We start from the raw sequence: 52,791 nt of genomic DNA, 5'->3' as shown, positions 1-52,791 counted from the left end.
TGCCCTGCAGCACCTCCTGCTATTCCAGTACTGAGAACCTCACACACAGCTCTGCCAATGCACCTCACGCCTACCCCGCAGCACCCCCTGCTATTCCAGTACTGAGACCCTCACACACAGCTCTGCCAGTGCACCTCACTTCTGCCCTGCAGCACCTCCTGCTATTCCAGTACTGAGAACCTCACACACAGCTCTGCCAATGCACCTCACGCCTACCCCGCAGCACCCTCTGCTATTCCAATACTGAGACCCTCACATACAGCTCTGCTAATGCACCTCACTCCTGCCCTGCAGCACCCCCTATTCCAGTACTGAGAACCTCACACACAGCTCTGCCAATGCACCTCACTCCTGCCCTGCAGCACCCCCTGCTATTCCAGTACTGAGACCCTCACACACAGCTCTGCCAATGCACCTCACTCCTGCCCTGCAGCACCTCCTGCTATTCCAGAACTGAGACCCTCACACACAGCTCTGCCAATGCACCTCACTCCTGCCCTGCAGCACCCCCTGCTATTCCAGTACTGAGACCCTCACACACAGCTCTGCCAATGCACCTCACTCCTGCCCTGCAGCACCCCCTGCTATTCCAGTACTGAGACCCTCACACACAGCTCTGCCAATGCACTTCACTCCTGCCCTGCAGCACCCCCTGCTATTCCAGTACTGAGACCCTCACACACAGCTCTGCCAATGCACCTCACTCCTGCCCTGCAGCACCCCCTGCTATTCCAGTACTGAGACCCTCACACACAGCTCTGCCAATGCACTTCACTCCTGCCCTGCAGCACCCCCTGCTATTCCAGTACTGAGACCCTCACACACAGCTCTGCCAATGCACCTCACTCCTGCTCTGCAGCACCCCCTGCTATTCCAGGACTGAGACCCTCACACACAGCTCTACCAATGCACCTCATTCCTGCCCTGCAGCACCCCCTGCTGCCCCCATATTGATACCACTCCCCCCCCCCCCTTCAAACAGGCAGGCAGGCAGACGGATCTGCTAAGGCACTTCACTCCTGCCCTGCAGGACACTGCTCTCCTCCATTGGCTGTAATTCAGGCAGTAGTTTGCCAATAATGTGCCTGAGGAGACAGAACTGGAAGGGAAGTGGGGGGAGGGTGCGAGTGCTGCTGTGGGCTCCGTGGGAGGCTGTTCCTGGCAGGGCCCTGGAGAGACGTTTCCAGCCCATCTCATTTCCCCGCATAATAAGCTCTGCCAGTTCTCCCTGCTCACAGCAGACAGGAGCTTCACTCCCATGATGTACAGGAACGCCAGGGCTGGTGGGGGGTCAGGGCAGTGAGCAATGAAACCCCCCCTCCTTATCCCCAGCCTCAAGGAAGCCATATAACCCCCCCCCCCCCCCCCCATGCTGGACTGCCTCCTGTAAGGCCTTCAGTCGTGGGACTCTATAACCCTGTGAATACTCCAGAATGACATGGACTGCTTTGCAGATCACATCTGCTAATCTCTACCCCCGCGTCCCCATGCTCTCTGGCCCTCGGCTTCGTTTACTGGGGGGGGGGGGGGGGCCAATCAGGTTTTCGCTCCATTACTGCAGCGAGACAATGGAAGCGGAAGCACTGAGGGTGTTTAATCTGCGCCAGCTGCTGGGATTGCGCGCCCAGGGCGCTGACCAGCGCGTCTTATCTAAGAATGAGATGCGGGGGAAGGTATCATGCAATTTAAAAGGGGGGGGGGGGGTGAAGGACACCTCCCCCCCGGATATTCCAAACAAAAAGGCATAAGAATCCCAGGATTCAGGAGGCCCTCCGGCCATGCCTGCAGCCTTAAGTCTCCTGAACGAGTATTTCCCATGCCACGACCGGGCCGTTCTCCAGTTCCTATAACCCTACCGACCCTTCCTCCCCGATTCCTAAACTTCAACCTAACTATCCCCTGCTTTTTTTTTTGTTTTCATACTTACTGCTCCTCCGGAGGAGCAGACGTATCCTCCACGCGCCGGCCAGCGCCGTCCCAGGGACAGCCAGACCCCAGCCAGACCCCACCCTGCCCCCATCCCCGGACCCCACCCTGCCCCCGTCCCGTCCCTTTTAGTTGGCCCGGCCGCGCGCATAACCCCCGATTTTTACGTGCGCAGGGCTTTTAAACTTTGGGTCTTAGTGCCCACGAAATAAAACGAATGGAATGACAGCTCATCCCCTAAACGTAATCCGTTTCTTCGCAGCCTTTGGGGAGTCCCTCATCCTCCATCGGGTCCCAAACAGTGAGCCGTGAGATCTTAGGGTTTCCCGGTTTCCTCAGTTTGTGCCATCACCAACTACGTTTCATCCGATTAACTACATCAGCTGCCCCACCCCCACCAAAACCAGTTTGCTTCCACCCCAGTCTGAAACCAGTTCAAAAGGCACCAGACACAGTGGGATGGGGGCCGATGCAATAAGACGCCGCGCCGACAGAGGGCGCTCGTATCGCGGGCCTGTTTTCCCAGCTTGCATGCAGCCAACGTCCCCTGGGCGCCCGGTGCGGTATTTAAATGAGGGACTGCGCAAAAAAAAAAAAAAGGGCGCGGTGCGGAAATATTGTGTGCGTCTACAGCGCTCCAACGCATCGGGCGCCCACCGTTGCGACGAGCGCTCAATTCTCCCGCTTCTTCGGGCCAGTTTCTGCGCTACTCTGCTGGGGTTTCTGAATAACCCCCCCCCCCCTCGTAGCTAAGCGCCCCCTGCCAGGGGCATCTAAACTGTGCGCCACAATCATTTGTTCTTCCTCCAGCCGATATGCATTCATTTTTCAACTCCGCCAGCAATTAATTCAGCTGTCACAGCGATGCTGTAGGAGGACGCGCAGAGGAGGATATTTTTTAATTGCTCAGCAGCCCTCGCTTGCGAATTGACATTATGCTACCTCTGGGGGCCGGAGTTAAAATAGCGGCGCAAAGAAACGTGCGCGCCGGGGCGCCCTGCGATTTCCTGCGTTGGGGGTGACGGCTTAACAGCCCCATCTAGATGGAATTTGCACGGGATGGGCGCTATCGGCTGCTCCATCGTTTGGGCACACCGCGCGCACGCTAATCTCATTACTGCATCTGGGGCTAGTCTAGCGCGTGCAAAACGCGCGCCCAACCGGGCGTACCCCCAGTGCGCTAAACTGAGCTCACTTTCTTGCATTGGACCCTCTGTATCTTCGGTTATCTAAGAATACCTGTGAAAAAGAGAGAAAGCCAGAAGGACGGGGAGGGAGATGGATTTAGGAGGATGGTGGTGGTGGTGGTGGTGGGAGGGGACTGGGATTGCTGGCGGAGACCAGTGACAGTGAGGGGGGGGAGGAGAGGGCAGTCCCCGCTTTCTCCCGTTGTCTCCACTAACTGCTATCCCCCCCCCCCCAGTTAGCGATGCTCATCTCAGCAGACAAACATTCGTCCGTCCGTCTGCCACTAGCGACACCGAAAGAAGCTCCTCAACCTGCCAACTGCTCCCTCCCCACCCCTTCCCCCTCTCCGGGACCCAGGCCAGGATGTTCACCGCAGTTCCAAAAATAAAAAAGCTTTAGTGCTATCCCCTCCTCCCTAGATATATTGCGTTCTGTTCTGTTCTGTTTTTTAATCTGGGGGTACAAATCCTTTCTGACTCCCTTGGCACCTCCAGAGATCAGGAACCATGCCCCCCTCCCCAGGAAAGTACTGTTTACTGTCAGCAGGAAAGCAGACTGGGGGAGACTGAAGGCTGAGTGGTCTGTAATTACTTTGCTTGAAGTGGTTAAGGAAGGTCCTGTTTACAGCAGGTGCCTCCTCAATCCTGCCCTTCTGGAAGAGCGTCAGCACCTCTTATCACCATAAGAAGTCCCAACTTAGAGCGATGGAGAGAGAGCTCTAGAACAAGGGATCATGGTGCGAGGGTTTTTTAAGGGTTGGGAAGGGTCCTCAGGAGTAACATCAGATAATATTCCTCAACAGAAAGGGACGTGGATGCATGAAACCGGGTCCTAAGGGAGGTGGAGTCAAAATAGTAAAATAATTCAAGGAAACCTGGGATAAACACAGAGGATCCTCAGAAGGGGGGGGGGGGAGTGAGGGGTAAAGCCTGGGATGGGCACAGAGGATCCTCAGAGGTGGGGGAGTGAGGGGTAAAGCCTGGGATGGGCACAGAGGATCCTCAGAGGTGGGGGAGTGAGGGGTAAAGCCTGGGACGGGCACAGAGGATCCTTGGAGGTGGGGGAGTGAGGGGTAAAGCCTGGGATGGGCACAGAGGATCCTTAGAGGTGGGGGAGTGAGGGGTAAAGCCTGGGATAAGCACAGAGGATCCTCAGAGGTGGGGGAGTGAGGGGTAAAGCCTGGGATAAGCACAGAGGATCCTCAGAGGTGGGGTTGTAAGGGGTAAAGCCTGGAATTGGTCAGCCTGTGTATAGGTGGGTTCTGGGAGGAAAGGAGACTGGCACAGCCTAGTGATCATTATCTATCCTTGTGCTCTGCCATTCCTTTTGCACGGACGTTTTGTTTATTATAAAACAGGAGGAGGCGCTGCTGAGCTGAAGGTAACCAGAGCTCCCTGCAGGAATGTGACAGGGAAAGATGTAAACCACAAACATGGCACTGACAGCTAAAGAGTGAAGGAAGGAGAATGAAGAAAAATGCAGAAAGCTTTAATGAAAGCTGACTGGGTCATATGCCAAGGCAAAAAGAGGGAAACTTCGGAAGTGTAAAATACTTTAGGAAAGGAGACCTGGGAATAAGACCCAAAGAGACATGGACCAAGGCAGGAGAGAGGCAGAGAGCTCTTTATTCTAGACAAGTCTTCGAGCCTTGATAGCTCCTGCCCAGCCCGTGGAGAGAGAGAGACGAGGCGGCTGGTGCCACGGTCCTGGACCCTGGGGGGGCTGGATTCGGCGGAGAGAGAGGACAGGGGGCTCGGGGGGGAGGACATGCTCTCCCCCATCTCCTCCATGCCGGCCCCTCCACCTGCCCTCTGGGCCCCTAACACGTAACAGGGAACAGGTATCCCAGCAATGCGGAAAGGCCATGCCCGCATGGTGCTGCAGGTACAGGGGAGAGACAGGAGCTAAACTTAACACCTCCGGGGCAGGTACGGCTGGAAGAACGGGTTTTCAGAGGCAGCAGGTGAGGCTGGGACCGGAGAAATCCTCTCACTTCCCCCATGCCAGCCCATTCTAGAGGGATTCGGTGCTGCCCATGGTCCAATTTCCATTTCCTGGCCGGGAGGCGCTCTGTGACCCCGCCGTACCACCTGCCTGGGCTGAGAGCCAGTGCTGGAGAGACACCTCTCTCTCTCTCTCTCTCCCGGGCCGATACAGTAAAGTAGACCCTCCTGTGTGCACGATACACTATGCAAATTAGGTCCGGCGGTAGAAACAGGTATAAGGAGGCGCTAGGGACACTAGCGCGTCCCTAGCGCCTCTTTTCGGACAGGAGCGGCGGCTGTCAGCGGGTTTGACAGCCGACGCTCAATTTTGCCGGCGTTGGATCTCGAGCCCGCTGACAGCCACGGGTTCGGAAACCGGACGCCGGCAAAATTGAGCGTCCGTTTGTCAACCCATGAGCCGCGGGCCTACTTAGAATTGTTTTTTTCTTTTTCTTTTTACTTTTTACACCCTTCGGGACCTCCGACTTAATATCGCCATGATATTACGTCGGAGGGTGCACAGAAAAGCAGTTTTTACTGCTTTGCTGTGCACTTCCCTGGCGCCGGCAGAAATTAGCGCCTACCTTTGGGAAGGCGCTAATTTCTGAAAGCAAAATGTGCGGCTTGGCTGCACATTTTACTTACTGAATCGCGCGGGAATACCTAATAGCGCCATCAACATGCATTTGCATGTTGCGGGCGCTATTAGGTTTGCGGGGGGGGGAGGGGTTGGATGCGCGTTTTCGACCCCTTACTGAATAAGGGGTAACACTAGAGCATCGAAAATGCGCGACCAATCAAAGGTTCACAGTGCACTCCGTTGGAGTACACTGTACTGAATCGGCCCGTTTGAGCAGTTTCTGTCTGGGTGTGGCTTTGCCTGTCTCTTCTCCACTGCTATGCCACTACTGGGATCCACACCCCCAGCTCTGCCAAAGCACCTCAGTCCTACCCTTCAACACCCCTGCTATTCCAGTACTGAGACCCTCACACACAGCTCTGCCAATGCACCTCACTCCTGCCCTGCAGCACCCCCTGCTACTCCAGTACTGAGACCCTCACACACAGCTCTGCCAATGCACCTCACTCCTGCCCTGCAGCACCCCCTGCTATTCCAGTACTGAGACCCTCACACACAGCTCTGCCAATGCTCCTCACTCCAGCCCTGCAGCACCCCCTGCTATTCCAGTACTGAGACCCTCACACACAGCACTGCCCATGCACCTCACTCCTGCCCTGCAGCACCCCCTGCTATTCCAGTACTGAGACCCTCATACACAGCTCTGCAAATGCACCTCATTCCTGCCCTGCAGCACCTCCTGCTATTCCAGTACTGAGACCCTCACACAAAGCTCTGCCAATGCACCTCATTCCTGCCCTGCAGCACCCCCTGCTACTCCAGTACTGAGACCCTCACACACAGCTCTACCAATGCACCTCACTCCTGCCCTGCAGCACCCCCTGCTATTCCAGTACTGAGAACCTCACACACAGCTCTACCAATGCACCTCATTCCTGCCCTGCAGCACCTCCTGCTATTCCAGTACTGAGACCCTCACACACAGCTCTGCCAATGCACCTCACTCCTGCCCTGCAGCACCCCCTGCTACTCCAGTACTGAGACCCTCACACACAGCTCTGCAAATGCACCTCACTCCTGCCCTGCAGCACCCCCTGCTATTCCAGTACTGAGACCCTCACAAGCTCTGCCAATGCACCTCACTCCAGCCCTGCAGCACCCCCTGCTATTCCAGTACTGAGACCCTCACACACAGCTCTGCCAATGCACCTCACTCCTGCCCTGCAGCACCCCCTGCTATTCCAGTACTGAGACCCTCACACACAGCACTGCCCATGCACCTCACTCCTGCCCTGCAGCACCCCCTGCTATTCCAGTACTGAGACCCCACACACAGCTCTGCCAATGCACCTCACTCCTGCCCTGCAGCACCCCCTGCTATTCCAGTACTGAGACCCTCACACACAGCACTGCCCATGCACCTCACTCCTGCCCTGCAGCACCCCCTGCTATTCCAGTACTGAGACCCTCACACACAGCACTGCCCATGCACCTCACTCCTGCCCTGCAGCACCCCCTGCTATTCCAGTACTGAGACCCTCACACACAGCTCTGCAAATGCACCTCATTCCTGCCCTGCAGCACCTCCTGCTATTCCAGTACTGAGACCCTCACACAAAGCTCTGCCAATGCACCTCATTCCTGCCCTGCAGCACCCCCTGCTATTCCAGTACTGAGACCCTCACACACAGCTCTGCCAATGCACCTCACTCCTACCCTGCAGCACCTCCTGATATTCCAGTACTGAGACCCTCACACACAGCTCTGCCAATGCACCTCACTCCTGCCCTGCAGCACCCCCTGCTGTTCCAGTACTGAGACCCTCACACACAGCTCTGCCAATGCACCTCACTCCTGCTCTGCAGCACCCCCTGCTGTTCCAGTATTGAGACCCTCACACACAGCTCTGCCGTGCACCTCACTCCTGCCCTGCAGCACCCCCTGCTATTCCAGTACTGAGACCTTCTCACACACAGCTCTGCCAATGCACCTCACTCCTGCCCTGCAGCACCCCCTGCTATTCCAGTACTGAGACCCTCACACACAGCTCTGCCAATGCACCTCACTCCTGCCCTGCAGCACCCCCTGCTATTCCAGTACTGAGGCCCTCACACACAGCTCTGCCAATGCACCTCACTCCTGCCCTGCAGCATCCCCTGCTATTCCAGTACTGAGGCCCTCACACACAGCTCTTTTCTCTCCTTGTGGCAACTCGCCCCCTATCATCCTTTGCCCATAATATGGAAGAGAAAGGTTTGATCTGTTCTCCTCTGACTGGAGCCTGTAAATCCAAGAAAAGAAGAGACAGTAGTGGAATTCATTAGTGAGATTCATTAGCAGATGGTAGATGAGGTAAGAGGCCTGTGGGTGAGTCCCAGCTGGGAGAAGGGAAGACAGCTGGGACTGCTAACAAAAGCATTCCAGCAGAGAGATAAAGACAGATTGAGACAACCCCCTCCCCCTGCAGAAAGTTTGGCACTAAGGTGCACTGGCAGAGCTGTGTGTGGAGAGCTCTGAATCCTGGAATAGCAGGGGGTGTTGCAGGATAGGAGTGAGGTGCACAGGCAGAGCTGTGAGTGAGGGTCTCAGTACTGGAGTAGCAGGGGGTGCTGCAGGGCAGGAGTGAGGTGCAGTGGCAGAGCTGTGTGTGAGGGTCTCAGTACTGGAATAGCAGGGTGTGCTGCAGGGCAGGAGTGAGGTGCATTGGCAGAGCTGTGTGTGAGGGACTCAGTACTGGAGTAGCAGGGGTTCTGCAGGGCTGTGTGTGTGTGTGTATCGGGGGGGGGGGGGGGGGGGGGGGGGGGGGGGGGGGTGTCTTACACTCACTCTCCTTCCTCTTGTTTCTCTGTTATTTGCCTGATTTATTCTTGCAATCTCCTTACTCATCATACAGGCAGGGTCAGAGTTGATTAATTGCAGCAGTTTGTCTTACCTAATTATCAGAATTTAATGAGCTCTGGCAGAGGCCTCCCTTCCCTGGCTTCTCCTCTTCCCTTCCCGTTGGATGTCTGAAGGCTCTGAAGAACAGATCCCAAGCTGAGAGAGCCCTGGTTTGGCCCAATGCATGCTGGGATTTCTTAGAAAAATAAGAACAACAGCTACATGGATGTAGCAGGGCATTTTCAGGCCTGATTCATTCCTACTGCCTCTGATGCCATGGAAATCCTAGAAATTCCCCATTCCCCATCTCAGGAGCCAATGGCAACCCAGAAATTCTCCATTCCCCCTCTCAGGAGCCAATGGGAAGCCATAGATTACCCACTCCCAGCCAAGGAGCTAATGGCAACCCAGAAATTCTCCATTCCCCATCTCAGGAGCCAATGGGAACCCATAGATTACCCACTCCCTGTCAAGGAGCCAATGGCAACCCAGAAATTCTCCATTCCCCATCTCAGGAGCCAATGGGAACCCATAGATTACCCACTCCCTGTCAAGGAGCCAATGGCAACCCAGAAATTCTCCATTCCCCATCTCAGGAGCCAATGGGAACCCATAGATTACCCACTCCCTGTCAAGGAGCCAATGGCAACCCAGAAATTCTCCATTCCCCATCTCAGGAGCCAATGGGAAGCCATAGATTACCCACTCCCAGCCAAGGAGCCAGTGGCAACCCAGGAATTCCCCATTCCCCATCTCAGGAGCCAGTGAGAATGCAAGGATTTACCCAGAGATACTTTGGGCAAACCAACTCCCAAGAGCAAGTTGGGAGGGACGCCATGAGGTGTGGGGGTGGGATCCAGGGCTTGTCATGAACACCTGGGGAATCTCTTTGGAGTTGGTGGAGGTTTCTCCAAAGCATTTGACTTGGAATAGCAGCAGCCTTCTCCCTCCCTGCCCTTCCTGGGAAATATGATCCGAGGGTGAAGGGACCCCAAGGCACCCCAAGTCATTCAGAGACGTTCAACTTCCCCTCACGAAACAGGGAACAAAACTGGAGGGTAGAAGCACACTGAGAATATCCAGGGTTGTCTTAGTCCAAGTTGGACTCACAAGCAGCCCTCATATGCATAATGCTTTCCGCAGGAACTCTAAAAATGTCCTCGATGTCTCCTGATCCCCTGAATGTGGCTATTACCTGCCTTTGTGCTACAGGGGCTTGCAGCTGGGAACCGGCTAAGCTATGCCTTGTTGACCCCTTGTACATTAGAACTACATGTCCCAGCAGACACCAGGGCAAAACCAGGCCTGCCATCTACTTCCTGCGGGTGAACCCCCCTTCCATCTCTGCTTTGGGGTGGGGGAAGACATGCACCTCTCGCCTACCGAGGAATTTCCAGGTGCTTCCCAGCTATAAAGGCCAGATTAAACCAGCCCTTGGCTTTTGCATACCCCCATTGCATGCTGGGATTTGTAGTCCGGCTTTTTCTTGCAGATTTCAATTGGGTGATCAAGGGCTATAGGACTCGTGCATGCATCAGTGTGCAAAAAGCCAGGACTGGATGAGCTTGTCCCTTATATGATACAAGCAGTTGGCATCCCTCCCTTCGCCTTTCCTTCAAGCATACGCAGATGGGTAGCCAGGCCTTGCCGGAGATGGGGGAATCCGCTGTTAGACTTTTCTCCTCCCTTACCTTGGCAGAAAGAGCCTTTCTCTGGAGAAGATAAGCCGTCCTCTCCTCCCAGTCAGAAACCCGTAGCCAGGATGCAATAGGGGGAGGGGGGAGAACGCTTCATCTTGCTGCGGCCGCCGCCAGGGTCTGGGTGTGGCCCTTCCCCGGGTTCCTTCCTCCATCTCCAGCCCCTGCAAGATGTGCCGTGACCCTTCCTGACCTCGGGGAGGATGAAAGTGGGGTGGGTTTATGTGTGTGTGTGTGGGACAGCGCTTCCTATTTGGCTGGGACATGGGGATGCTGGCGGGTGGAGCTGCCACTGTTTGCCCTTTCCTGTGCCAAGACAGAGTAGCAGATTGATCTCCGCACTGCTTGATTCTGTGCATGACTGTAAATGTAGCTTTGTAATCCGCACTGGACAAATAGGACATTTTAGAATATAAGATGGTTAGATAAATGATCTCTCAGTACTGGATCTCTCTGTTCATGCACCTCATTAGCGTGGTGATATGTCATGTATTAGCATGGCAGTGTCCGTATGGAATGGGAAACTCACTGGTTTGATGTGGACCTGATGTCGGGCACTGTCCTCTTGGCCTCGAGCATGTGGCTGAAGGTGCCTTGTGTGAAAAGGGAACGTAGCCATTTTGCCAACAAATTTGAGTTTTGTAGTCCCGAGGGTGTCAGAGTTAGATGGGATAGGAAGGGCTGTCAGGGTTTCTGTTGTGGTGGGAAGAGGTATCAGAGTTTGTATGTTTGTAGAGGTGAGGATGTCAGAGAGATGGGATAGGAAGGGCTGTCAGGGTTTCTGTTGTGGTGGGAAGAGGTATCAGAGTTTGTATGTTTGTAGAGGTGAGGGTGTCAGTTAGATGGGATAGGAAGGGCTGTCAGGGTTTCTGTTTGTGGTGGGAAGAGGTATCAGAGTTTGTATGTTTGTAGAGGTGAGGGTGTCAAGAGTTAGATGGCATAGGAATGGATGTCAGGGTTTCTGTGTTTGTGGTGGGAAGAGGTATCAGAGTTTGTAAGTTTGTAGAGGTGAGGGCGTCAGTTAGATGGGATAGGAAGGGCTGTCAGGGTTTCTGTTTGTGGTGGGAAGAGGTATCAGAGTTTGTAAGTTTGTGGTGGTGAGGATGTCAGAGAGATGGGATAGGAAAGGCTGTCAGGCTTTCTGTTTGTGGTGGGAAGAGGTGTGAGGTAGTTGCATGTTTGGGAAATGAGATGTCAGGGTTCGTGTGCTTGTAGTGGGAGTCTCAGGTGTTTGTGTTTCTAATGGCGGTGGAGTGTCAGTATTGGTGTGTGTGTAGTGGGAAAGGCTATCAGGATTTGTGTGATGGTGGTGGGAAGGGTTGTCAAGGACTGCAGCACAGAGGACTCTGTAACTCACCCAGGGGGCATTAGGGGTAGACATTTCCAAGGACTCTGTATCTGAACTACCCCGATTGATCGATCCTTGCTGAAATGGCCCCATGTACCCTGATGTGTCCAGCTCTCCTCTCCGCTGTGGAGGAGACGGGGGGTCAGCGGGTAGCCCCCGTTTTCTGCCTTCACGTTGCTCAGTTTCAGCGCCCTGCGAAGGGGAGGGGGGCGTGCTGAAAGATGACTTGAGCCCCCTTCTGAAGTGTGGCCCGAGGGCAGGGCTATACCTGCTCCCTCGCCAGCTCAGAGACCCCGCGGTGTTACCGGTGCCTTGCGCAGTCTCTCTCTCCCCCAGGAGAGCCTCTGGCTGGGAGGGGAGTGGGAAACTCACGGCAGGGAGGGTGAAGGCTGCCCTTTCCAGTTCCCTTAAATATTGACAATATATGCGAGTCGCCAGAGGGAGCGAGGCAGTCACCGGGCCGGCGGAGCGAGGCGTGTGCCTGTTTGCGCCGAGCTATATTTAACTCCAAATGTTGTGTTTGCTTCTGTTGGCACAACACGGGCTCTGGAGACATTGCCTCTCGAATGTCCCCCCCCCCGAGGTATCCCACGTGAACCGGGCCCTGTCCGGCGCAGGCCGCATCCAAGCGCCTTCACCACTGCCCATGTTGAGAAGGGCGTGGGGCGGTGGGAGGGGCCGAGCTGTCTGCCACGCATCAGGATTTCGGGAGCGCTGGTGGGTGAGGGGGGGTGGGTAACACACGTCCTAACGCCGACGGCCCGAGGTCAGCGCACCCGCAGGCCCGGGACCTTCCGCCTCACGTCCTCGGCTCAATGCTCTCGTAAAAATGTTATCAGCCTTCCAGACACCCCCCACCCCAAAACAAGGTTATTCAGACATTCCTTCGTTCAGCAGGGCCCGTCTTCACGCGACACCAGTGCCCGTTCTCACGCGCGTGGCGCTCGTCTGAAGACGCTCAGAGCGCTGTCACAGCCCGCACGTCCTCGCCTCCCCTCCCTCGCGTCTCTGCCACATCCAGAAACCTAGAAATGTCCCACGTCCTGCGGTCGCCTATGCGGACTTCATTTCATTTAAAGTTTTCTTTCTGTGCTTTAACCTGGTCTTACTTAGGCCTTTTTGGGCCAAGCGATTTGCCTAATATATTGAATAAATAAATAAATAAGCTCGCTGCTACCTTTGAAACGGCCATCACCTGACAAGCAGGCCCATACGGTGGAGCGCACCCTCAACCTGCATTTGCACGCGCTAGCTTTACCCCTTATTCAGTCAAGCCGCACATTTTACTTTCAGAAATTAGTGCCTTCCCAAAGGTCGGCGCTAATTTCTGCCGGCACCGGGAAAGTGCACAGAAAAGCAGTAAAAACTGCTTTTCTGTGCACCCTCCAACTTAATATCATGGCGATATTACTATCATGGCGATATTAATATCGCCATGATATTACTATCATGGCGATATTACTATCATGGCGATATTACTATCATGGCGATATTAATATCGCCATGATAGTAATATCATGGCGATATTAATATCATGGCGATATTAATATTAATATCGCCATGATAGTAATATCATGGCGATATTAATATCGCCATGATAGTAATATCGCCATGATAGTACTATCATGGCGATATTAATATTAATATCGCCATGATAGTAATATCATGGCGATATTAATATCGCCATGATAGTAATATCATGGCGATATTAATATCGCCATGATAGTGTGGAGACATTAATATTAATATCGCCATGATAGTAATATCATGGCGATATTAATATCGCCATGATAGTAATATCGCCATGATAGTACTATCATGGCGATATTAATATTAATATCGCCATGATAGTAATATCATGGCGATATTACTATCATGGCGATATTAAGTCCGAGGTCCCGAAAGTTAAAAAAAAGTTTAAAAAAAATTTTTTTTTTTAAATCGGTCCGCGGCTCGAAAACCGGACGCTCAACTTTACCGGCGTCCGGTTTCCGAACCCGTGGCTGTCAGCGGGCTCGAGAACAGACGCCGGCAAAATTGAGCGTCGGCTGTCAAACCCGCTGACAGCCGCCCCTCCTGTCCAAAAAGAGGCACCAGGACGCGCCCGCTCTCCCGCGAACTTTACTGTATCGGCCTGTGTGCCTGTAAGCTCTCTGGGGAAGGAACCCTTGCAGCCACGCAGGAAACACGGACAGGGCTCCTGGCCCATTCCTTCCTCGCCTGTGGCATTACTGGAGACCCTTGCTGACCCCGGTTCATTCCCCACCCTCCAGTCTCTTACCTCCCCCCACTGGCCCTGCGAGGCTCTTCCAGGCGCCCACCCCCCTCCGCGTGAAGAAATATTTCCTTTACGCCACTCCTGAGTCATCTCGTCCCCGCACGTCAGTCATAGCCTGGAGAAGAGACCCCCGTGTTACGGTAAGAGACAGACGAGTCGGAAGGAAGCATCAGACACCAGGGTAAAAGTCGGCACAGTTTATTCACCCCCCCCTGCAGCCCTGAGATTTTGTTTTTGTCTTGACACAGTGCGGGGATCGCTTCCCTTCCCTGCCGCCGCGGAGGAGGAGGAGGAGGAGGAGGGCAGCACGGGCTGAGGCACGCGACTGATCCCGCTGCCCTGCTATTTCTTCTTCTTGCTCCTTGTCACCGTCGTGCTGCGCACTTCCATCACATTGTTGTTCCCGATCTGGATGTTGCTCAGCTGGCTCCCGGTGAGGAAGATGTGAGAACGGCGAGGAACTGCAGAAAAAAAAAAAATTTATTCAATCCAGGGTCTCTCTCCACCTGTCACTGACTCTGGGAGAGTCACAAATAAATCTCCCTGTGCCTCAGCTCTAATCCCCGGCTCTGTCACTGACTCTCTTTCTGTATAACCCTGGGAGAGTCACTTAAATAAATAAATCTCCTTGTGTCTCAGCTCTAATCCCCGGCTCTGTCACTGACTCTCTTTCTGTAAACCCTGGGAGAGTCACTTAAATAAATAAATCTCCTTGTGTCTCAGCTCTAATCCCCGGCTCTGTCACTGACTCTCTTTCTGTATAACCCTGGGAGAGTCACTTAAATAAATAAATCTCCCTGTGCCTCAGCTCTAATCCCAGGCTCTGTCACTGACTCTGTGTGTGACCCTGGGGGAGTCGCTTTATCCCCCTGTGCCTCAGCTCTAATCCCAGGCTCTGTCACTGACCCTGTGTGTGACCCTGGGGGAGTCACTTTATCTCCCTGTGCCTCAGCTCTAATCCCTGGCTCTGTCACTGACTGTGTGTGTGACCCTGGGGGAGTCGCTTTATTTCCCTGTGCTTCAGTTCTAATCCCAGGCTCTGTCACTGACCCTGTGTGTGAGTCTCAGGGAGTTGCTTTATTTCCCTGTGCTTCAGTCCTAATCCCAGGCTCTGTCACTGCGTGCGTAATCCTGGAGGATTCACTTTCAGGCCGATCCAATAAAATGTGCAGGGGAAACGGGCGCTCAACGCCGTGCGCCCGCACTCCTAGGGCGCGCCCAGCCACCTCTCCTGGGCGGGCCATCGAATATTTAACTGAGGGGCCGTGCGCTAAGGAGGAGGAGGCGCCAGGGACAAATCTGCATCCCTGGTGCCTCCTCGGCGTCGGGCACCAGGGAGAAGTGGCTGTCAGGTGGGTTGGGAGAACGGACGCTCAACCTACACGCCTCCGTTTTCTCTCGCTACCGGCACCTGCACGCACAAGCTGCACGGCCTGGACTGCGCATCGCGTGCGTGTTTATCGGACGTAGCTCTCGCGCTACGATACTATTAGGAGGAATCACAGAAAGCAAGATTTTTCTTTTTCTTCCACGCGCCCTTCAGCTTGGCGTGCCCTGGGCTGGCGTAAAACGTGCCGCGTCGCACTGGGCGCGTTGGCCGCGGGGAACATTTTTTGGATCGGGGGGGGGGGATCGGCCAATAGCCTCGTCCAGGTGAATTTCCTTGTGATGAGCGCCGTTAGCTACGCGCTGATTTGGACGCCCTGATCCCCGCGTATCGGATAGGGGGGTTACGGACGCGCGTCCAATCGCCTGCTAAGCCGTGCGCAGCATCGGATCGGCCCCCATTGTCTCTCTGTGCCTGGGTTCCAATCCCCAGCTCTGCCACTGGCTCGCTGTGTGTCATCCTGCCTCACCTTTCTTCCCTTTTTAAACGGGGGTGGGGGGGGGGGGAGATGATAAAATCTAGGGTTGATGGGAACGCGGCGCCACCTCCTGATTCAGAAAGCTGAGGCAGCAGCGCCACCTGCTGGCCATATCCGTGCGGGACAAAAGTGCCAACATACTAGAGATGAGCTTCGTTTTTCTGGCTCGGGTCGGGTTTCAGTTCGGGCGCTTCGTGGGAAAACTCGTTTTCCCACGGATCGTTTTTTGGCAAAAACAAAGCTGGAACCCGAACCCGAAACCAGAAAAATGAATTAAATAAAAAAAAAATCCGAATCGGAAAAAACCCACCCCAACCCTTCACATTTACTGTATTACAACCCCCCTACCATCCCGATCCCTCCCCAAGACTTATTAAAAGCCCTGGTGGTCCAGTGGGGTCCTGTGAGCGATCTCTCCCTCTGGGTCGTTGGGCCTGCTACGAATCAAAATGGCACCAATGGCCCTTTGCCCTTACGATATCACCCCCGCTGGTGGTCCAGCAGGGGTCCCGGAGCGATCTCCTGCACTCGGGCCGTCGGCTGCCAGTATTCAAAATGGCGTCGATAGCCTTTGCCCTTACAATGTCACAGGGGCTACCGGTGCCATTGGTTGGCCCCTGTCACATGGTAGGAGCAATGGATGGCTGGCGCCATATCCACAATGAATGGGCATGAGCTGGATCTGCACATCTGGACCAGAGTAATCTATCGCTGGGACGGAGCTTCCAGGCCCATCCCCATCAATACCTAGGACCACACCCCCCCCCTTTCCCTTCCCCTCTCCCGCAGCCCCCAACTGAGCCCCTGCAAGCGAAGGGATCAACTCACCAGGGCTCGGGTGCCTGATCTGCGATGGCGCTGCTGCATGCTGAAAAGAGACCAAAAATCAAAGACAACCCCCCCCCCCCAAAAAAAAACACAGGGTGAGAAGAAAAATACAAGCGAGACATTTCCTGCAAAGGATGGAGGGGGGGAGGGGTCAGAAACGGAGAGAGAGAAGCCTAGGGCCATCGAGAGGAGTGGACAGGAAGGGCAATCAGACAGCGAGGGGGGGGGGAGGGAGGGGGGCACTGAAAGTGTTTCGTACAGCGGCCGCCCCTGCGTGGAGAGAGACGCCAGCAGAGGGCAGGGAAAGGCAGAGGGAGGAGAGGCAGTGACCCAGGCCTAGGAGAGGAATGAGAGACAGACACTCACTCAGAGAAAGGGAAGGATGGAGGAAGAGGCCCAGGGCATAGACACAGACGATCCCGCACGGGGAAAGCAGAGAGGGCATCGTTTGGGCAATTTTTAAACACATTTCTGTGCCGAGCACGCGGGACGCTCTTCCCTTACCCTCTCCCAAGCTCCTTTCCCTTGCGGCTTGCCTTGTGCGCTGCTTGCCGGCTGCTGCGGGACAGGGTCGGGGCGTTCTTAGGAGGAAGAGAGAGAGGAAGGATTTATAATTAAGCGATTTCTTGCTGGGGCTGTGAGGAGAGGCCAGCTCTGGGAATCCGCGGACCTCGGCTCACTTTATCCTGCTCGGCAAAGTCTTACGACCGTTTGACTTTGGATTGTAAAGTCTTCCCCTGCATTACTGTGTACGGTGCTGTGTACGCTGATGGAGCTGCATACAAGCAAGAAACACCGCGAGTGCCATTTACCCTGTCCCTCAGGGGAGTCACTGTGTCTCCCTGTGGGTGGGTTCCAATCCCCGGCTCTGGAGTCACTTCCCCGGGCCTGGGATTTTGCTCTGATTGCTTAGAATTGCAGGTCCTGGACACGGGTCAGATCTGTCTTTCATCGTCCTGAGAGGGGCTTCATACCTTTTTCATTGGGCGGCCAGCGTGTGACGCGGGGGGTCCCCTGCAGAAGGAAGAAACGGGGGTGGGGAGGATTCAGTAACCTGAGCGGATGCGCAGAGACACAGTCGCCCCGCGGCGGCATGCGGGAGATGGGAAGCGTTCCATCATTTCACCGTCTTTTACTCCCTGGGACTCTGGACTGCTGTCACCAACAGGACCCCCCATCCTTCCTGCTGGGAACTTAACCCCTGTGCATTGCAAGAGAATTCAGCAGAAGAAGCTTGGGGACACGGGCAGGCCGGGCCCTTAGGGCCACAAAGCTGTTGAGGGCCAAGCTGGCATTTGACAGCCAGGATGAAGTGAGGAGCTGGGCCAGGATCACCTCTCGCTGCATCTCCCTCCCCTCCCCCAGAGACCCTCTCTCCGTGTCCCGAGTTCCCAGCCTCCCGTGTCTCACTGCTCACCTTCTGCGCTTTTTCGCTGCTTGCCGAGGGCGGGGCTGGGCAGGAGGGCTCCGCCGAAGGGGCTGCGGGGCTGCCGAGTGGCACAGCTCCTGCAAGAGACAGGGAAAACAAGAGGATCATCAATTCACTGCGCGACTTTAAGCCCTAATCCCCGGCTCTTTCACTGCACCTCTCCTTACCTCTGCCCATCTGGCTCTCTGCTCAGGGAGCCATCACTCCAGACCTCTCGCTTCATGCTTTCCCTCATCCAGCTCTCATCAGGGAGCCATCATACACGGCTTTCTCCTCTTTCCATCTTCCTGCTCTCATCAGGAAATCACTACCCCTCTCTTCACATCTTCCCCTATCAAGCATGGCCCCTCTCCTCATTCCTTCCCATCTGTCTCTCATCAGGGAACTGTCATGCATGGCTTCTCTCCTTAGGGAGCCACAATGTGTGTCACTGTAAAGGCAGGGCTCCTCTCTCCTTCGCACAGCCTTCAGGCCCCTGGGAGCCACTTCTACAGAATCTGGGACCAATGCCCGATGCTCCTGGAGTCACGGGGCCCGTGGGAAGCTTGGTGCCAACCTTGCCCCTCTCCCAACTCACCATTCTCAAGGCTTGGAGGCTCCAGCAGTGTTAGGGTGGGGAAGCGTTCCACGATCTCAGAGGAGGGACCTGAACTCAGAGCTGAGCAGGGAGGAACGCGGGAGAGCGATTGCTGTGACGAGGTCTCCATCTTTTCCTATGGGAAGGGGGAATGGAACGAGTCTGTCATCTCCCCAAAATCCATGACTTTCAAGCTTTTATAATGTTTTGGGATTACTCAAAGATTTTCATACAAACTATTCCCCTAAGCAATGTAAAAATGCAGGTAAAGACAGGGTCACACAGAGAATCGGTGATACAGCCAGGGATTAGAACTAAGGTACAGGGATACAAAGAGACTCCCACAGGGTCACACACAGAGAGTCAGTGACAGAGCCGGGGATTAGAACTAAGGTACAGGGATACAAAGAGACTCCCACAGGGTCACACACAGAGAGGCAGTGACAGAGCCGGGGATTAGAGCTGAGGCACAGGGAAAGTGACTCCCACAGGGTCACACACACAGAGAGTCAGGGACAGAGCCGGGGATTAGCGCTGAGGCACAGGGAGATAAAGTGACTCCCCCAGGGTCACACACAGAGTCAGTGACAGAGCCGGGGATTAGAACTAAGGTACAGGGATATAAAGAGACTCCCCCAGGGTCACACACAGAGAGTCAGTGACAGAGCCGGGGATTAGAGCTGAGGCATAGAGAGATAAAGTGACTCCCCCAGGGTCACATACAGAGTCAGTGACAGAGCTGGGGATTACAGCTGAGGCATAGAGAGATAAAGTGACTCCCCCAGGGTCACACACAGAGCGTCAGTGATAGTCGGGGATTAGAGCTCAGGCACAGGGAGACATATTGATGTATCTTTTCCTGTTCTTCAAAGGGGAAACAAATCTTTTCTCTCAAGATAAAAATATCTATTTTTCCGCTTTTCTTCTTGAGCAAGTCTGCAATGTCGAAAGCGACCGGACACGATGTTGCACCAGAGAGGCCATGACGGCAGCTTGTGGTCAGTTTCCCAGAATGCTCCTCTCCCCATAGACAGACAAAAAAACCGGGTGGGGGAGGACAGGGGAGCAAAGCGCAAACACTCGCTCAGTTTATTCCCGCTGCCTCTGTGCCCGAAACTTGTTGTAACAGCTCATGAAACTTGTGTGAAAAACATCAGAAGGGGGAAAGAACTCCCAGGAACCCGGAACTGTGACAAAGTGGTACGAAAAAAGGGTCCCCAAAAGGGCAAAGGGGTAGTAGCATCGGCAGGAGTTCTCCGGGGTACCACGAGAGCAGCAAAGAAGCAGCAAGAGGAGGAAGGACACCAGCAACAGTGACATGAACCCCTGATGGCGTCTCGAGTAGGAACCTGGCACCAAAAGTGGCATCAGTATTCTAAGGTAGCATGGAGGGGAAACAAAGCAAATCAGGTGGTAGGAAAAACCCAAGGCAGGCTGTGATAAAGCAGCACAAAGTGTGGCTTCAAGACCCAAAGCAACATGAGAGATGCAATGCAGCGCTCCCCCTCAAACAGGCAAGAACAGCTCACGGTTTAAGGTCTGGGGTATGACAGCAAGGCACAGTGGCAAAGAAAACTCAAGATGTAAGGTCTAGGAATGGAAGCACAAAGATCCCCAGGTGCTGGATGGAATTTTGATTTTCTTGTAAAGCAGGCTTTCCAAATGAAAAGGATATCACATTCTGAACATGGAAATAGTTTCACCACTGAACGGAGATAGGATTTATACAGGGTGGCCCATGGAAAAGCAGCCTGCCTGCCTGCGTGGCACTGGGACTGGAGGCGGGCTCCTTTTCCATGGGCCACCCTGTAGTAAGTTGTGAAGGTTATGTGTTTTTTTAGAAAATGTTTTCTATATTCTGTAGCTCAACTCTGGCTGTTCCATTCCCTGATTTTCTGGTTTTGCATGAGTTCTCACCTCTTGACTGATACTTTTAACAGATGCAGCATATGTAAGTTATTTCTGTCCTCCATGTTTTCTCCTCTGCCTGTATTTCTTCCTTAAGGCTGAGTGTTTTTATTGATAAGCCACCCCAGTATACTCAACAAAGAATGGGAGAATCAGGTTGGGATCATTGCAGAGGGGTTAGAATAAAACAAAGAACCATTAAATAGGTGGCGGGAAGGAGAAATTTTTTGTTTCTACATTTTTCACTTTTTTTTGGGGGGGTGGGGGAAGCAAATACCCTACACAAAAAAAAAGAAACAAACAACAGCAAACAACAGGGAGGCTCCAAAACTCCCACGTTCATACACACTAGCAGGCATAGCATGGTAGATGGAGCAGTAGCACTAAGACCTCTGTAGTGATATAAGGGGCATGGGCAGGTAGTTAGAGTGGCAACAGTCAGGCCCCTGTGGTGGTTTAAGTGGCATGAGAAGTAGGTATATGGCAGCACCTTGCAAGCCTCCTATGGTGGCATAAGGGGTATGGCAAACAAGCACGTGCCAGCAAGTTCCCTCTGCTAGAATTAGGCACATGGCAGCTGGACCTCAGGCAGCAGGTCCCCTATGCTGGTACTAGGAGATTGGCCATTTTGTAAGAAGGATGATTCAGCGCTTAGCGAGCAAGAAGAAAAATGAAAGAAAAACTGATGGAATAGCATATTGGTGAGCTGAGATGAGTTGTGGGTAAGCAGTTTCCCCTGAAGAAGATGCTTCGAAACCTGGCCATGTCGGGCTAATACGCTCCCCATGGACTATTTCCTCAGCGGTTCAGTTAACAGCGCGGATTGAGAACTCTGCGACCGGGTTGAGAACTACAAACACCACTGGACTGAGCCAAGTACTTTGCGAGCTGTGGCGAACATATAAATGGGAAGTGATTAATATGCAATGAAAATCTTTGCCTTCCAAAATAGTTAAGTGGTGAACTGTTCCCATTTTTCGACAAAAATTCACAATGAATTGTAAAAAAATTTTTGAGAAAATAAATAATAAAGAAAAGTAAGGTGGTTTGTTGGTGATTAAAAGTAAAAATAAGGGTAACCTGGATGGTATTCTTTAACTTTTATGAAACATCCACTGTCCATCATAAACATTTTTGGGAAAAATGTTTTGAAAAAGGATTTTTGTCTATACAGAAACATTTGTGAATGTTTACTCTGGTTTAGAGATATATCATTAAAGACAGAAGAAAAGAGAAAAGAAATGGGTAAGTGGGTGCAGGTGTTTGGTGTTGCGGTACTAGGAGTATGGCAGGTAGACCTCCATGCTGGTGCGGTTCAGGATAAGATTGCAATGTTAATTTTTAATCTGACAACAAATATCGGAAAAACCTGGATCAATTCAACTTTACACATTTCTGCTCTGACGTGGCCTCTCCCTTCTAGCAAACATTTGCTAGAGATCCTCTCACCTCGTGGATGAAACCTGTGAGAAAGCATTTTCAACTGCTATCCCAATATTGTAGAATGTGAGTCCGTAATGTAAAATAAATTATTTTAAAAAGTCCTGAAAAAAAAAAAAAAGGCCTTTGGTACAGTAAACCGGGCCCCACAGTAGCGCTTGGTGGCTTTGCTTTTAGTGAATTTCATTCTGATGTTGTTACGTGTTACTTTGTTTTTAGATAATTGTGTACGTTTACCCCTGTAACCCACCCCAAACTGTTTGGAGGGCAGAGGCTGGAAATCTATACAAATAAATGGCAGTTGGGCAGCAGGTCCAATGTTTTATTTTATTATTTATTTAAAATATCTATAAGCCTCATAGAACAACTACATTGGTCTACGTAGTGTACAAGGAAACATACTCGGGTACGGCAGGCTTCAGGTGGCAAGTCCCCTATGGTGGCACTAGGGGTGTGGCAGGTAGGCCTTCGGTGGAACTAGAGGTATGGTAGGAGGGCTGTGTCACTCCCAACAAGTAGAATTAGAAGAATGGCAGGTAGGCCAGTCCCAGCAAGTCCCCCATGGTGGTAGTAGGAGTATGTCAGTTAAGCATGAGGCACCAAAACCCCTATGGTGCTACTAGGAGTATGGCAGCTGGGCATCAAGCAGAAGACATGACAAAGACTAAAGAAGGAATACACACATTCAGTCTTCAAGATCACTGTCCCTGGATCCAAAGAGCAGTGATAGGCTGGTTTAGAAAAATACTTCAGTGCAATATGTTATCTCCTTGATAACATGTCCTGCCAAGTCTAACAAGGCACACATGACTCACTGGGCTGGCTGCTAATAATTATAATGTTACAATTCCTGACTGACTGTATTGCACGTGTTCTTCATAGACTGTAATAGGTAATAGCCATGGAAATGAAAGGGGAAACATGAATGAAACGAATAGGATTTGTTTAATTTAGGGGGCCCCCTCAATTCGTTTCAGGAACCCCCCCAAAATACAAATTAGACACAATCCATTTCAGAATGTCCATTTGTTTTAAACAAATGCATATCCCTGTTTTCGGCATATTTAGGAGGGATATCCTGAAGAGCTGACTGGCTTCTGGCACTCGAGGACTGGAGTTTGAGAACCTTGTCCTTCTGAAGCAAACTGCGAAGCCATCAACACGTGACACTGCGCTTCTTTAGTCAGGGGAGGATACAGAGTTGTGGAGGGGGGGCTGTGGAGGGGGGGCTGTCTGTTACTGGGCTGACATTTGCAATTGGCTGGCTGAGATTATCCCCTCTGAATGGTAAAAGCGGCGTGAAAGGACTGGAGGGACAGACGGTGATGAGGCAAGAACAGGGCCCTTACCAGAGCACTCTGGACGTTCCTGACTGCCTCCTTGACCTGTTGCTTGTGCGCCATGAAGATCTCCTCTGTAGTGACGACACAGTCTGCAGAGCCAGAAAGAGAGAGAGAGAGAGAGAACGCACGAGATGAGGTGACAGCAGCGCTCTCCTCAGGATGGGTCTCGGAGCTCTGCTTCCCCTGCCGGCTCCTGGGCCTGGACAGGTTTCACAATGCTTTCTGCATGCTGTAAGCAGAGGGGGGGTGGCGGAGGGGCTGCGGTGGCCGCCTTTCGGTGTCAGGCACGGGGGGGGGGGGGGTCATTCCTAGCTTGGGGCCCTTGGGATGGAGGAGGAGGCCATACAAAATAACTCCCTGCTAGGCACACCTGAGGATTTGTTTGAGTTGCGGTCACGCAGAGATGGCTGCTGTTTGGTGAAGGGAGGTGGTGGGGAGTGTGTGTGTGTGTGGGGGGGGGGACGGGACAGATAAGAGGATGTATCTCACAAGTCTGCTCAGATCTACAATCCCCACTGCTCCCTGCGAGATCCCCTGTGCTTGTCCCATGCATCTCTGCCACCCCTCTCTGTAAAGAACAGGAATCCTTTCCTCCTCATCTCGTCAACCTTCCCTCTTCCACTCCCTTCCTGCTAATCCACACTCTCCACCCTGGCATTCTTTCCCTTCCTCCCTGCCTGCTCCCGTCCCCTTATAAAATCACAGCTCGCTTGCACCCTTGCTGCATCCTCAGCCGAGTCCCAACTCCTGGATTCACAGCCTGGTTTTCCTCCCCGCCCGCGCTCCCAGGTTTACCCCTTTCCTACTGGAGCTGGTAGCTCCCGCTGCACTGCTCTCCCCCCCCCCCTCCCAGCACAACACACCTGGGGGCACGGGATTTCTCCCGCAGCTCATTCCCGTTTCCCCTAAGGCCCGGCAGCCTTCAGAGATTTCCTGCGTCCCCAGGGGAACCGCACAGAGCTCCCAGGTATGCTGACGGGAGCAGAGCACGCAGGGCACCTCCCTGATCTGTGTACCTTTGAAGCTGGGTCGACTCGACGGATCCTGGTCCCAGCATTTCTCCATCAGGTGCTTCATGTCCGCCAGCTTCTGCACCCGCTGCAGGTCTCCCAGGTGGTCCAGAGAGGGGCGCTGCCCCCGAGGAACGTGCAGCATGATCAAAGACGGCAGAGCGTCTGGAAGCAGGGAAGGAGAACAGCGTGCAGGCACCATCAGCCGACCCTCACAAACACCCCTAGAGGAGCTGACATTGGCAGGCTGGCGTGGGGATCCAGATCCAAGAGGTGGTGATGATATCACATCATCTCCAGGCTTGGAACGTGAGGAAAAGTAATGATGTCATGGTGCCTGGGCTCTGTGTAATCAGGGGCTGTGATGATGTCACAATGCCTTTGGGCTCCGTGTAATCAGGGGCTGTGATGATGTCACAATGCCTCTGTGTAATCAGGGGCTGTGATGATGTCACAAAGCCTTCGGGCTCCGTGTAATCAGGGGCTGTGATGATGTCACAATGCCTCTGTGTAATCAGGGGCTGTGAAGATGTCACAATGCTTTTGGGCTCCGTGTAATCAGGGGCTGTGATGATGTCACAATGCCTCTGTGTAATCAGGGGCTGTGATGATGTCACAATGCCTTTGTGTAATCAGGGGCTGTGATGTCACAGTGCCTCCGGGCTCTGTGTAACCAGGGGCTGTGATGATGTCACAAAGCCTTTGTGTAATCAGGGGCTGTGATGATGTCACAAAGCCTTTGTGTAATCAGGGGCTGTGATGTCACAGTGCCTCCGGGCTCCCTGTAATCAGGGGCTGTGATGATGTCACAATGCCTTTGTGTAATCAGGGGCTGTGATGTCACAGTGCCTCCGGGCTCTGTGTAACCAGGGGCTGTGATGATGTCACAGTGCCTCAGGATTCTGTATGAGGTACCATGATGATGTCACAGTGTTCAGAGATCTATCACACGAGGCATGTTGGGAGGGACTCCTGGTGCCCCAAGCGGGAAGTAATGAAGTCTGTACTCACTCTCGTAAGGTTCCTGACCCGTCAGCACACACCAGATCAGGATAGCATAGCTGAGCAGGAGAGAAGAACAACAGAGTCACAGCTCGCTCCTTCCTCCTTCCTCCAGGATCAGAGAAAGCCTGCACTGGCTCCCAGCTTCTCCCCTCTGGATTTTACCTGTAAACATCAGAGGCTTTTGTGGGGCAGCAATTAACACTGCAGAGCAGCTCCGGTGCCGTATATTCCAGGGTCCCGTCAGCGGGAGGGGCGTCCTGGGGGAGCGTCGTCCCTCGCTTAAACCGCGACAAGCCGAAATCCGAGATCTGAAAGCATTTACAGGATCTGTTTGCAGGGAGAACTGCCTTCTGCTCTGGCTCTGATCGTTAAGCGCTGTCTGAAGACCTCTCTTCCCACACCTGTGCTCAAGACAAGTTGCAATTCATGTACAGTAGGCAGGTTCCTGCCCCAGAGGGCTTACAATCAAGGATGAAGTGACTTGCCCAAGGTCACAAGAAACATTAAAGGGGAAAAGGCAGGATTTGAACTCTGGCATCCCTGCTCTGATCCTTCTCCTGCCCAGACTGTGATCCTGCGCGCTGCGCAAAGGAGACCTGCCTGCCGCTCAATCTCTGAACCTAAGGAGACCTGCCCCCCCCCCTGCTCAGGCCGCGATCCTGCGCGCTGCGCGTGTGTCGCTCTCCAGGAACCCGCGCTGGGGGCGCACTCACCTTGATGTGGAGGTCCTCGTTCAGGAGGACGTTCTGAGGCTTCAGGTCGAGGTGCAGGAGCGGCGGGCTCAGGCTGTGCAGCCGGTTCATGCCCAGCGTGACCTCGTGCAGGACGCGGAACCTGAGGGCCCAGGGCAGGGGCCTAACCAGGCGGAAGAGCCGGTGCAGGCTCCCGTTCTCCATGTACTCCATGACCAGGCCGTAGCAGGCGTCCTCGCAGCGGCACAGGCCGTACAGGCGCAGCACGTGGTCGATGCTGGTGGCGCTCAGCATCTTCTCCGCCTCCCTCAGGAGCTCCTCCAGCCCCTGCTCCACATGGTTACTGAGGACAGGGGGGAAAACCCAAATCAACGCAGGCAGGCAGAGACAGACAGACAGACAGACAGACAGAGCAAAAGAGGGAAACAGAGACAGCCGGGGAGAAGAAAGGAGGGAGGGAGAGAGAGAGAGCACCCTGTTCTGAGGAGCGTCTCCTCCTCCTCCCACCTGCTCAGTTTCTTCAGGGCCACGTCCTGGCCCCAGTCCGTGTGCCGGGCCCTGAACACCTGCCCGAATCCTCCGCTGCCGATCAGCTCCCTGTTCTGCAGTTTCTCCTCGGGGATGGTCTCAGCACTTTGGACACAGACATTCATGGCTCCTCCTATAATCCCCGTGGCACAGGGGTCTCAGACGGGAAGGACCCTGCCGCCGTGACGAGGGGAGGGACTGCCGCCCCCCCCCTGTCTGAAAGACAGAAAGTGGTCCCTGTCAGAAGGGGACTGTGCTGCAGCGCAGGAAGCGCGAGTCATGGAGCGTAGCAATGCGTCGCACGGCCCCGTGCACCCTGTCAGCGCCATACGCTGCGTTCACAAGCCCCCCTCAGACTGCCATCGGCCCTGCGTAAATATTATAACGCGTCCCTCTGGAATATTTCAGCCCTGGACATCCTCACCTTCAGGAAGAGGCTACAAGCTCGATGGTCCATTGAAGCATCCAGACCTTAACTCCGACAGTTACAATCCTCAACTCAACTCAGCTCCCCCCCCCCCCCCCAAAATCCCCTCACCACCCCCTCCAGCAAAGTCCTCATCATCCCAACTCTGGTCTTCCTCCCTGTTCCTTAAGTAGAATCCTACAGCCCCCTCCCTTAATTCCCTCTCCTCAGACTTGCACCCCCCTAGCGGCAACCTCTCTGACATGGAAGCCCCTGCCACCCCCACCTCCTCGTTCATTTACCCCTCAGTACTTTGTTAATCCAGTGCACTGCCTCTGGATGGAGGGCCCCTGTCTTTGTCTGATTTCTACTTATCTAGGACAGTCATACTGCTTGTGATTTAATAATCAGAACACTCTGGCTGTAACATGCTTTGAACACCACTCCTGCTGGAATAGCGTGCACTAAATAAATGACTGTAAGATCTCCTACAGCCCCATGCACACTGTCAGCACTATATAAATATGTTGACATCTTGTATGGCCCCTGTGCATGCCATCAGCGTCATATAAATATTATAACAGCTCGTAATTCCCCCACACATGCTATCTGTGCTGTATAAATATAACAACGCGTTGTATTTCCCTGTGCACACTGTCAGCACCACAGAAACATAACACCACCTTGTACGGCGCCGCGCACCTGTCAGCACCACCTAGTATGGCCCCCATGCATGCCATCCATGCTGTATAAACGTAATGGTTTAATTTCCTTCTAGATATACTGGCAATTCATAAACTGAGCAATGCGGCCCCTCGCAAACTGTCAGCACAGAATAAATATACCATCACCCAGTATGGCGCTGCACACGTCATCGGCACTGTACAAATATAATAACACCTTCGCAGGGCAGCATCAGCATCATATAGATATAATGTCTTATATGGCCCTACGTACGTCCCTAGCACTGCATAAATATAATTATGCGCCCCCCCCACCCCCCACCATATATACATGAATACATTGTATTATCCTATCCAGAGACGGAGGGAGCACTATGTATCTTCCGGGTTTGTACAGTGCTGCGTTCACCTTGCAGCACTATATAAACGTTTAGCAATAGTAAGCCATGAGAGCAAGGGAGGGAGAGAGATCACCGTTCTGGCATCGCAGCACAGCCTAGGAACGTTGCTGGGAAGTGAGACGAGAAACCCCAGCGAAAACGAAAAGTCGGCGAAAGCGAGAGACAGGAAGGAGAGGAGCGAGAGAGGCTGACAGTGCCTGCCTGACAGTGCGCGGTGCTGGGTGAACGACCCGCCGGCCCTTCCTCCTCCTCCGCCTGCTCCCGCTCTGCCTCTCGTCGGTCCCGGCCCCGCTAGGAGCCCGGGGGGGAGGGGGGGGGGCAGAGATCCCCTTCCGTCCACGAACCTGAACCCCCGACCCGCGAGCCGGTGCAGAGTGCGCGAGGAGCAGTCCCGGCTGCGCATGCGCGCGTCCCGGGCACACGCAGGCCGCTCCTTGTCACGTGCTCCTGCCCGGGGGCCGAACCGACGGACGCCCAGGATCCCTGCTCGGCAGCCGCATTGCACGAACCTTGTTTTCTTAATCTCGTTTCTCATTTTGGGAGCAGTTTGCAAAATATCTCGTTTGTGTGTATTTTGTTTCGTTTATTTCGAACAAAAAAAACCCCAAATGAAACGAAAACAACAACAACAACAAAAATCCTAACAAAATACAGGAGCTGTGGTCCCAGTTCCGACTGAAACTGCTCAGGAAGCCTAGGATCGGGTAGATCCATTTCCCCCCACATTCTCCACCCCAGAAATAGCATTAGTGCGCCAAAGTAGAACATCTGAACGTCCCGGAGCTTTCCCCACTCTCCACCCCCCCCCCACACTTATTTATTTAATTCTTTTTATATACCGACCTTCACTTCCCCGTGGGTCCCTAGAAATCCAAACGGGGCAGCAGCGACCCCTGCTGCTCCTTCGGGGGCCCAGCCGCTTGGATTTCCACAGACCCACGGGCCATAAATATTTACAACTTGCAGTTGTAAATATTTATGGCACCGCAGATATTTTTTTTCCAGCAGGTGACTGGGCCAGGGCTAGTGTCCCTTAAAACACAACATAAGCAAAACAATGCAATTTTGTTTTTGTTTCAGTTTAGAAACAAAATGCATTTCGCTTCCGAAAGCACATCCAAAGCAGTACTCTGAATGTACAGCGCTATATGCAGTGTTGGTGCTTTATAAATAGTAATCATTGCTTTGTATAGTGCTGTGTATATCGGTGCTTTATAATAGTAAGCACTGCTGACTGTACAGTGCTGTGTACACGTATGGCGTTTTATAAATAGTAATGAATGTGCTCTGGGGTTGTCCAGCGCTGTTCACGCTTTTAATACACAAAAACAAGGAAACCGAGGTAACGTTTTGTTTTATTTAGTCTTTAATTACAAAATGAGGAAAAAGTATCAAAAAATATATCAACATCAAGATAAGAAACGTAAGTTTATTTTATATAAAAAGGCATCCAAAAATCTTATAGAAGGCTTTGGTTGGCTGGCCGCGGTTTATTTATGGCTGTTTCTATAGTAACAAGAGGCGGAAATCCTGGAAACCGGCAAGTGAAGGAAGCCTGGGTGACCCGAGGGCTGCCCCCCACTCGGGGGCCGTGCAGCGGGTGCCACCATGGCTCTTCAGGGGGCTTTGTCCCCATCCCCTCCCCCTTCTTTGTATCTCTAAGGGGACCAGATAGGGCGCCATTCTTCCCCCAACCCACACAGGGGGCCGACGGGGCTAAGGCCGGCCCTGCCGGCCCCCCACCACGGTTATCCCTACCTACATCCCCCCCCCCCCTTGCGGTATCTCTGCCTCTTCCCTTTGAAAACAAAACCGCAGGTGCCAGAATGCACCGGGGTGTGAGTGAGAATGGTCAGATAAACTGGGGCCGTCTCTAATGCAACGCTTCAATCCTTTTTCTATCTGGCCTCTCTCTCCCCCACTCTTTTCATTAATTTGCCTCCCTCTCCCTCCCGCTTTCTCGATGCCTCCTCCTCATCTCTATCCCTCCCCGCTTCTCCCACCTCCTTCCCGTCTCTCTGCCTCTCTCTTCCCCCTTTTTCTCACCTCTGCTCTCTCTCTCTCTGCCTCTCTCTAAATCTCTGCTTCTTTTGGGAACTGCTTCTCTCTTTCTCTTAACCCTATTCCGTGATCTTTTCTGAACCTCTCTTTTTGAGGTTGGGACAGTGCAGGACAGGACAGACATCCCCCCCCCCCCCATGCCCACCCTGCCACATCCTCAGAGAGGGGGGCGAGAGAGGCAGCTGCAGACAAGGAGGGCAGAGGATGCAGAAAGCTCCGGCAGTCGCAGCTGACAGTGGCACTTGGGGAGGGGGTCATCCTTCTTGGGAGGAGCGGAGGCCAGAATCGGTTCGGGGTGGGTCCTACGTCAGCTTCTCCAGGGGCTGTGTCTCCGGGAACTCCCCCAGGTCCCTGTCGATGATTTCACTCACTATAGGTGGGGGGGAAAAAAAGGGAGGGTGGTGAAAATGAATTACAACAGCCTCACTCCCTTCAGGAGTCTCCCTGCTTAAGAAATAATCCATGAACTCACAACAAAAGGATGAACGAGACACAAATCAACAAATCAAAATGAAGCAAGAAAGAAAGCAGGAAGCCACGGGTTACGGGTGAATCTTCGAGGCTTTTCAGTTTTGACTCCTTATAAAAAGAGCCTCACCCAAGCCCATATTCCACCTTTGCCAGCCCAACTTTCGACCCGACCGGTGAATATATTTTGTCCCCGCCCAACTTTTTACAGAAGTTAAAAAGCACTAAGAAACGATTAGGGGACAGGGAAAAACTGCCACATATAGGAATGGAAGTGACATAGACCTCAATCAATTCTAAAAAGATTCTGCTCTCGAGGAGCTGGCAAACCTGAACGTGGGTAAAGCCACAGGGCCGGATGGTATTCAGGGAAGTCAGAGAGGTTGTGGGTAGCCCTGCTGGCGGGACCTTTTCGATGCTTCTTTAGGCTCGGGGGTGGTCCCCGAGGATGGAAGACAGGCCGGTGTGTGGTTCCTGTTCATGAAGACTGGAAGGAACCAGGAGGCTGGGAACTAGAGGCCGGTCAGCCTGACCTCAGTGGTGAGAAAATTAATGGAGTCGCTGCTAAAACAGAGGACGGTGCGGGTTTCTGGAATCCAGTGACGTACAGGATCAGAGGCAGCATGGTATTCTTTTCTTTGTTTTACCAGTGGTAGGTCTTGTCAGACAAACCTAGTCAACATCTAGGTGATCAGCGAGTTGGATCAGGGGAGAGTGCTGGATATGGTGTACTTTGATGTCAGTAAGGCCTTTTGGCACTACGTAGGCCACGTGATAAACAAACCGAGCACCCTTGGTGTGGGCCGTAAAGTGACCGACTGGGTTAGGAAACCGGTTGAGTAGGAGGCGACAAGGAGTAGTGCTAAATGGGATTCACTCCGAGCAAGGGCTGCGTTACCAGTGGTGGGTCGTCATTTACCACCATGTTGAACACTGTCCTAAGCGATATTGCGGAAGGGCTATCAGGAAAGGTTTGCTTTGTGTTTTTTTCTGGATGATACCAAAATCTGCAACCAGGTAGACACCCTGGAAGGTGTGGAAAACATGATATTTGGGTGATAAAAACCCAAGGGAGTGATATAGCACAGGGGGGTGAACTTCTTCTGTGCACAAAACCAGAGCGGGATCTGTGCGTGATCTTAATGCATGATCTTAAGGTGGCCAAACAGGTACATAAGGTGACGGCAAAAACCGGAAGGATGCTTGGGTGCACAGGAGTGAGGAATAGCCAGTAGATAAGGGGAGGTGATATTGCCTCTGTATAAGTCTTTGGTGAGACCTCATTTGGCTACCAAAATGGTCCTTGGTCTTCGCCATAAAGCACATGGGCACAGACAGAGATTTAAATGTGTACCCGAGCGGAAAGGCGGGAAAGGGGAGATGATATAGAGACATTTGCGCACATCCAGGGATTAAATGCACAGGAGACGAGCCTCTTTCAGTGGAAAGGAGGGGGTTCATGAGATGAGGGTGAAGGGGGGTAAACTCCGGAGTAATCTGGGGAAATACTTCTTCACGGAGAGGGTGGTGGACGCCTGGAACACTTTCCCAGTGGGGGGCGGTGTTGGCAGTGGGGGAAACAGTGCCCGCGTTCAAGGGGGCATGGGAGAAGCACAGGGGATCTCTGAGGGAGAAGGGGACTGCGAGGGAGGCGAGGCTGGGCAGATTGCACGGGCCGCAGTGCCTTTATCTGCCGTCGTGCTTCACGTTTCTACGACGTCCACCGTCTGGGCAGAAGAGAGAAAAGAGCGAGGCAGAGTAATCAGAAAGTGAGTTCCTTTTCTCGCTGAAGCCAGAAGGGAATACCAGTTGCCCTGGGGCAGAGGGAATTAGTGATACACAGACAGTGGGGCTGCAATGCATGGAAAGAATTTAACGATTTCATGCAGTAAATGTATTCTTCACCTCTGATCCTCCCATCCTCCTCATTTCCACACCCTATCTAAGCCTCAGTTATGCTCCTATGAGCCACACTCTCTGCAGTTTGGGTTGTTTTTTTTTGGTTTCTCATACCTTCCTCCAGCGTTATCCCCTCGACCGGAGCTCCATGGAAGGGGTCGCTGTAAGCAGCCGGGGTCGGACCCCCACGTCCCTCTCCTGCATTGGTGGCCTGGTCAGCTGAGGTGCCAAGTTCTAACCCGGCCCCATTCTTGACCCCCTGATGTAGACCCTGCACGCCACCCCTCCCCACCGTGGGCTGTGGCAAGGGCTGGAAGTCCGCAGGCGGGGCGGGGAACGCGGGGCTCGCCGGCAGAGGAGGGTTGGACGTTGGCGTGGACAGGACGCGGCAGGGGTGCGGGGAATCCGGGGGCAGAAAGCCCCGGGGGAGATTCAGCTGAGGGGGTGGGAACGAGCACGAGGCAGGCACCAATTCGGCAGGGCGGGCGGCACCCCCGTGGGCACGTAGCGCCGGATCGGCCCCCTCCTCCTCATCCTCCCACGGCCTCTCCTCGCGCTCACCGCTCGCGGGGGAGACACCGCGGTGCGGAGACAAAGTGGCGGAGACGCTGAAAGGTTGCGGCGCACCAGAGTAGCCCAAACGGCTGGCCTGGTAGGCAGGGGGCTGCGGGGACCAGGGCACGGGGCTGGGGGGCAGCGCCTCCACGTGAGGAGGAGGGGGGGGCAGGTGAGGTGAGCCTGGCGGCGCCGCGTGGGAGCTGTGCCTGGCAGGCACTGCCAGGTGGCCCCCCACCAGGCCGTTGCTGTTTTCCGAATAGGCGGGGGGACACTCGAAGCCCACGGGCGTGGCTTCCGAGAAGCCCCCGCTGTACGGCCCCCGGCACTCTGGGGGCGCCGGGAAGCCCTGCCTTGGGCTCTCCGCACCATGAGAGCGCAGCGAGTAGTAGGGTTTGTCAGTCGGCAGGTCGCAGAATTTGTGACAGTGGGGAGGGACTGGAGACAGGTGGGTGTACGAGGGGGAGAGGTCCATCTCAGGGCTTGTACACTCAAAGGGCCCAGCTTCAGGCTGGGGGAGAGGGAAGAGGCAGGGAGGGGAGAACGGCAGGGAGGAAAAGGGACTGACGGAGACTTCATGACTTGGTTCTTCCTTAAAAATAACTGTAATGAAGAATATTAAACTATAATTAATGCCAGGCAATTATCTTTAGCATAAAATCATACATTATAACTTGTGTATGAGGTACAGTGAGAAGGTGGGCGTTTTATCCTTACTATAGGGTTATGTATGTAGTATAACAGGTGTATGAGGTATAGCGAGGGAAGCATGGCTTTTATCATAATATTAGTTATACAGCATAAGCTTAACGTATGAGGGACTGAGGGTGCCGGCATTTTAATCCTTAATTTAAAGTTATTCGGTGTAATTTGGGTAGGGGAACAGAAGTTTTGTCCTGAATAGGAAGTTATGCAGCATGACTCGTCTCGCATGGATGCGTCTCTCACCAGGGAGGTATTTGAAGGTTTGCATGGGGCTCCTTTTGCGCCGGCCGTTGGATACGTAGAAGTGCACCTGCAGAGGCCTGGGGATCCTCCTGTTCCCGTATTCTGGAACTTCCAGGGACAGCACGTGCTGAGAGAGAAAGAGAGAGAGAGAGAGACCGTCACTGTACAGACAGAGAGAGTGAGAGTCATGGACGGAGGGGACGACAAAGGGGGACCGGCGGTGAACATTGTTTTCCCCCCCCCCTCTCTATGGCCTGACAGTACCTTCCTGCTCCGTTCAGGGCTTCCAGCTCACTTGGAATCAGCTCTAGTGGGCTCTGCCACCGACAGCTTCCCCTATCCCATGCCCAGCTCAGCTCGGCCAGAGGCCATAAACCCTGGAACTCAGCCAACATGGACCCTAAGTCTGGCCACAAGGTATCTCTGCAGAGCATCGGCCAAGCCCTCCCTTCGCTTCCCCTTCCAAGGGCTGTAAACAGCATCAAAAGCCAAGTCGCGAAAGTTTCGGCAGCCACTAGGTGGCACTGCAGCCCATGAAATGCAGAGGAAATGGGATCCCCCCTTCTCCTTTCTGGACAAACCCAGTCAAATACCAGGTTTGTTTGTTTTCATTCTCCCATTCCTTTGCTGCCGCCTTTGAAGAAATGTAAATCTTTTGCAGATGTGCGCTCGGTCTGGCTAAGCTGAAGACCGCCTCCTGATGTCATGGATGACACACATACGCACATCGTGTTTCAGCTTCAGCTTAAGCCCAGTGACCTAATGGTACTCTGCTCAATTTTCTTTTCTTTTTGAACTGCTGCGCACAGCTGCGACACATTTGCAGCCTCCCACGTAAGCAAGCGGAATGCCAACGCGAGACCAAAACGCTGCCCGTCTCCCTGGCCCGATCCGACGTGAGAGAGGACATGTGTCAACAGTGACATCAACAGAAAACAAAATGGCCTCCTCTCCAGGCCAACTGCTCTGGAGATTAAAATGTCGCCTAAATATCTTTGTAAACACTTCTCTCCGGGTTAAAATTGGTGCTGCCTTCCATGTAACAGACTATTCCCGATAGGTTTCAGGCAGTTCCCCTTCAATCTTCTCTTCCCCTCTTGATTCGCAGTCTCTAAACCGCCTTCTTATTTTCATTTGCCGAGGGGGCCTGAGTCCGATTAGGGGTTTGGATTTAACCTCTCTCTGGGATATGATTAGAAATAACATAAGCATATACTTTAAGGTATATCAAACAGTGTCTGCCTTTAATTTTGTGTAATTTTTTTTATGTTCTGGGGCAGACAGAGTTTAGTTTGGAGGACTTAGGCCTGACTTAAAAGTCTGAGGATTCTTTTCTGCCTTGCTTTGGAAAAATGAGTAGAATGGGCTAAGACGTAGCAAGAGAGAAAGAAAGACATTTACAGTCAGAGTAAAACAAGAGAGAGAGATGGCCATAGACGGAGAGGAGAACATAGGAGACAAGGTGGTGTGGAAGATTCACACCTGCAAGTCGGAAGGAGAGAGACAGGAAAAAACATCTGTGAATAGTTTACTTGCTTTCCTCATTCAGATAAGAGGAAGAGTTTGAGTGAACTGATCAGAAACATTCCTTGGAGCACGCTGAAACTGTGATGCCAAATGTTGGTTTGTGGGAGAGAGTTCCTAAACTAGGCCGGAATTAGCTTCCTTTTACCTCGTTGCTCTTCTGCCTGTTCACCTCAGCCTCCTCCTCCCACTGCAGCTTCCCATCTGTGGAGGTAAAGTACAATGCACTTTCCATCAACCTCTGGTGCGTCAACGGATCTCGCCGTTAATCCAAAAGACAACAAATCCATCCATGACGGAGAGAATCTGCAGCCAAATAATACATTCCCCCAGCTCTCAACTGCCCAAGTCATCCCTCTTATCTTTCCACTGATCAGGACTCCTACTTTCCTGTGATTCTGCGGTTATATGGTAATTTTAACAGACTCGATCTTTGGATGCAACATCAAAGCAACTGAAGCCCCAAATTCTGTTCATGGCTGCTGCTCTGTCCATAACCCTTCCAGCCAGAAATCTCTTACCCCAGCAGCCTCTAATACCGCTCTCTCTTCTTTTCTCCCTACCAACACCCAAACCCTGTAACCACCACAGCTCTCTTTTTTTTTCTCCTGGCCAGCATCCATAAACCAGTTAGCTCTTTAAAATAACCATTAATCCATGATGATGGCATCAGTGCAATATTATAAACCAATTAATCAGCCAATCAGTCCTTCGGTCAGTCAACCCATTAACCAATCAACTAACCCATTAACCAACCATTGACCTATGTGTCAACCAACTACTCAACTAATCATCAGAAAAGCATAATTTACCTGGGCCTTTCTCCAGGAAGATGACCTTTGACTCCGGAAGGAAATTCAAGCCAGAGAGAACCATCTCTTCTCTCCCATTGACCGAACATGCTGTGATGTTATAGCTCTCGATCTGGGGAAGTTCCTGTGCTGAACGTTGAGCTACAGAACCCGCAGCACCGAAGGAAGAGGAAAGAAAAAAAAAATAAGACAGTAAGGAGAAACCAAAGACACGTGGAAAAAGATATCGGATGGCCAGACGGTTCAAGGTTGCCAGGGCCAGGTTGAGGTCGCCGGTGTCATGTACGGGAATACTCACAGCACTCAATGGGGATGGAGGCCACCTGTAGAGACAGCACCTTCCCACTGCCCTGGGGCACGTGCACGCGGAAGACCAGCCTCACCCGGGTGTTCTTGCGCCCGATGTCCGTCTCGCCCTTTCGCAGCTCGATGTCCGAATTCCGTAGCTTCAGGATCCCTGCGCAGTCAATGCTGGAAGGGTAATGCACAGGAAACCACAATCAAATATCTCCACAAAAAAAAAGACAATGCACGGGCAAGTGACGATACCAAGTATTGCGATTAAATGCTTATTTCTGAAGGGATAATTCACAGGCATTGCGACCAAAGGCCTTCCTTTCCGGGAGGATAATGTTCAGGCACGTTAATCAAATGCCTTGACACCGAGAGCACGATGAACAGACATCACAATCAAATGCCGATTTATAGAAAATTATAATGCAACCCAGCAACTACTTTTGATGGGATGACGCCCAGGATATTATGTTCAAATGGCTGTCTTTGAACGGACAATGCACAGGCAGTATATAAGTTGCCTATCTCTGCATGGTGAATGCTCAGACACTACAATCAAACACTGGTCACTTGAAAACATAGCAAATAGGTACTGCAACAAAATCCCTCCCTTATGGCCACATAAAGTATTATAATTAAGCACCTGATAAATGCCCAGGCATTACAACCAAACCTCCGCTCCTGAAAGGAAAACGTACAGATATTCTAACCAAATGCCTCTTCCTACCACACAAGAAAGGCACAATAAAGCTTGATGATGATTTATCCATCTCTTCAAAGACCTGGAACTCGCTCCCCCCCCCCCCCCCTCGAACTGGACTCCCTTCCTGTGTCCCTGTTTACTTTGATGCCATGCCGTTCTCGGGGAGCAGAGACATCTCCAGGACCTTGGTGCCGCCGGTCACCACCTCGTAGCTGGAGGTGGACACCATCTTCCCGGTGATGCGGTGGACCTGGTAGAAGGCGTGCGGCCGCAGGTTCCTCTCGTCTGCTGTGCCGATGAACATCTGGAGGGTCAGCGGCTTCTCGCTGTACCCCGTCAGCTGGAAGACACAAACGGGAGAGGGGGCAGTGAACCTCCCCCCAAACTACAGGGTCACTGGAGCCTAGCCCTTACCTCTCATCCCCATTTTCCCTCCCCTCCCCCCCCCCCCCCAAAAAAAATTCTCACTGTCTTCGATGGATTGAGGTGGTCATCTCGGCACAGTGGCTGTGTTGCTAGGCTGACCAGTCCTGGTTTTTGTGCCCACTGCATAAATGGGGGGAGTAAAACCAAGTTGGCTCAGTTTGCCCTTGATGACCTGGAGCTTGACCACACAGGTCAAGTCCCTTCCCAGCAGGGCTTAATCCTGGATTGGGTTCCTGCCGGGGACAGATTAAGGGTGCCCCCATTGCACCTGGGGGGTATCCCGGCCTTGAGCTCGCTGTACTCATATTCATAAGTAAATAATCCGAGCCATGTAATTGTTCCTTCCCCACATCCTTAAACCGTCATTACTTCCTGCTTCTGCCTCTGGAATGGGACATTAGTTCTCGCTATGCTTTCTGATGCATAAAACATCTTTATTTTATTTTTATTGTATGACTAAAGGTTAAGGAGACTTCTACCCTCTTCCCAAGTGGCTCCCGTTCCCAGAAGACAGTGTTCACGCATGGTGAGAGGGTAGGTGTGGGCATCACTGGAGAACAGAGAGGAGTAATGAGACAGCCTAGGCTCTTCCATTTCCTCTGATCCTGGATGGGAAAGCAGAGAGAGAGACAGAGAGACAGACACAGACCCTACACATGTCCAGAGAGAGAGAGAGACAGACACAGACCCTACACATGTCCAGAGAGAGAGAGAGACAGACACAGAGCCTACACATGTACAGAGAGAGAGAGAGAGACAGACACAGACCCTACACATGTCCAGAGAGAGAGACACAGACCCTACACATGTCCAGAGAGAGAAAGAGACAGACACAGACCCTACACATGTCCAGAGAGAGAGAGAGAGACAGACACAGAGCCTACACATGTCCAGAGAGAGAGAGAGAGACAGACACAGACCCTACACATGTCCAGAGAGAGAGAGAGAGATACAGACACAGACCCTACACATGTCCAGAGAGAGAGAGAGAGAGAGAGACACAGACCCTACACATGTCCAGAGAGAGAGAGAGACAGACACAGAGCCTACACATGTCCAGAGAGAGAGAGACAGATTAAGAGGGCGCGTGATAGAGTGCTGAGGCAGGAGACCCTTGTGAAGAAGTCTCTGGAAGCAGCGGTGGTGGGAGATTGGGCCAGTGGTACAGGTCACTGGGGCACAGGTGGTAAATGCATTCTCCCCACTGTCTCCCAAACGCAGAGTAAAAAATAGCACAGAGACCTGCAAGGGTACATTTTGACCTCACTCACGGAGATGGGAAAGCATCCACCTCGCCCAGAGAACGGCAAGAGAACCCTCCAGGCAAACCAGAGACAGTCTCGTTCACGGCCGTCGGAGAAAAAGAGAAGGGCACGAGATGGAGAACGCACACAAAAAGCTGGAGAGGAGCAGAGGGAAACAGAGAAGGAGACAGAGTGAGGCAAACAAAGACAAAAAGATACAAGAAAAAAACCCAACCACACCAGAAAGCATAGATGGATAAAGAGAGAGACAGGCAGACTGAGTGAGGACAGAGAGAGGGGCGAGAGCGTGGGAAAGGCCAGGGCTGGAGCTCGCTCCGCAGGACTCAGCCCCCAGCTGGATTTCATCTGCAGTGGGCAGAGTGGAGGGGAGCGGCTATGCGATGCCAGGAAAGGGGTGAGGCGTGGCGAGAGAATAAGGTGGGGGAGTGGATGGGACAATCGCCCGGGGGGGGGCAAGTCTAGAGGAGGTTAGATTAAGGGCAAGAGTGAACAGTAATGAGAGCAAAGGGGGCCCAAAACGCCCCTCATACATCCCTTGGGGGGGGGGGGGGTGAGAGGCAGGAAGTCTGAGGAGAAGAGGTCGATGTGGGGACGTGTACTATCCCGGTGCCTTGTGAAACCTGTAGCCCCTGAGGCTTCCAGCAGCATTCAGGTACTAAAATGCACCTGGAAGAGGGGGTGCCGGAGAGAAACCAGGCCAGGCACAAGGTTTTCTTCCAGCTCGACAGCTCTGGGGGCTCGGCGAGCGAGAAAGCAAAGCCAGAGGAAAACAACAGACGGAAGAATGGTGGGGACGAAAAATATGAAGAGAGAGGAGGAGAGGAAAGGAGCAGACTTTGTGTGTGGTCTGGCAGCCATTTTGTATACCAGTGATGTCATTGATGACATACATGCACCACATCTTACTTCAGCATAATCCCAACAAGTTTTCCCCTCCGTGTTGCACTCTCGTGACATGTTAACAGCTTCTGAGCAAGAATGAAATGTGACATGAGGAAGTGTGTCATTGATGATCTCATGGGGGGAAACAAAATGGCTGCCACCGCCACCACATCCACTGCATGTACCGAACAGCTCATAAACCTAGAAAGATATTTTGATGTGACAGAATAATTCTCTCATTTCAGTCTGAGCAAGCCCTGGGCCTACTGTCAGAAGGGCTTTCAGTAGGGTCAACATAGAGTTCCAGGTCATGGGGGATTGGCTGAGACAGTCCTGGCTCTGCCCCACTGTATCTCTTGCACCTGTGGCATTTGTAGTTATAGTTTATCTTAGAAAGACAGGACTACTAGTCCAAAAGTACACTGAATGGGGTGGGAGTGTCGTTTCTGATGACACAACCATCTGATGACCCTAGTCTGAAGTTGGTTGGCCGAGTCGTTTTGACTGGTTGCGTTGATAGAGTAAGTCTTTCTCAGCGTAACTGAAGGAGGGCTGTCCTTACCTTGACTATGGGATGACCCCCCGGGGAAGCTTTCACGGCCCCCCGGCTGCCTTCGGTTTCATAATGGGCCCTGTGATGTGTGCGTGGCTGGACATCCACCTTCAACTCATACTGTTCATACTGACTAGGGAGTGGCCAGTCCAAAGGGGGCAAGGCCGATGACCTGAGCAGGAGACAGGGTGAGGAGGAGACACACAACAGCTGTCAGTGCACCTCAGTATTGCCCCCACAGCATGTCCTGCTATTACAGTACCCGAGCATTCCTCCCACCCCCACCCCCACCACCAAAACCACAAACACACGCACAGCTGCGAAAGAGTCAGCAGGGTATGATCTGGTCTCTCGATTCAAGGGGGTGGGTTGGTCTCCCTGACAACTCTGTGTATACATAGAAGATGTGTGGTCTGCGAAATGTAAGCAGAGACATCAAGCCTGTTATAGAGGGGGAAAAAAAAACAAACCCCCAGGAGAAATGATACCTTAACATACAATGAGAGTAAAGGTGGAAAGGCAGAGGGGGAGCAGAAGTGGAACAGACTCTGGGAGGAGGCGTTAAGGCAGGGGGTAAGACGTGAAATGAAGAAACATCACCTGAAGATGGGGATGTGACCCCCGATTCTAGCCTTCGTCCAGGCAAGGGGAGAGGGCACTGCCAGGTAATCCATGGTGCCGTTTTCCTTCCGGAAGGGGGGGTAAGCGCCGGCCGTGTCCTCTCCGCCCCCGGCAGCCTCCTCCTGCCGCACCAGGGCCACCGTCTGCTCCGTGGAGGTCTTCCTGGCCTTCTGCGGGATGTTGTCCGGCTCCGCTGACGGGGGAAGGGTGCAGGCGGGGTCCCTCTCGACGGGGGAGCCTTCCTCCGCCGTTCCACCATCTCCCCTCCCAGAGTGCGGCGCCGGGGAGGCGGCTCGCAGTTCGGAAACGGATCGCCTCCTCTTCCCGCAGGGCGAAGGGGAGCGGGAGGCCCGGCCAGGCCAGGGGTCCTCCCGCGGAGAGGGGCAGGGTGAGAGGGAAGGGCTGCGGGGCCACTGCTCGCCCCAGGGCTGCGGGGATCCGGCGGGGGAACCCAGGGAGCAGCGGGAGGCCGCCTCGTTGAGCTCGGAGTCCAAATCCTCGCACATCTGCTGGAGGGAGTCGCAGGAGGAGGCCTCGGAGGAGAAGAAGCTGAAGGAGGAGTGGCTGCTGGCGGGGCTGGGGCTCATCAGGGCCTCCCGGTAGCTGTAGGGGTCCAGGGGCAGGTAGAGGTGGTCCCGAGGGGGCCCGGGGTCCCAGCCGTTGGCGTAGACGCCCTCCTCGGCGGGGGAGATGGTGGTGATCTGAATGCTGGGGCACTCCAGGATGCGGGAGCCCCCGCCCAGTTGCACGTAGCGGGCCGGCTGCCTCTCGTAGGTGTCGTTGAGGTCCGCTGCGGGGGCCGGGCGCGGGGGCGGGGAGTGCATGCCAGCCCGGTAGCCCAGGCCGGGTCGGGGGATGCCCAGGGGCTGGTGAGCGGCGAAGGTGGAGGGGGGGAGGTCGTCGGCGGCCATCTTGCAGCAGGGGGAGAGCTCATCCGGCTCCAGGTCTGCGGAGAGATAAGAAGGGCACGGGCTGACAGAAAGCTCTCTCTCGTGGATGGGGAAGGCTTTAGTGCGGTGGCATTTGCTGAATCCTTCTCCCGCACCATCCCGGGACCTTCTAACCCTTGCAGGCGTGGCCCTCCCCCGCCCCGGCCGCCCATACTGCCTTCCTCCGGCCCGAGCTCCCCTTTGACTGGCTGGAGACTGCTCGCCCTGGCCCCCTCCAGACCTGCTGCCTCTTTCGGCACGCAGTACCAGCGATACGTTCGTTGCCCAGGGAGACAGTAATTAATATGAGGCATTAATGTGTTTTCCTGCGGAAAGGTTGCAGATGGGAGGTATTGGATAAATCGCTAGCCAGGGGAGGAAACGCAGGCCATCTAATTTCCTCTCTGGCAAACAGTGGGCCGAGAGTGCTGTGAGGAGGCTCCCACTGCTGCTGGGGGCCCCCCCCCCCCCGACAGGGGCCACAGCTCTAAGGAAGTTCCCATTGGCCCTGAATCGCTTAGGCTTACGGGAGGACTGGTTGTGGGGATCCTCTTGATGTTTTGGGGGCAAGGGGCGGGGGGAGGGGGGGCGTGTGTGTGTGTGGAGAGAGCCCGTGTCTGCCACTCCGCACCCCCTCCCTCCCCCTCCCCGACCTGTCTCTCATCAGGGAGCCGTCGTGCACAGCGTCTACCGGTAGTTCTTTTACCGTCCGACTCTCATCAGGGAGTCATCATCCCGGATGCCTCTGGCTCCTCTTTCTCACCCTCCCCTCGCCTGGCTCTCATCAGGGAGCCCTCGTGCTTGGCCTCTTTCACCGCGGCTGCGTCTCTCCTCAGGGGGGCCCGTCCTGCAGGGCTGAAATTAGAAATCGCAACTGGCCAAGTTTCACCCCCCCCCCCCCCCCGAGTCGGCCAGGCTTAACGTGAACCCTCCCTGCTCGTGCTGGAGGGTAAGGTGCGGGGCGGGGTGGCGTGGATGCTGACTTTGCTTCCTTACGCTGAGAAAGGACATAACACATGGAGTCAATTAACTTCCCATCTCTCTTACCAAGGCCCCCACCACCACCCACCAGGCCAGAACACACGACATTCTCCCGGCGCAAGGAGCTCCGTTACCCTGGCAACCCTCCCTGCCAAAGGCCTAGGGCCTAAGTCAAAACGTATGTTGGAAAATCTAAATAATAATACCCAAAATATTCTAAACAAAAGGGTAAATGAAAAAAAAAAGAAAAAAAAGGCCCGAGCTCAGAAGGAGAGAGAGAGAGAGAGAGAAGCAGAGGAAAAAAAATAAAGAGAATGAGAGGGCCAGAGATTTACGAGGAAGATATCTATGGCAGTGCGGCCCCCACATGCAGGCAGAGTATTGGGGGGCACTGTAGGAATGTGGGACCCTGGTACTGGTGAGGGCTGGATACATTTACAGCCGCTTAACACAGACATTGAGGCGAAGGAGTGGCAGACAGGAAGAGGCAGGAGATTATTAGCCCGCTATGTGGCTCCCAGTGGGAATTATACCCCACATTGTGTGAGTAAGGTGAAAGACACATCCCCCCTTTCTCCTGTATTATGGAAGAGAAAGGCGATCAAAATAACTAAGAGGGGAAATGCATACATTCCTATATGAGCCAGAAGGCACCTCACGCCTGCCCTGCAGCATTCCCTGCTATTCCAGTACTGAGACCCTCACACACAGCTCTGCCAATGCACCTCACTCCTGCCCTGCAGCATCTCCTGCTCTTCCAGTACTGAGACCCTCACACACAGCTCTGCCAATGCCCCTCACTCCTGCCCTGCAGCACCCTCTGCTATTCCAGTACTGAGACCCTCACACACAGCTCTGCCAATGCACCTCACTCCTGCCCTGCAGCACCCCCTGCTATTCCAGTACTGAGACCCTCACACACAGCTCTGCCAATGCACCTCACTCCTGCCCTGCAGCACCCCCCTGCTATTCCAGTACTGAGACCCTCACACACAGCTCTGCCAATGCACCTCACTCCTGCCCTGCAGCACCCCCTGCTATTCCAGTACTGAGACCCTCACACACAGCTCTGCCCATGCACCTCACTCCTGCCCTGCAGCACCCCCTGCTATTCCAGTACTGAGACCCTCACACACAGCTCTGCCCATGCACCTCACTCCTGCCCTGCAGCACCCCCTGCTATTCCAGTACTGAGACCCTCACACACAGCTCTGCCAATGCACCTGACTCCTGCCCTGCAGCACCTCCTGCTATTCCAGTACTGAGACCCTCACACACACACACACAGCTCTGCCAATGCACCTCCCTCCTGCCCTGCAGCACCCCCTGCTATTCCAGTACTGAGACCCTCACACGCAGCTCTGCCAATGCACCTCACTCCTGCCCTGCAGCACCCCCTGCTATTCCACACCTGAGACCACCACACAGAGCTCTGCCAATGCACCTCACTCCTGCCCTGCAGCACCCCCTGCTATTCCAGTACTGAGACCCTCACACACAGCTCTGCCAATGCACCTCACTCCTGCCCTGCAGCACCCCCTGCTATTCCAGTACTGAGACCCTCACACACAGCTCTGCCAATGCACCTCACTCCTGCCCTGCAGCACCCCCTGCTATTCCAGTACTGAGACCCTCACACACAGCTCTGCCAATGCACCTCACTCCTGCCCTGCAGGACCTCCTGCTATTCCAGTACTGAGACCCTCACACACACACACACAGCTCTGCCAATGCACCTCACTCCTGCCCTGCAGCATCTCCTGCTATTCCAGTACTGAGACCCTCACACGCAGCTCTGCCAATGCACCTCACTCCTGCCCTGCAGCACCCCCTGCTATTCCAGTACTGAGACCCTCACACACAGCTCTGCCAATGCACCTCACTCCTGCCCTGCAGCACCCCCTGCTATTCCAGTACTGAGACCCTCACACACAGCTCTGCCAATGCACCTCACTCCTGCCCTGCAGGACCTCCTGCTATTCCAGTACTGAGACCCTCACACACACACACACAGCTCTGCCAATGCACCTCACTCCTGCCCTGCAGCACCCCCTGCTATTCCAGTACTGAGACCCTCACACACAGCTCTGCCAATGCACCTCACTCCTGCACTGCAGCACCCCCTGCTATTCCAGTACTGAGACCCTCACACACAGCTCTGCCAATGCACCTCATTCCTGCCCTGCAGCATCTCCTGCTATTCCAGTACTGAGACCCTCACACACAGCTCTGCCAATGCACCTCACTCCTGCACTGCAGCACTCCCTGCTATTCCAGTACTGAGACCCTCACACACAGCTCTGCCAATGCACCTCACTCCTGCCCTGCAGCACCCCCTGCTATTCCAGTACTGAGACCCTCACACACAGCTCTGCCAATGCACCTCACTCCTGCACTGCAGCACCCCCTGCTATTCCAGTACTGAGACCCTCACACACAGCTCTACCAATGCACCTCACTCCTGCCCTGCAGCATCCCCTGCTATTCCAGCACTGAGACCCTCACACACAGCTCTGCCAGTGCACCTCACTCCTGTCCTGCAGCACCCCCTGCTATTCCAGAACTGAGACCCTCACACACAGCTCTGCCAATGCCCCTCACTCCTGCCCTGCAGCATCTCCTGCTCTTCCAGTACTGAGACCCTCACACACAGCTCTGCCAATGCCCCTCACTCCTGCCCTGCAGCACCCCCTGCTATTCCAGTACTGAGACCCCCACACACAGCTCTGCCAATGCACCTCACTCCTGCCCTGCAGCACCCCCTGCTATTCCAGTACTGAGACCCTCACACACAGCTCTGCCAATGCACCTCACTCCTGCCCTGCAGCACCCCCTGCTATTCCAGTACTGAGACCCTCACACACAGCTCTGCCAATGCACCTCACTCCTGCCCTGCAGCACCCCCTGCTATTCCAGTACTGAGACCCTCACACACAGCTCTGCCAATGCACCTCACTCCTGCCCTGCAGCACCCCCTGCTATTCCACACCTGAGACCACCACACAGAGCTCTGCCAATGCACCTCACTCCTGCCCTGCAGCACCCCCTGCTATTCCAGTACTGAGACCCTCACACACAGCTCTGCCAATGCACCTCACTCCTGCCCTGCAGCACCCCCTGCTATTCCAGTACTGAGACCCTCACACACAGCTCTGCCAATGCACCTCACTCCTGCCCTGCAGCACCCCCTGCTATTCCAGTACTGAGACCCTCACACACAGCTCTGCCAATGCACCTCACTCCTGCCCTGCAGCATCTCCTGCTATTCCAGTACTGAGACCCTCACACGCAGCTCTGCCAATGCACCTCACGCCTGCCCTGCAGCACCCTCTGCTATTCCAGTACTGAGACCCTCACACACAGCTCTGCCAATGCACCTCACTCCTGCCCTGCAGCACCCCCTGCTATTCCAGTACTGAGACCCTCACACACAGCTCTGCCAATGCACCTCACTCCTGCACTGCAGCACCCCCTGCTATTCCAGTACTGAGACCCTCACACACAGCTCTGCCAATGCACCTCATTCCTGCCCTGCAGCACCCCTGGTATTTCAGTACTGAGACCCTCACACACACAGCTCTGCCAATGCACCTCACTCCTGCCCTGCAGCACCCCCTGCTATTCCACTACTGAGACCCTCACACACAGCTCTGCCAATGCCCCTCACTCCTGCCCTGCAGCACCCCCTGCTATTCCAGTACTGAGACCCTCACACACAGCTCTGCCAATGCACCTCACTCCTGCCCTGCAGCACCCCCTGCTATTCCACACCTGAGACCACCACACAGAGCTCTGCCAATGCACCTCACTCCTGCCCTGCAGCACCCCCTGCTATTCCAGTACTGAGACCCTCACACACAGCTCTGCCAATGCACCTCACTCCTGCCCTGCAGCACCCCCTGCTATTCCACACCTGAGACCACCACACACAGCTCTGCCAATGCACCTCACTCCTGCCCTGCAGCACCCCCTGCTATTCCACACCTGAGACCACCACACAGAGCTCTGCCAATGCACCTCACTCCTGCCCTGCAGCACCCCCTGCTATTCCAGTACTGAGACCCTCACACACAGCTCTGCCAATGCACCTCACTCCTGCCCTGCAGCACCCCCTGCTATTCCACACCTGAGACCACCACACACAGCTCTGCCCATGCACCTCACTCCTGCCCTGCAGCACCCCCTGCTACTCCAGTACTGAGACCCTCACACACAGCTCTGCCAATGCACCTCACACCTGCCCTGCAGCACCCCCTGCTATTCCAGTACTGAGATCCCACACACACAGCTCTGCCCATGCACCTCACTCCTGCCCTGCAGCACCCCCTGCTATTCCAGTACTGAGACCCTGACACACAGCTCTGCCCATGCACCTCACTCCTGCCCTGCAGCACCCCCTGCTATTCCAGTACTGAGATCCCACACACACAGCTCTGCCCATGCACCTCACTCCTGCCCTGCAGCACCCCCTGCTATTCCAGTACTGAGACCCTCACACACACAGCTCTGCCAATGCACCTCACTCCTACTCTGCAGCACCCCCTGCTATTCCAGTACTTAGACCCTCACACACAGCTCTGCCCATGCACCTCACTCCTATCCTGTAAAACTCCCTGCTATTCTAATATTGATACCACACAGTGTCTCTAATTCCATCCTGAGTATATTCTACTTGACTGGCCTTCTGGTAAAGTAATTAATGGGTAGAATTTGCCTAAGTTTGGCTCTAGGGACCCTGATACTGTTAAAAAAAAAATTCCTCAATAGCTGGAAATTTCCCCGAGCCTATCTCTGCCAACATTCCATCTCCACCGGCCTTACCTCAGCCACTTCCTGTCCGAAACCAAAACACAGCTTCACACTTTCCAGATCAGGGTCATATCCCCAGCTGCCCCTCCCCGACATACTCCCTAACGATACAGGAAATGCCGCTGGCGATGTCGAAGGTTATAGCCCATCACTGAGAAAACTCAAATCTGCAGCAACCTGTCCTCCTCCCCGTGCAGCTCTGCACCACCCCCTGCTATTCCAGATTCCTGCCCTCAATACACACACACATACAGCTCTGCTAATGCACCTCCTATGCTCCTACTCACATTATACACATATAGAAGACTTAAATCTATTGTGCTGTGTAGTTTTGTTGTACCTATGTATATTTTTATCGTAAACCACTTAGAACTTTGGATTATGTGGCATATCGTGGACTCTCTCCATGGAGGTGCGCTCCATCAGTGGCCACAAGGTGGCAGCATCCTTTTATTTGAATAGACTATAGTGACACCTTAAGGCCACTGCTGGTACTGCAGCCTCATGTTTCCTGGACAAACAAGTGTTATCAGAATCAATCCATCCAAAATATGCTTGTAGGCAATAATGGACAAATATTTTCAGTGAAGGCAGGCCACACGTGTGCGGGAGCAGTTCGTCTGCATCGGAGCCACAGGCAGTGGCTCGGGAGCGAATGCTGCGGGGCCAGAGACGCACGTCGGCTGTCGTGCACTGCATCAGCAGGCTGCATCGGCAGCAGGGGCCACTCAGCGAGCATGATGGGCAAGGCAGGAGGCTACAAATGTGGCATGCACAGCCAACCTGAGCTTAAAATTAAGTGATTTCCCTTGTGGTAATGGTGAGGGAGAGAAAGTAGAGGTGCGAGAGGTAAGAGCAGCCAGGACGGAAGGGGAGGAGGGGTGAGGGAGATGAGTGAGGGGGTGATGGGAGTGGATGGGAAAGAGGAGCGAGAGGTAAGGGGGAGATGGGTAGGGGTGGAGGGGGTGTTTCAAGAGAAGTATCCGTTAGACCCCAAATCTTTTGCATGGTTTCAACCAGTATGAAAAAATATAAGTAGTAAACCTTTAACACTGTAAATTTTTCTGTGGCCTCTCGTGGACTACTTTTAAGCTGTCACGTTTTTCTTTTTCACTTTGACCCTCATTAGAGCCTAATACCTCTGTAAATAAACTTTTTTTTTTTTTTGTGACTGTTTGCAGGTCGCGTGTATTATTAACCATATACTCTTAAATTATTAACTAGAATATCACAATCAGAGCCCGTCCTTCGTGCGTCTTTCGCGCTATCCATCGTGTCTCCAAGGTCCTGGGCGTGCCTTCTTCCTCCTCCCCTCCCCCATCGGCGCCGCGTCCCACGAGGCAGGACCGCACCTTCCAGAGCGGCCGCTCCGGCAGCCTCTGCTCCCCTCCCCGGGCGCGCCGAGCCCTCCTGCTCCCCATTCGTCCTGCTGCTCCCCTGCAGCCCTGGAAAGCCGTCCGGGAGCTCCGTCTTAGCGGGAGTGACTCTTCCCGTCTTGACCCCCATCTCCCTCCTCCTCCTCCTCACTGAGGGCTTCCGCATGGTGGCGCGAGCTTTCCTTCTCTCTTCACTGGCGGAAGACGGTCTTCTCGCCTCGTGCTGGATGGCGCCGTCGGCTCGCTCACCCCTAGCCGGATCCTCCCCTCCCTCACTGCAGCGGCGTCCGGCCCCCTGTGGGCGCACGGGGTGGCACGCTGGGCTCCTCCCACCACGGGTCTCCGGAAACGTGGCGGGCTGGGGTGGGGGTGGGGAAGGTACCGGTTGCTGGCAGCGCCCTCTCTGCGGGCAGGCCCTGAAGGCGTTCCCCGCTTCAGAACGTGGCTTGCGAGCGGTGCCCGAGCGCGCAGCCTTCTGCCGTGACCCGCGAGGCGCCTCACGTGCCGTAACGAGGCAGGGATGCAAAGCCGAGGGGGTCCCCCACGTCCTCTGCCAGGTTCAAGACGGGTGCCCTTGCACCCGAGCTTCAGTGCCCGCCTCGCCGGGGTTACCGAGAAGGCCGCAGGACGCGGTCTTGCCTGGAAAGGTTCTCCGTGTCACGACTGCTTCATTATCGAGCCCCTGGGGTTGTACTCTGCCGGACTTCCGGGTGCTTCCACCGAAACTCACCTAAGTAACCGGACCTTCTGAAACTGAAACTGCAGGCCTTGCCCGGAGCGCTCACGGGGGGGGGGCGCGTTTAATCGGGATCCTGCCACCGTATTTAAGTCTGGAAGCTCCTCCGTCCAGCTGTGCAGGCAGCAATGGGAGGCCTGCACCCCTCCTACCCACCCCCCACCCTTCTCTCTGGCCTGGGGAGCCTGAGGGCTGGGTGCTGGGGTATCTGCGGGGCGCGGGGCCTCTCCTTGCGGCCCGCAGCTGACGCGTTGGCCCCCTCTGCTCTCTTCATACAGCCTGGAAGAGTTTGCACAAAGCTTGGAGGAGCATTTCTGGCCGGGCTCGCACTGGAGCTCTGCAGGCCTTGTAACCGTTTCTCAGCTTCTGTTTAAAGTGTCTGAGTCAGGAACGCTCTTGTGTACATTAAAGGAAATAACTGTCCTTGCTGTCTTTCTCCTGCTTGCTTTGATTCAGCCTCGTTGCCGTGCGCTCTCTTTTTTTTTTTTTCTTCCTCTATTACAAATTCTCCGCTCCGGCTTTTCCTGCTCTGTAACTTCCCAGCTGAAGTTTCTTTGGCGTTTCGACTCACAGCCTTCTTCCGGCTGAAGTTCAGGGACCCTCCCCGCAGCGCTGAGATTCTTTGCCTCTCCGTTTGTTCTTCCTTTCTCCGGATTCGGAAGCCTCTCAAGACAATTTCCTCAGCTTTTCGGGTCGCCCCGCCGCACCACTGCTGCTCCGCTCCCGAACCCTGCATCCGAGGCCGTGGGTCTGGACCGGCCCGCTCTCGTGTCCTGATGAGGTGCAGCGGCCCCCCCTGCTATTCCAGTACTGAGACCCCCACCCCCCCCCACCTACACAGGGTACCTCGGCCAACGCACCTGAATCCTGCCCCGACCACAGAGGATGCCCGACAAGAGGGCAGGGGTGGGAGCCGCACAGTCACACACAGTCTGGTTGGGGATTCGTGGGGCAGGCGGCGCCCATCTGTTTCCCATCGGAGACGCGCCAAGCCCTGGTGGCACGAGATGCGTGCGCGAGCATGGACGGCTTCCCTGCCTGGCTCGCAGCGGGCATCGTAAAGACGCAGGGAGATGGAAAACAAGGCCCAAGGGAAAGAGATGGGGAGGGGAGCGGGGAGAGGGAGAGGGAGAGAAACTTCCTCAGGCCCCTAACGTCAGCCTGCAGTCCCTTAATCTGTAGCCGTGCATGCACAGGGCGTACGGGAATGGATGGACAGAGGGACGTAAGGCCAGAGAGAGGAGCTTGGGACGGTCACTTCCTTCCTCGGGGTCCAGAAAACGAGACAGCTTGCCGTGGACTCCGTAGCCTTCCAGCCCGCCAGGCGCTGTGACGGCTGGGTCTCCCGCCGCGAACATGTGCGGGGCGAGACAGCTATGGGCTTTAAGGAGACCCAGCAACAACTGCCCCCCTTATCCCCCTCCCCCCCAGGCCCTGTCAGCTGTGATCGGGCCGCGTCCGTCTGCAGCGTGTGTTCCCTGTCGGCGGACACGCAGCCTACGGGTCCTGCGCTCCTGCCCGTGTGCAAGGTGCATGCCCGAGCGAGCTGACCGGGGTGGACACGTCCGTGTGCATCTGCACGCGTGTCTGCATGGGATGCTTCTGGGGAGAATGCCCGCGCCTGGGACTATGCGTGTGGAACGAGGTCTGCGCCTATCATAGCTCCGCGCTCATCGGCGTCTGCACGTCTCCATGTGCGGCTGGGTGCCTGCCTGTGCCATTTGTACATACGCGCATCTCCGTATGTACAAATGTGCGTCTGAGTGGCCCCGTGTGTGGCAGGACGGGGACTCCGCACGTAACTTACCCTGCCCCTGAAGTCCCGGCTCCGGTGGCGCGCATTCCCTCTCGTCCTCCCCGAAAATCAGTCGGAAATCCAGTTCCTCATCCTCACCCCCGGCTGCTCCCATCCTGGCTCAGTGAGGAAGCGTTGCCCTCTCCTGCCCTCCAAAAAAAAAACCAAAACAAAAAACCAGGAGGACCCCCCGTCCCAACTGCAGGACAAATCCAGAACAAGAGAGAGAGAGAGAGAGAGAGAGAGGGTCAGGTGCTCTCCTCCCTAAACGTTCCTGCTCGCCCCAGAAAGTTAAGGCAAGCCGGCGAGGCTGCGATGCCCGAGTGCCCGCTCGCCGCACGAAACCTCCTGCCACGGGACAGGAACAACTTTAAAGTGGCTCGCCACACCTTCCCTCAGCATGATGGCATCTCTCTCTCTCTCTCTCTCTTTTCCACACGTTTTCTTTCTCTCTTCTTTCTTTCTCTCTTTCTCGCTCTCTCCCCTCCGTCCTTGGAAATTTGTGAATAATAAAAAAAAAAAGAGACAGGAATGACAGGGCTCTGGATTTTAACCCCCCCCCCCCCGAGTGTGGTCGTGATGTCATCGCCCGCCCGCCCCTCTCTTCTGCGGTTCCACTCCCGGCCCTTCCTACTGGGACCTGGCCCGGCCTGGAATGGGCCCCCCCCCTCCCCTCCTCCTCCCTCTCTGCTGCGATTGGCTGGCCGTGACCCATTAACCCTCTCCTTCCCAGGGCCCCAGCTCACTGCTTTTTTTTTTTGCCATTAGCTTTCCTCCTGTCTGGAGAGGCTTGGAAGGGAACTGCATTTAAAGCGGCTGCGATGAGGTCTGAGGCCGCTTACCGTTATTCTTATTCCTAATTCTTCCTACCTTGGATTTTTATTACCCAGGATTTATTTTTCTTGCTTCCTTGATTTGGTCTTAATCCTGATTTTTCTTCTTTTTTTATTTTGTAATTGTACTTTATCTCTTATAATTTTTTTTTTTTTTTGCAATAAAAGTTGTGCAGCTTTTATCCCGGCCACCTCTTCCCTGCGTTCCTTCAGCTGTCCGTGCTGTATTCCACCCTTTACGTTTTACTTTGGGTCCATCCCTGCTTTTTCGGTTTACCTCCCAGTGCATTGTGGGACATGTGGTCTCTGCTTCTTCCAACGTTG

At 54.1% G+C, this 52,791-nt stretch overlaps 2 protein-coding genes across 7 annotated transcripts; both read right to left on the bottom strand.

The window, feature by feature from the left end:
* Nucleotides 1–14,064: 14,064 nt before the first annotated feature.
* RIPK3 (receptor interacting serine/threonine kinase 3) lies at nucleotides 14,065–28,471 on the bottom strand. Of its 5 annotated transcripts, none has more exons than XM_029580983.1 (13): nucleotides 28,342–28,471; nucleotides 26,487–26,723; nucleotides 26,001–26,322; nucleotides 25,450–25,595; nucleotides 25,294–25,343; nucleotides 24,289–24,447; nucleotides 23,279–23,361; nucleotides 18,582–18,717; nucleotides 17,993–18,081; nucleotides 17,550–17,589; nucleotides 17,080–17,156; nucleotides 16,576–16,615; nucleotides 14,065–14,343 (listed from the first exon to the last, which is right to left on the bottom strand). In XM_029580983.1, exons 2-13 carry the CDS (start codon nucleotides 26,630–26,632, stop codon nucleotides 14,225–14,227), a joined length of 1,407 nt encoding a protein of 468 aa, XP_029436843.1. In that variant the 5' UTR covers nucleotides 26,633–26,723; nucleotides 28,342–28,471; the 3' UTR covers nucleotides 14,065–14,224. The 5 variants fall into 5 exon arrangements, with proteins under 5 accessions (XP_029436843.1, XP_029436842.1, XP_029436844.1 ...); XM_029580982.1 differs by lacking the exon at nucleotides 28,342–28,471 and adding an exon at nucleotides 28,199–28,335; XM_029580984.1 differs by lacking the exon at nucleotides 28,342–28,471 and adding an exon at nucleotides 28,195–28,326.
* An 869-nt stretch (nucleotides 28,472–29,340) lies between these two features.
* On the bottom strand, nucleotides 29,341–52,143 carry NFATC4 (nuclear factor of activated T cells 4). 2 transcript variants are annotated; one of them, XM_029580850.1, is made up of 10 exons: nucleotides 51,647–52,143; nucleotides 40,988–41,954; nucleotides 40,397–40,559; nucleotides 37,402–37,601; nucleotides 36,563–36,735; nucleotides 36,265–36,405; nucleotides 35,601–35,656; nucleotides 33,929–34,055; nucleotides 32,540–33,583; nucleotides 29,341–30,428 (listed from the first exon to the last, which is right to left on the bottom strand). In XM_029580850.1, the coding sequence occupies exons 1-10, from the start codon at nucleotides 51,747–51,749 to the stop codon at nucleotides 30,361–30,363; spliced, it is 3,042 nt and encodes a 1,013-aa protein (XP_029436710.1). In that variant the 5' UTR covers nucleotides 51,750–52,143; the 3' UTR covers nucleotides 29,341–30,360. The 2 variants fall into 2 exon arrangements, with proteins under 2 accessions (XP_029436710.1, XP_029436711.1); XM_029580851.1 differs by lacking the exon at nucleotides 51,647–52,143 and adding an exon at nucleotides 50,700–50,890.
* Nucleotides 52,144–52,791: the final 648 nt, after the last annotated feature.

This window comes from Rhinatrema bivittatum, chromosome 16, assembly GCF_901001135.1.
Source record: "Rhinatrema bivittatum chromosome 16, aRhiBiv1.1, whole genome shotgun sequence".
NCBI lineage: Eukaryota > Metazoa > Chordata > Amphibia > Gymnophiona > Rhinatrematidae > Rhinatrema > Rhinatrema bivittatum.
This window is presented reverse-complemented; position numbering and strand designations above follow the sequence as displayed.

What these genes read in the sequence shown, in the direction of transcription:
- NFATC4 (XM_029580850.1), bottom strand. Translation starts at nt 51,749, where the DNA reads ATGGGAGCAGCCGGGGGTGAGGATGAGGAACTGGATTTCCGACTGATT. An exon ending in GGGGTCATCCCATAGTCAAG is followed by an intron (nt 37,602 to 40,396) that starts GTAAGGACAGCC and finishes TGTGTCTTCCAG; the next exon opens with CTGACGGGGTACAGCGAGAA. An exon ending in ACAGGCAGAAGAGCAACGAG is followed by an intron (nt 34,056 to 35,600) that starts GTAAAAGGAAGC and finishes TTTCTCTCTCAG; the next exon opens with CACGTGCTGTCCCTGGAAGT.
- RIPK3 (XM_029580983.1), bottom strand. Translation starts at nt 26,632, where the DNA reads ATGAATGTCTGTGTCCAAAGTGCTGAGACCATCCCCGAGGAGAAACTG. An exon ending in ACGAGGACCTCCACATCAAG is followed by an intron (nt 25,596 to 26,000) that starts GTGAGTGCGCCC and finishes AAATGCTTTCAG; the next exon opens with ATCTCGGATTTCGGCTTGTC. An exon ending in AAAGCCTCTGATGTTTACAG is followed by an intron (nt 25,344 to 25,449) that starts GTAAAATCCAGA and finishes TCTCCTGCTCAG; the next exon opens with CTATGCTATCCTGATCTGGT.